The sequence below is a fragment of the Sycon ciliatum genome, chromosome 6 (genome assembly GCF_964019385.1).
Source record: "Sycon ciliatum chromosome 6, ocSycCili1.1, whole genome shotgun sequence".
NCBI classification, from domain to species: Eukaryota; Metazoa; Porifera; class Calcarea; order Leucosolenida; family Sycettidae; genus Sycon; species Sycon ciliatum.
In genome coordinates, this window is record NC_088648.1 from 15,712,088 (window position 1) to 15,784,176 (window position 72,089).

Sequence of the window (72,089 nt, forward strand, 5' to 3'; positions counted from 1 at the left end):
TCGTGCATGTTGTTAGAACTGATGAAAATGCTTTTTCCTTTGATTAGCTAAATCATTGTTTTGCAAAAACGTTTCAATGAGATACTGAAGTACAAGTAACGTCTTCTGCATAGCTATGGGACCGGCGCTGACTCTGCCGATGACGGGCGTTCTGGAGTCGACGGGATGTCTGTCCTGACGTTTCCTGGGACCGGCGCTGACTCTGCCGATCACGGGCGTTCTTCTTCTTCTTCTTCTTATTATTATTATACTGACGGCAACTAACATCCATTCTGATTGCATTTACTCGTCTCCCTACTTCGTATTTCTTTCCAGAAAATCTCCCCATACAGCAGGGAGTCGTTTACATAATATGACTCCCTGCTATACATCTACATGACTGTACATACGTTATAATTATTATGCTATCGGCCTACATGCGATTTCCGGGCTGGTCGACAGGCGGCCCAGCCAGCCTGCTAGTGGGATCTCGGCCTCGCACACAAATCCACACAAAATTTAATGTTACTGCACTGAATGCATTCCCCCCATACACTTCGCATATATACTCATTCTCTTGATGGTACCGTACTCTTGATGATACGGGACAGGTACGGGATAGCGCCAGGCATGTCGATGGCACAAACAAACAAAAATATTGTGGCCAGCTGTCTTTGCTGGTACGGTACAGTACGGGATAGATACAAAATAGCGCCAGGCGTGACACAAACAAACAAACACACAAACAAACACCAAATTAAAGCTGTGTGGACCCTGGCTAGCGCCAGACGTTACTGAAGTAACGTCTTCTGCATAGCTACGGGAAAAATTGTGTAGATTTGGTGATGTTGTTTGGGCCTTTTGGGAGAATGAATTGAGAGTGCGGAGAAATCTGCGGTGCTCCAGCCGCGAGAGATTACGGGTCTTATTCCGTTCCGCCTTATACGCAGCTTGATTTTTAGGGGTTTGATACTTCCTGTACACACTGTACGAGTCACGCTTCCGTTTGATTTGTTCTCTTAATGCTGGTGTTAGCCAAGGTGTTTGGGCAGATTTCGAGGGTGTGCATCGGATTGTCGATTTGCGTCGCTCTAGATAGGACTGCAGTATCTCCTCCAAGGTGTCGTACAGCATATCTGCAGATAGGGATGGATCACCCCGATGTATTTGGAGCACAGCCTCCCAGTCAATATGGAATAGACGCTCATTGAGCGCAACTGCCGTTTCATTCGGCACGGATGAGATTTACAGCGTCTATTTTCCTGAACAAACTGGAATTATCATGACGTCATGGTACAAAATTCCTCAACCATGCGCTTGGAAGACAGCGGACTATCTCCACTACCACCCAAGACAGGTCTCGTAAAAATGCTTAATGTTTTCTGGCAATGAAAACATTTGAATCATTTTCACTTCACCACATTGCATCATGGACAATTTCGTACCTAACGGCGGAAAGCGCCTCCTCGATACGAGCTCCAACCGCCCGTACGCAAAACACTACAGCTTAGTCACGTCTACAGGCAAGCAATTTTCACTGAACACTCTTGTTTCTCTAAACAACAAGTATTTCCTCCTCCGGGCGACTCGTATTTAATCAGTAGTAAAGCTCTGTCTGCAGAACAGCACAAAATATTGAACAAATCTCGATCTGTGTTATCGAAGCACGGCATTAATTTTTGCGTCCTGAAACTGTCCGCGCACTGTCCACCCTGTGACCCAGCAGAACAACGGATTTCATCGAATTCATCAACAATCATGATCAGAATCAAAGTTTCGATGACGGATGCGGATCATCAACACGACTTGTTCGCTCATGCACATGTACACAAATTGCCGGAATTCGAAGCATACAGCGGGGTGTGGGTTTTCCTGAGATTGCGTAAAGATCGATCGTGCGTCTCTTTAGTTTGCTTGTTGAATCTTTCTTGGCGAACAACAATCTGTCTCTAAACGGTCGACACTCTAATCAGTGACAATGCATGGCTAGTTAAACGCGCAGCGTTAGGCCTCATCGCGGCTCCATCGACCTGGCGAACAGGATATTTTGAAGGGTCAGCTCGTAATGAAAATTCGATTTCTAGGACTCGGATGAGTACCGGTACTAGTTTGCTCAAAGCTCCATAATGTGTTCAGCAGGGAGTCCTAAACTACCGTTATTTTACGATTCCCTGGTGTTCAGCCCATCACGTTTGCTCGCTCGTAGCGTACCATTAAGCGCATTCGTGTATGTGATAATGTAATGCGAATTGTAGTGCACGCTAACTGTTGGTTTGTTTGTGCCTGACGATGTCGGCATGCCTAGCCCTATCCCGTACATGTTCCGTACTGTACCATCAAAGCCAGCTGGCCACATTATTCAAAATTTAACAGGGCTTTCAGTTGCAACGTCAAGACGTGAAGCAACTTGGACTTGGATGTGTTTATATACTTAGTGTATCGGGGAATGCATGCAGGGCGAGAGTCCGGGTTCGAAACAAGTGTTTCCGAAAATTGTGGAAATGAAAAAGACATCGCTTAGCTTTTTTGCCTAGGTCATCAAGGTTATATTATCGCATTACCGCGTTATTGTTCGAATTTTTTCGGGTGTGCTGCTAATGGGTAGGGAATGTAAGGATCGGAGAGGAGGGAGGGGAGGAAACCTTGTGTATGGAGTGTAATACAGAATATGTACATGGTTTGAGCAATGGGCTGTTTTGCACTGTTACCGTTTCTAAGTGGTGTCACTGCCTTCACTGGCTGGTTCATCTGAATAACAGGGTGGCAGTGCACCTTCAGACATGATATATTGGTCTATTTTACGCTGCAGATAGACCCGCCTGGTATCCGAGATGCCACCAGTTGGAAGAGTCACTGGCGTACCACCATTTTGCAACTGAAATTGCAGTATTGCCAGGTCGTAGTAGACAGAGCTCCACAACCTCAGTGGCCTTACAGCTTTTGTTCATCAGAACAACTCCAGGTTTGGATTTAGTTTCACGGAAATGCTGGAAGCCGGCAATACCCTTACTGGGTTTTAAGAATTCGACAAGAAATGTGTCCCATTTTTGCCAGGACCAGCAGTAGCGCAATGGAACTTTAGCTTCACAAGTCTTGTCAATAGCGGTCACTACATCAGCCATCGTGTCAACTTCTGACTTTCGGAAGGACTGCTTCAGCCTTCCGAAATTCGCTTCCACGCTACAGCGGATATATACAACACGCATGAAAGACAATGTGATGCCATCAGACAATCCGCGAAGAATTCTCCAACACCTATATACCACGACGGTCTTGTTCTTGTTTTGCGCAATTGTCAGCATGCATAAGCACTACTCTTTCTTTGAAATACTTGTCAAAGTAGTAGTGTAGCATGGTAAAAACTGCGTTGGGACCATGTGCCCTAGTGTCTTCTATGCCAATAGACTCGCCCTCGTGAAATAGGTAGTAAACTTCCATAGTCCTGGCTTCATTGCATTATGCCAAATAGTTGAACTTTGAAGCGTGATTTGAAGTAGATAGGGCCTGCTTGTCTCGTGTGATCCGGTTACTCCAGCTGTTGGGCAAAGTCAAATGTTACATGCATCTTCGTTGGAATGCTGCCATCTTCTGTTTCTGCCAGATGCTGTTTCATATCTGCTATGGTGTCTTTATAGTACTGCCGCTCATCGTCGGCTTCTTTTACAAAAAGAAGTATGTGATGAGTTAGATTCTCCGAGGCTTCAAGCGTTGCTTCTTATGATTTGACCCTCGGTCATTCACAACGCTGTCACCTCCAAATCAGCTAGTTGCAAACCCGCGCTGGGCACAACAGTACGAAATAGTGGTTGCGACTTCGGAGATGATTTTTTAAGGAATGGGTTTGCTCCCACACTGGAGTTCGCGCTTTTCCGCCGACTTGACTTGACACTTGACTGACTCACGACTGCCATCCAGAGAACAAGAGAAGTCCATGTTACCTTCGACTCGGCAAACCTGCAAGAAAGCACCACTCCCTGCTCAACACAGTGTTTCGGAGAATTCACCCCTCATCCGTTGAACTTGAGTAGGCTGAGGAAGATTGTGCCTGAAGAGCACCACTTATAATTATTTTTATAGTGCTCTCCAGGCATAAACATCACCAGGGATACAAACGTACAGAGACGCTCCGTTTCCAGCGCGACAAATACCTCGTGAACACCAGATAGCAGCGTGAGTCAGTTTCGCCCCTGGAGGCTGAGAACAGGAGAACAGGATTTATAAAAAAATCATCACCGAAGTCGCAACCACCAGTTTGTACTGTGGTGCCCAGCGCAGGCCTGCGACTAGCTGGTTTTGTGGTGACAGCGTTGTGAATGACCCAGGATCCTTTACGTCATTTTTCACCGTCCAGGAGCGACACTGACTCACGCTGCTATCTGGTGTTCACGAGGTGTTTGTCGCGCTGGAAACCGAGCATCTCTGTAAATTTGTAACCCTGGTGATGTTTGTGCCTTGAGAGCACTATAAAAGTGGTGCTCTTCAGGCACAATCTTCCTCAGCCTGCTCAAGCTCAACGGATGAGGGGTGAATTCCCCGAAACACTGTATATTGAGCAACGAGTGGTGCTTTCTTGCAGGTTTACCGAGTCGAAGGTTCGATGGACTTCTCGTGTTCTCTGGATGGCAGTCGTGAGTCAGTCAAGTGTCAAGTTACGTCGGCGGAAAAGCGCGAGCTCCAGTGTGGGAGCAAACCCAATCCTGAAAAAATCATCGCCGAAGTCGAAACCACTGTTAGGTATTATTATTATTATTATTATCACATTTTTGATAGGGCAATCCCCACAGGCCTAAGGCCTTCCTACAGAGTCAAATCTAAATACAGGAATACAAGCGTAATGCAGGTTTCGAACGTGGAATGATATGTAGAATGAAGTCACAACGGATCAACGTGAATTTTACATTTCAAGCTAACTCTGTAACGCAATATGATGCAAGATGACCTGATCACGACAACCCATGACTACAATTCTAAACAAAAATCAACAAAAACATCCACAACATGCACCTGGTAACCTTTGTGAAATAAATCTGCCATGAGTTTGTGGGCATGTAAATCAAAAAATGTCTATAGAAAGACAATTTTATGACAGAGTCTTGAAATGTTGCAGCGACATCAGCCACAGAATGCAAATACAAACAGTATCACCACCACTACTACCTACATTTTTCCCCGCGGACGTGCATGATTATACAAGTGCCATTTTCTGCAAGAAAAGCCTGGCAAATCAATACGCACTGATAAAGGCCATCATTTAGGGCATACCTTAAGGGGACATGAACAATTATTTATAGCAATCAAAACTGCTTTATATGAAGAAAGGAAAAGGACAAAAGTGTTACGAGTTATGACAAACTGTCCACCAACGTAACCAGATCTTATTCAGTCAGCGAGTGCGACAAATGGCACAAAACTGACAAAGAGTACTGAGACATTCGGCGACCTGACACCTAGCTCCAACACGTCTCCAAGGCGCAAACCAACAACCTTCCAACTTGGAAGGCTCAGGTTCGGGAAGGTCCAAGAGGGGAAGGAAAGCGCATAGAAGAAGAGCACTAGCTACGCATCATGGCAACAAAGAATGCCGAAAGTTACTGAATGATGACGAAACTAGTAAGACTATTGGACATACTGGCCTTACAACAACTCGACGATGCAAAGGTACAGACAACCCATCTTGGGAGGCCAGGTTTATGTAATAAACATAGAAGGGGAAGCTAGGCGAAGACGAATTGTGACAAACCGAAACGCCAACATCCTACCGAACTCCACTGTCATGTTACGAGAGAGCTTAGAAGCTCAGGGCCCTACGCTATGCTTTTTTGCCTTGATGACCTACATGTAGACAAAAAAATAGCATAGGGATGTTATAAATTATTTAAAAATTCCTTTTTTTAAGACATAACCTGGGATTCGAACCCGCACTATCGTAAAACTATCGTAGTTCACTTAAAACCTCACAATAATCACACACAGGATGAAAATCGAGAGGACCTGTTTCCCTCGTGGTCCTCTTTCCATGTCATGATGAATGCATGTAGGCGCAGTGCACGTTTTAATCAAAACTAATATTGTCAAGTTTTTATTGCTATAATTACACTTGTATCACGCATGCTTGGTAAGTGCTGGGCCTTGGCTAAGTTGGCTGAGGCTTAGTACGCTCGCTAGAGCCCTTTCGAGGAACGAAATGACATGATTCCTAATATAGAGAATAGTCATCAAAAGCCCTGTTTGTAGTTAACATTGCATGCATTCAGAGCGCTGACTCCTTTATGCAAATACTGAAAATCAATAAATCTTGGCCCGTGAGAAGCTTTGGCCGATCTCGAAATGAAACTTTTGGCCCTGACTCAAATTTGGCCGATTAGGGTTTTCAAAAAAGAAATCAATCAGAAATCGATCAGTAGTTGGCGCTCCCACATGCATCCATGCATTATTTGCCTCTATGTCAAATTTTGGCCAGCGATTTACTTTGGCCAGTTGGTACTGAGCGACAAAATCAGCGAAATTGAATCTGCAGCGAAAATGAATATACGGGTACTGCATTTACAGTGTGGGGTAGCCTCGCCTGTGCATTTGGGCATACTGACACTGATACGACACTCTTAGTATAGCGAAACTTGTAGTTCCCTGGTCCTTTTCTTTTCTATAAATTAATCCTTGGCTCTCTATCCAAGTTCATGCATACGTCATTTTCATTTACTCTTCTGAATGCTCTTCCTCATGTTGTCTGAACTAGGTCTAGACGTCTCCGGACCTAGTGAGAAGGAAGAAATGCCTGTTCACTTAGTGAAGTAAAAATTATAATTAATAAATAAACAAACAAACAGGAATATATGCAATGACTACATTACTATGCACTACCTGTCCTGTGTCGTACCGTACCATTGCCATATATTGTTTCTGGAGCTTCGTATGAGTTAAGATATGCTGGGGAAAATATGGGGAAGATGGTGCAATGCAATGTGAATGAAAGTGCATGTCTGCTTCGTTTAGAAGGAGATTTGGTGGAGTGGAAGAAAACGGCAGCAGCAAATTTCGCTCAAGATTATAATTTCGGTGAAGCATATACTGGTAAGTGGCTAGCTAACTGCTACGACTTTGTCGCTTTGTGCTTCAAATAATTAGCGGTGTAGTTTATATCGCAGTATTGTAATGGTCGTTTTTTGACTTTAATTAAAAGACGTCGCCTTATCATTTGGAATGTTTAGGGGTGTACAGCTAAGGATGCTCCAACCCTTCAAGGTGATCCTTTCTTCTTGAACCCTCCGTTTTTACGGAATAATTGTAGTCTATACCATGCCATGTTACTCTTCAAAATTTAACATTGTCACGGGTGTTTACGCAGTGATGAGGCTGTTTGAGGGGTATTTCGAAGCGTGGGTGTATTTGTCGATTTCGGCCTAAATTTGCCTGCGAGGGGCAATTTGTAAGATTTATCAATCTCTTTGCTCCTCCTTTCGACAGTAAGTTCTTTCACTCGTCACGGGGAAGCACGTGAGCAAGAAACTCGGGCAATCAGCATTGACTACTCGGAAAATAGCAATTTGGGATCATTATACTTAATACGTGTATAAACTAGAAATACATAATTGGGGGGGGGGAGGGGGTGCCGGGCATTTTATACCTCCAAAAATACAAAAAGAAGTGTGCGTTGCTCCCTATATGGGATTCTCACTTGACTGACTCACGACTGCCATCCAGAGCACAAGAGAAGTCCTTCGAACCGTCCACGCGATAAACCTGCAAGAAAGCACTACTCCCTACCCAATACACTGTGTTTCGGGGAATTAGCCCCTCATCAATTGAGCTTGAGTAGGCTGAAGAAGATTGTGCCAGAAGAGCACCACTAATATAGCGCTCTCCAGGAACAAACATCACCATTAATACAGACTTATATAGACGTTCCGTTTCAAGCGCGACAAACAACTCGGGAACACCAAAAAGCAGTGTGAGGCACTGTTGCTCATGGAGGTGCTGGACAAGCGCTGAGGAGCGTTGGTCATTCACAACGTTGTTGCCTCCAAACCACCTGATTCCCAAGCCGGTGCTGGGGACAACAATGTGAGGAAGAATTTGGTGTGACTTAGGCGATAATTGGGAAAAGTGTGTTTCTCCCTATATGGGAGCTCGCAGTTTTCCTGCAGACTTGAATTCTTACTTGACTGACTCACGACTGACATCCAGAGCACATTAGAAGTCCATCGGACCGTCCACTCGAAAAACCTGCAAGAACGCCTAACTCCCTGCACAATACACAGTATTTGGGGGAAATGCACCCCTCATCAGTTGAGCTTGAGTAGGCTGAGTAGGAAGTGATAATAGGACAGGAAGCTGGTCGATTTTCCACAATTCTTGGAATTGCAATTTCTCAGATAAGCTAATCATTCCATGCACTCCTTGTGGTATTCCTCCATTTTTTGTCAAAAGCTTTGCACAGTCCCCCAGATTGTTAAAGTACACATGAAGGCTAGGCGAGGCCATAGTTCCTGGGCTTCTCCGCGCTAAATCTGGACATCGGCATGATTCATGGACAACGTGACACTCACGATCCCGGCCGAGACCTACTGACCCTGGACCCAGTTCAGACCCGCTTTCCATCAAAGCTGTTGCAATCGTTCACTCCTACTATTCCACTTAAGACAACACGAAAAGAGCCTGAAGTATGGAGAATATATATATTATTCTGCGCCAATAACTTCACAGTTTCATGTTGATAGCACATGCACAGTGCTGCTCAAAGAAATCCGGTCGCGACCCTCACATTCGCGCCGGGCCGAGCCCTAACCCTAACTGCGAACACTGGGTTGCGGATGGTGCAGGGCGCAAACTTGAGCGATGCGACTGGATTTCATTGAGCAGGGCTGTAGATACAGGTTCAAATCTATAAACAACTACATGTGCCAGAAATCGTAGCACCCATCAGTGTGTAAAAAGAGAAGAAACACATGAGAACGTGTTGTGCAGCAACTATCCACGACTGTAACAAGATGATAAACAGTCAGACAGTGCGGCCATCGGGCAAAAAAACTAACAGGCTACTGAGAAATTCAGCGACCCGAGACCTAGCTCTAACACATCTCCAATGCGCAAACCAACAGCCTTCCAACTTGCATGGTTATGTAGGACCGAAGAGGGGAAGGTGTGCGCAGCGAAAATGTGCACAAGCTAAAGTCCCACGGCAACAAGGAGTGTTGGCTTGCGCACTGGAGATGTGTTTATCATCTTGTTTCAGTCGTGGATTGTTGCTGCATAGCTCGTTCTCATGCGTTTCTTCTCTTTTTGTACATGTAATATTATCTCAGTACCGGAGTTTTAATTTTCCACATCAATACGTATAATCATAGTACCATGTGAAGTTCAATTTGCCGAAGGCAAAGAGCGGGATACACAGACAGCAGAACGAGCCGTTGTGGTTTCGTAACTCCGCGTTTCACGACCCTAACCATCGTCTGATGATCGATTCAGTTCGTGAAACTCGGAGTTACGAAACCACAACTGCTCGTTCTGCTGTCTGTGTAATCCTAGGACCATAGTACTGTTCCCACTGACATGGGAAACCCACGAGCGTATGTTGGTGAGTGCGAATTGCCCAATAATGATACGTACACTTATATGCACTTACTCGCACACAGAAACAAGTACCCCTTGCAGTGCAGTGCGATAGTGCGGATTCGAATCCCTTGCTATATTGAAAAATAGGAGAAATATAGGAGAAATAGAGATAAAACTGCTATGCTTTTTTGGTCAAGAAAGAACAAGGGAAGCATATAGGAGAAAAGAAAAAAATACCATCGCTATACTTTTGTACAAAAAGAACGGAAAAGAAACTGTACGAAGAGAAACATTATGGGCTGAATGCGGAATACCGTTGTGTATGACAAGGTAGCAAACAAGGCAGGAAAGGGAAAGAGGCACATGCGTCACAGTGGAGGCCGGATCTTGATATTGACGAATAATGATTTTCATGGTCATGGGAACCCCCGCACAGTACCTGATGCTTCTGTGAGGGAAGAGGTTCCAGCAACAGTTTTTGCAACCTTGTTAGCTGATAGTCTGCAAGAGTTCCAGGCGGAGTATAATTTGGACAATATTTTCCTGTGCGCTGCGTGCGGATGCAGCGATATTGTGAGGTCACACAAGCATCGACGAATTATTATTTTGTGCAAATTAAGCGCTACGTGGCTTATGATTTTTACTACTTGAAGTACTTCAAAAGTATTTTCTTCTGTTTGTATTCAGCGCGTTCGGGTGTTATCATCGTCTTGTCTTCTTGTGACACCAAGTTATTATTTTTTTCATCGGAAAATATCTCCATTGCACACCGTTCATAACAGTCTCTCAGCTTCATCGAATAGATTTACTTTTGCCAATATTTCGCCCATTGGGCATCATCAGGGCATCCATGCAAAAGAAGAGGCAAGCGCCAACATAATATACTCAGCAGAGGGAAAATACTAAAGACATTCACACCTACAAAAAGTGTAGAATCAACACCCTGAAATTCACGTATTAAGTCCACATATTTGGTAACGCTATGCATAATGTAGATATTCAAGAAGTATTGGATTTACTTGTAATGTAAATTTCATACAGAGGGTGTGATACCACACGTAAGAGTGCTATAGAACAGTGAATGTATAGTGATAGCGTAAAGTGTAAGCGTAAGTGTAAGTGGACAAGTCCGGTGGTAGTTCAGTAGGTTTCAGGTGATAGGTCGCAGTGCTGAGTGGTAATCCAGTGACTTTGCCGTGATTCAGTCAATTAAGCGCCATCCGTCATCGCAGTTAACTGCTGCCTTGCGATTCCTGATCTCGATGGCCTCCAGCAATTTCCTCGATGGTTATTTTTTGTTCAGCTTATTCATGGCAAAGGCGGAGAGCCCGAACGTGCGGATTAAAAAAGCAATCTAATTGGAAAAACAATTACAAACAACAAAAAACAATCGACTTCAGGAAAGGACACATATGAACTGCTTTCGAATGGATTATTAAGAATATTAACATGTTGGCATTACCATCATTATCATTATACTCATTTCTGCGGGAGCGTCAACCAAGCAGTTATGCTTGATCTACACGTTCGCTACTGCTGGACATCGAGACAGAGCAGATGTAGAGATCTCCTAGAGAACGGGGCTCTGTCACTGTTACTGAAGTTTGAGCATTGATTTCACAGAGCAAATCAATGCTCAAACTTCAGTAACATGGTGCGTCGTAATATTGTGTGATGTCAAAACTTTGCGTATTGCTGATGTGATCCCCGAACTCCTACCCCATAATTATACATGTAACAAGCTTCTGCAGAGCTTCATGTAAGTTCAAAAAATCTATGCCCTGTATGTTCGCCTAGGCCCACCCTAGTCTTCGTAGTAACCATATTGGCTCTCAGTAGTGTTCATCCGAGGGCTGTTCGGATTGTTCAACAATCAACTCTCTAACGTCGGCTGCATTGATTGCATTGATCTTGCTGTAATTATGTGTTTAATTGCAGTAACCCCACTAGCAGTTGATACCACATTCAGATTGGTAGCTTCCCTTGGACAATTCGCTCAGATCCTAGCACTGTACACGTATGCGACACCTTGTGATCAGACGACATCTTCAATTATGATGCGGCCATGGTGTGCTCTGCTACTGGTTACATGTACCGTGCTGTCCGCCGTCTCAGATACTGGTGGCGCTCCCGACCACCTTGCTATTCAAAGGGTTTCTAAAACAATTGAGTGCTGGAGGCGACCTAGAGGAAACAATAACGAGTGGCCACGATCCGTTCCAGCATTGTACGAAAGTACTGATAATGTATGGCCAGACGGTGAAATCATTTACCAATTCTTCAACTATAGCCTAATTCGTAAGTGAACTTGGCGCACAACGGCAGTATTTTCGAGGTGTGTTTCATCCATCAGTTAGCTCCTTATAGTCCAGAAATTGCGTATTACAATTCAAGTACCGTGCATTATTTTTTGTGCTATCATTAAGGTGGGAGTATACCCTGTCGGGGGCCAAAAATCGAAAGACGGTCGATCCGACTGGTTATGGTCTAAAATGAAAGCTATAATGCGGAGGGGTATCTCCAGAAAATTTTAGCGAGATCGGATCATCCAGTCAAGAGTTTTTTACTGTTTCATTGAGTGCGTAAAACATATTTTTGAATTTTTGAACCAAGTTGACAGGTTTTTAATATAGCCTAATTCGTAAGTGAACTTGGCGCACAACGGCAGTATTTTCGAGGTGTGTTTCATCCATCAGTTAGGGGCCGTCCAAGGTTACCAATAATATTTTCAAAACGAAATGTTTTCGTTTGTGGGTGGGTGGGTTTGACAGAGTTTCGTTTTGAAAATAATTATTGAATGCTGATGGAGAATGCCCAGTTACTTCTGGGTGTCGAAAATTGACATCAATATTTTATTGGAATTCGTTTTACCTGCAGGAAAGGTGGGTGGGTGGGTGGGGGCTGAAAAATACTAAAACGTTTCGTTTTGTAAAAACAATCGGTAACCCCGGACGGCCCCTTAGCTCCTTATAGTCCAGAAATTGCGTATTACAATTCAAGTACCGTACATCATTTTTTGTGCTATCATTAAGGTGGGAGTATACCCTGTCGGGGGCCAAAAATCGAAAGACGGTCGATCCGACTGGTTATGGTCTAAAATGAAAGCTATAATGCGGAGGGGTATCTCCGGAAAATTTTAGCGAGATCGGATCATCCAGTCAAGAGTTATTTACTGTTTCATTGAGTGCGTAAAACATATTTTTGAATTTTTGAACCAAGTTGACAGGTTTTTGAACTGTTCCTAACGCTACGAGTGACTTCAGCGCAGATTTGGAGAAATTAATTATTTCTTGCAGTTTCGTTGCTGTTAGTAACGTTAGTTGGCAAGACAAATGTTGCTGTTTCAGAACGACAAGGCCTTGATCTTGATAGTTTGGGCAAGAGGAAATTGTCCTGTCGCCCCAAGAAGCGTTCTAAAAGGTATTTTGGGCAGTCTACCGCTGCCACGGCTGTTCCAGATAGCGATTCCGAGTCTGAGTCAAGTCACGATGAAGCGCCAGTGTCTGCTGCGAAGCGAAAGCTTGATGTAGAATTTCCCAGATGGATTGTTTGTGATTCCTCGTCGTCTTGTTCGAGTGACTCGTCGTCGTACTCGAACCCAGACAGTAATGTCGACAATGAGCATTCAAGTGACAGAGGCGATTCTGAGAGCTCTGCTAGTGTTTCTGAGGCCAGCAGTGGCGATGACTCTCCTCAAGATTCTGAACTAGGCAGTGACGATGGCAGTGAGCAAGAGTGTGCTGGATATCGCCTTGTTTACATGGAGAACCTGAAGACAATTGTCTCAGAAATTTGCGTATGCAAAATTTGTAGAACTGGCAGTTTGACTGTCAAGGAGACAGATCGTGCTGGCTTAGCTAGTTGTATATCTTTAGTTTGTAGCAATGTTGACTGCGCTGGCATGAGCAAGTATTCACTAGTGCCCAAATCCAACCAGTATTTTTTATGATTGTAATAGACGCAGTGTGCTTGCAGCGAAATCAATAGGAAAGGGTCATCGTGGCCTGCGTAAATTCTGCGGTATCATGAATTTGCCACCACCTATATCGAAGTCAGCTTTCCAGCGTCATCAGAAAGCCTTGTATGTTGCTTCTAAATCTGTTGCTGAGAGCAGTATGCAGCAAGCAGCCCGGGAAGTGCAGGCGTTGAACTTGAGCAAGCAGAAAGACAAGCACATTACTGAAGTAATGTTTGACGGCACCTGGATGAAACGCGGCTTCACATCTCTGCACGGTGTCTTCACATGCTTTGACTGGGAAGTTGGTCGTGTTTTGGATCTCCATATCAGCACAAAGCACTGTCATGCATGCAGGCAGTGGATGGAGAAGAGAGAGCGTGACAAGATTACAGCTGCTGAATATCAAACTCAAACCTGTAAAATCAATACAGATCGATCTGCTCCAGGCATGGAGGCCGAGGTCGCTGTTACTCTGTGTGCAGAGAGAAAGCTGAAGGAAGCAATGAAAAGTCGCAGAAGACAACGTAGGAGGCGTAAGAAAGGCATTGAGGAGCAGAATCTAGAAGAGGAGGGCACTACATATGCAGCTGGTGAGTTTTGAACTCATCGTTGAACCGATTTTGACACCCAAAAGTCAGCTGTAAATAGGGTAGTTTAGGCCACCGTTTACACTGTATCTCAAGAACGCTTCAATACCAACCTATAAACCTCTACATTTTTGAAATCTGTTTTTCGTTAGCTACAATATGAGTGGAACAGTTTTTGTTTTTGATCCTTGTGGCAATGGTACTGCCTGGTTGAAAGTAAACTTCTATGCGCACGCTTCGACAACCCTGAATGGTGACTTCGCTAAGTAGCAAATAGAAGAATTTGCTGCACTTTAGTTTCACTCATTTTTTAGCTTGTGGTATCCCCTCTTGATTCAGGGTATCTCTTGAACCCAGGCACTGTTCTCTGACCAACTGTGCTGTAAACGGTCTTTGACCACCGTGCGATGTGCGCTCTTCTCCAGTACTGATGTACCAGTGGTCTGCTGTGTTGAAATCTCACTTGGCTTTTCTGCCATTTGGTGCATTGGGGTATAATTAATAACTTTTCAAAATTTCAGGGAAAAATATCAAACCATTCCTGAGTTCTGCTACTTTGTATTGGCACGAGTCCAGTATACGGCTGACAGGGTATACTCCCACCTTAACTTTATGGAAGGGAGTTTGGCTCCGGACCCAGGGACTCTTAAACGAGTTTCACGAACGTTTCCATTCAAATTGAAATTCTTTGATAAACTTGATTCTAAAAGGTCATTGACACCATACTATGTTAGGCTCAAATGCAGGGCCTCGCGATAACCGGTCGATTACTGTATGGCGTGTCTTTTTGGGCCCTCCCAGAGGACATTATTCCTGTATTATTATTATTCAAATAATCGACGTGGAGACAACAATTTTATAATAGCAATAAAAAGAACAAATTCTGCAGTCATCGCCACACTACAACGAAGTCATGAAAGTTTACCAGAATTAATTTTCTTGTCACATTCATCAGTGGAAAGTCGTGACTGAAGAGTAACCATGCTGAACAATGATTAAATATACATTCAATGATGTGTTACGAGAACAAAATACAGTGCCAAAATAGAAAGAGGGAAGGTGAGACAATAGCAGTGAAGTGAAAGCTAAGTGCAACAGTGGGTGAAAACTAATAATTATAACGCTAAAACTGTGTAGTGAGACAAACAATCATGCTGTGCACCTACGAAAACAATTTTAACGCAACTACATGTTTCTTCTGCTTACAAAGATCAGGCTTATGCAAACGAATACAAACAGCCTCAAGTACTTTCAACTGACTAGCATACCGTGCACGACAAAGAACAGAAAAACTAAAATCATCATACACCTGCAGACACTTAGGGTGAGACAACAAGTGAAGAAAAACGGCAGACTTCTTACGATCACAATCACCATCTGATTCCTCGTCTCCAACAACCGCAACCTCGTCCTCCGTTTCATCTCCCAACTCGTCCTCAGTGTCGTCCTCCGTGAAAAATGAGCACGTCCGGAGATTTGAGCCGCATTTGACGCTCATAGTGTATAGCAAAGATTATCACTCTCTTATATCGCCCTCCACTAAATGTCGTGATCCTTGACTGGTCCTATATTACCCATATCGCCGTAATATCGACCACTTGTATCGACCACTTAGGGCCTGATCAGACTGCTGCACATTTTGGTTGCCTGACGAAAGCAGAAAAGCGTCCAGAATTAGAATCGCGATCACACTACACACGTGGGGACAATGAAATTTCAAACTTCATTTCGAGCGTCAATCCGTAATCTCCACGAACGACGTCAAATTCCTTCACCTTGGGGATCACCAGCACCTTCAGTGAAATCCTTGCAACCATCCTTATGAGTTTTGTTGTTGTTCGTGGCCAATTAGCTCCTCGATATCGAGATGAAAAAATAAGTGAATATCAGCGTCAATCGCGTATCAGCGGCAAACTCCTGTTGGAGCGGAAAAGCGTGGTCGTTCTTGCTTTTTTTTGGAGCGCCAACTCCCGCTTTTGTCGCTCTGGCGGCAAGTTACTATGGAGATTCGGATTATAATCCTAGGATTATTTCGATTATGCCGCAGTCTTAGGGCCTGGTCAGACTGCGGCAAAATCGAAATAATCCTAGGATTATAAACCGAATCTCCATAGTAACTTGCCGCCAAAGCGGCAAAAGCGAGAGTTGACGCTCCAAAAAAAAATGCAAGAACGGACCACGCTTTTCCGCTCCAAACAGGATTTGACGCTGATACGCCATTGACGCTGATAATCACTGATTTTTTCATCTCGATATCGAGGAGCTAATTGGCCACGGACAAGAACAAAACTCATAAGGATGGTTGCAAGGATTGCACTGAAGGTGTTGGCGATCCCCAAGGTGAAGGAATTTGACGTCGTTCGTGGAGATTACCACTTGACGCTCGAAATGAAGTTTGAATTTTCACTCTCCCCACATCTGTAGTGTGATCGCGATTCAAATTCTGGACGCTGTTCCTTTTTCGTCAGGCAACCAAAATTTGCCGCAGTCTGACCAGCCCCTAACAAAGCCCTTAGACATTGTAATCTTTCGACTTTGGAGGTAAAAGAAAATTTGAAAGAAAGAAGACAAAGGAAGAGAACAAGCAGGATTCGAACCCACAACAGTATGAATCTCAAGCAATCTCTGGTACCACCCAGCCACTGTGCCACAGATGCTGAACCCAGCTGTTCTTACAGTCTTGTACCCAAAATAGGCAACATCCTATGTACACCATAGTACAAATGCTATACTAAAAAGGAAAAATATCTCCTAAAGGATCACATTTAGGGGTTACGGCAAAGGAATCGTTATTTTGACCTCGACTTCGGCCTATGGGGAATTTAGTCGATATCCTATACATGCATACTTACATGCATACATACATACAAAATATTAGCGGGAAATCCCCACGTTTTGGCACCAATCTGCTACACTCATGAGGTACAATAGATGCAACCATCCTCATGTTACCATGTTACCATGGTTACTGGATTTATTTATTTATTTATTTATTTATTCAACATCTCCTGGCCCGTCCGAAGACTGCCAATAAACATGAGAGGTCAGGTGATAGCCAACCACGGCAAGCTAAAAAGGGAAAAAAAAAGAAAGATGCTGTCAGAGAGGGAAAGGAGATAGGGAGAGAAAAAGAAAGGGAGGCACATTAATAATACATGGGATCACTTCGGATGAGACAGTGTGGAAAGCTGGACTGTGAATTTCCTGATATCCTGGCATGTCTTAATGCTAGTAGGCAGGTTAGACCAAAGGGAGTATGCTGAGAAGAAAGGGGATTTCAAAAACAGAGAGGAACTAGCTCGGGGCAGTGATAAGGCATTGCGTGTTGGTCTAGTGGTAACAAACCAGTTGTACTTGGCAATATGTTTCGGGACTTGGGCTAGGAAGATTTTTTGCACAAGGATACAAAGATGCTGCTGATGTCGGGCAAGAAGAGGGTGCGTGGAAGCAAGTTTATAAAGACAAAGGGAGGCAAATGTTTGGTCTTTTCGAAACAGAATTTTCAGAAGCAAGCGTTGATGTACCTCCAGTCTGTGGAGTAAAGTCTGAGACAACCCGCACCAAGCTATATCGCAATAGTCAAATATAGGCAAAATGTACGACTTAAAGAACAATTCTCTGCAGTTATCATTCAAGTGTTGGCAGTGGGGTTGTAGCATACCTAAGGATCGCACCTGCCTTTGTGTAACACTTTTAAGCACTTTTCAGCGCTTTATGTGGTCAGGTCAATGCTAATGTATTCTACCCCCCCCCTTTAATTCTACCCATTCAATATCGTACCTGTGGAGAACCCCTCGATAGGCTACGTGCCTCTGGGTCATCCCTCAAAATAATGAGAATAATAATAATAATTTCACTATCAGAGCCTTCGTATGAAACGATCACACAATTCAGTAGACACTTCTTTCTATCAAACGTTTTCTTCCTCTTCTCTTCAGGATAGAACAGGGAATGTTACAAATTTGGAAAAGCCATAACAAAGAGAAAGAAAGAAAGAGTCAACACTTCAACATAGGCGTTAAAATAATTAAAATGTTAAAATTCAAAAACAAAACTGCAAGTTGTAGTCAAACACGGTGAACACCTCAGGAACCACTAACTTGTCTCACTTTCACGAGGTGTGTATCGCCATGCTAGTAAATGGTGCTGGCTCAAAAGGCGGAGGTAGACCGCCAATCTCAGTCGCCTACAGCAGTCCAGACATCGCTAGCTTTACTTTCCATGTGATAATAAGTAAAATGTCAGCTGCATTGCAAATTTGGAAAGCTGTTGGTAAGCGCTCTCGAGCAGTGCTCAAGGTCACTAGCATGCCATGGAATGTTTAAGTCACAAGTCCTGCACTCCTAATCAGTTTGGGCTAAAATGTGCGCGTCAGACTTTTCCAGAAAATAATAGTTCGTGTACTCAAGGTGTGTAGCGCATGACTTACACTACCTGAATTGTACGTTGAGTATAACGCAATGTCTCTGTGTGTATGGTTTGCTGTATCCCGTTTAAATTCAGCCCCTTATATCGTACAACGGTTTCACAACACGTTCCGTGCAGCGGTGAGACACATCGAGGAGCGATCATGTATTCGCTTTATTCGTGCAAAGTGTTGGCCCGCAATTGTTTACATCAAACTCGATCATACCGTGTAAGTAGAGACGGCTGGTAACTCCTTGCATTACCTGAATGCGATTTATTTATTTATTTGAAACTCGGATATTGAGCCATAAATAAATGTAGAAAAGAAAAGGACATATGGATACGAGTTAAGAGTAACTCTCCATCACTGTAACTGGATACTATAATACAGTCAGAAAGTGCAATAACTAGGCCCAAAACTGACGGAGTACTGAGACATTCGACGTCCTGACACCTAGCTTCAACACATCTCTGTAGCGCTAACCGACAGCATTCCAACTTGGAAGGTTCAAGGTTATGAAAAGACCAAAGAGGGGAAGGCAAGTGCAACTAAAACGAGCAAAAGCTACAGTCCCAACTTTGTCACAATATATCGTACTGGTCTCGTCACTTTCTGACTGTATAATTATCGGATCCAGTTACAGTGATGGAGAGTTACTCTTAACTCGTATCCATATGTCCTTTTCTTTTCTACATTTATTTATTTATCTATTTTTATTTATTTACTGTCTGCACCTCATGGCACATAATGAAAATAGCCAATGCATGGAAGTGAGGGTGAAACCAACCACGGACTGAGGGCAAAAAGGCAAATAAAAAATAAAAAATAGGCGACGTGGGGACAATAATCTTAATAATGCAATGAATATAACTAAATGCGCACTCATATCACAACCATGGGGACGAATAATGCATGTCCACTGTCACACTGCACTTGCTGAATTTCCTATCATTTCTCACCTCACCTATAGTTTTTATTACCTGTGCAAATTGTTCCTAGGTTTGTGCTATTTTTATACTATGCTTGTATCCCCGCTGTTTCACTCCAAGTGTATTAATCCTATTGTAGTTTCATCATTCTCTTTAGTCACGAATTCCATTGATAATTGTAACAAGAAAAGGTTCAGGAATACATTATTCGTCCCCATGGTTGTGATATGAGTGCGTGTTTAGTTATATTCATTGCATTATTAAAAAATAATAAATAAATGAATAACCGCAATCAGTAATACAAGCTGGATCGACATTTGTGTACACTTTATTCATGTAATGTAAAACTGTGGAGACAATGTTCAATAAAACGATGAAAATGTGAAGAAATCGTGTAGAGCAAAAAAAGGGGATTGAAACAAGTTTTCGTACAACACTCATCAGGAATCTTCACAAACTATGCAGTACACTTTGTGCCAGTTTTTACGACGATGCGTGCGTTTACGGTGCGGAAGGATGTCCTACCAGCCCTTCACCTTAGTCATCTTATTTACAACTTTGAGTGCCGACAATGCGCCAGTCGGTATGTTCGTAGGACTGTTCAGCACCTGAACGCATGCATCAAACAACACACACCACGTCACATACTTCCACCTTGCGCACAACAACAAAGACCGAAGGGAGGGCGACCTAGAAAACAACCGTTATCTACACAACTTGCCGATCCGGGCTCACAGACTGTGCTTGCTCCGCCGTCGCTGGTGGCAGTGGTGGAGGAGGGTGGGCATGGTGGCTCATGGGGCCGGCTTGTGTCGCCGCCTTTGCTCCTGCCGTCGGTGGTTCCTTCGTCAGTGCCCCCGGCGGCTTTGACTGGGGTGGTGACGCTTGCGGTCTCCATCCCACTGCCTCCTCCTGATCCTCCGCCGTCGGCTCTTGCGGATGTGGAGCTTGCCAGTGACAGACCGCGAGCAACACCGGCAGGGGCATTAACACTACAATTGCCAACCCAAAAAGACCCACCTTGCGTATCGGCAGCTCGCACACAATCACCAATAATGCAATCTACAGCAACCACAACTAATCCACCATCCAAGCCCACAATTGAAAGACCAAGACCATCAACAGCCAACTACAACAGAAACTACGCACTCAGCGGAAAAGGGCGTAAGGAGGGACGTGAGAGCAGGGTGACGGCCGAGTCCCGTTCAATGGACCATGTCAGGCGTGATAACAGAGAGAGCACAGAGGAAGCAGATGATGGGACGGACGGTGAAGGAAGCAATGAGTCGGAGAGCGACGATTGTAGTGATCGTGAGAGTGTCGGTGAGAATGTTAGTGTTGTGCGTAGGTTTCGTGGTAGCAAGTCTTCAGTGTATAATCTGTTGGCTGTTGGCTTCTTTCACTGTATTGTGCCATGGTCGTCATGGTTATGGACTACAGTTAACGTGGCAGACTACCCAAAATTCTGCGAAAAGTCGAATTTGTAAATTCATATTGAGTGCTATGTCAGTTTAAAGAGCTTGAATAGCTGCAATTTCTCTGAAAATTTTGTCCCGATCTGACCAGCCGTTCAAGAGTTATGGCCGAAAATGTGCCCTTGCAAGGAAAGAATTTTTTGTTGCACGCTGTCATTTGTTGGCAGCACTGTATTTGAATGTAAGCAGACCGTGCGCAACTTGTCGTATCATGGAAACACGCGAAAGTGTGCAGAATTTTGCTCCAAGTCCAAAAAGGTCCAAAAAATCACGTTAAAAAACACGTATTGGGCTGCACGGCGGCGGGCGAAGCAGCAGGACTTTTGCCAGCACCCTCGTGACGTTGCAGATACGTGGCTTGATTATTGTAGTTGACGTTGATTTAGTGACTTTGGCAAGTTTGAGTCGTGTCAAAAATTCAGGTAGGATTCAGTACTAGGCAGTAGTGAAACGTGAGTGGTAGTCTTCGCCGGTTTCTAAGGGTATCCTGGATTTGGTGTGCCGCGCTGTGGAAATTATTATTATTATTATTATTCACTAGTTTGAGGGAAAGAGACAAACGGGAAAAGTCTGAAGAAAAAATTGACTGTCACCACCAGGACTCAAACCAGGGACCCTCGCTTGTAGCAAGCGATGCTCTAACCACTGAGCTATGGTGTAGTCGTCATCCCAGCAGAGACTGTTCAACATTTTCTTCAGACTTCGTAACTCACACTTCCTGTGAATCCACACAGGCGGGTGGGACGCAGCCCTCACTGGACCCACACACTTCACGTACACTCTAGCACGCGGGGAGCCCCAAGTCCTAAAATCTTCACTAGTTTGAGGGAAAGAGACAAATTATTATTATTTTTATTGAACGCAATAAATAAAGTAAGCTGCGCACTCAGTACAACCACCATTAGCAAAACTTGTTTTCATGTAAATAACGAAGCTTGTTCCTAAACGTTTTCGTCGCCATCTCATCAGAGGATTACTGGCAAATCAACATTAGCTCCGAACTCAATATATATACGCACAATGCAAGTAATAATTTAGACCCTAACTAGCGCGAGAAAATGAGAGCTGAAAGAAACATTACATCAATCAACGATATCAGGTGACAACAGATGCGATAAATCCTCAGATGAGATGGCGACGAAAACGTTTAGGAACAAGCTTCGTTGTTTACATGAAAACAAGTTTTGCTAATGGTGTTTGTACTGAGTGCGCAGCTTACTCTATTTATTGCGTTGATTACATTTTTATCTCCACGTAAGCTTTTTAATTATTATTATTATTATTATTTTAAAGAGTCGGCGTGGAGAAAGCAATTTTATTGGTGCAATTAGGAGTATAATCGATGCAGACATGGCCAAACAACAACGAGTTCATGGAATTTTTAAGGATTTTTATGTTATTCAAAATCGATTTTCGTGTTCCGCTCATCAGTGAATAGTATCGGAACTGAGGGTACTGTGTACAAAAATAGAACATTTTATAACAGCATAATTAATTAAAAGTGTGAACAACAAAGGAAGTGCTACAGCATTACATAATAGGTGTCAAACATAGTGCTAACGTATATAACTGAGTGCAGCCACAAAGCAAGAGGTGATACAGTGCAACATGACACAACATTTACATCTGATAACCAGCTACGAGAACAACTTTAGCGCGACTACATGCTTCTTTTGTTTACAAAGAACAGGATTATGCACACGAGTACATACAGCTTCCAGAACCTTCAACTGCTTAACATAACTTGCACGGCACAAAACAGAAAAGTGAGAATCATCGTACACACTACGACAATCTGGACGTGATAACAAGTGACAAAATACAGCTGACTTTTTGCTCACGTCGCTCTCTTCCGTCTCATCCCGCTCCTTTCCTTCGATCTCCTCCGCCTTATCCTCGTCCTCCGTCTCATCTTCATCATCATCGTCCTCATCACCACCATCATCATCATCAGTCACTTCCTCATCATCCGTTTGATGCTCAGTCTCACTGCACTCCTTATCAGCCTCCAACATGGCTCCATCATCTCCACCAGCATCACAAGTCGTTTGACCGCTGCTCCGCGTCACCGTTGCTGGGTTCTCTGCTACTGCACACCCATTTCCACTGTCCATTTTGCGTGGGCCAAGTCCATTCCGTGCATAAATTTCAAGTGAATAGTTTGCTGTGCTTCTTCTGGGTCTATGGGTGAGGATATTGAAAATCGATTTTGAATAACATAAAAATCCTTAAAAATTCCATGAACTCGTTGTTGTTTGGCCATGTCTGCATCGATTATACTCCTAATTGCATTATTATTTTAATATGGCAATAAGTAGGACGAGCTGAAGCGACATGTGGACTACTTTATTAACAATGTAAGCGATGGAGACGATGCAAGAAACAATCTAAAGGGTAAGGAAAATACATGTAAGAAGAAAAAGATTCCCGGTGATTCCTGAAGAGTGTTGTACGAAAACTTGTTCGAATCATCTTTTTTTCCATTGCCCTTTTTCTTCTTACTAATGGACCTCGGCGGACCTCGGTCTTTTACTCGGCCTATATTTCCCATATAGACCTCGTCTTGGTCAATATCCTATACTTATCACATGGCACGTGATTGTTGCCCGTACTCCAGCGAATCAGCACCTTTCACGCCGCGGGCCAAAAAATAGTTTATTTGCCCGCTAAAAAATAGTTTATTTCAGTGATCGCGTGATCACGATCGTACGACGACTCTGTCGACTGTACGACTCTACGACGAGTCGCAGTGTAGCATTGAGACGAAGATGGAATTCTTTTTAGAGATGGACATCCCGGCAATAGACATGGCCTCGGACGTCTGCCGTGTGGTGCTTGCAGGGATCATTTGTTCAGTCATGTTGGCAGCCTGACCGTCGGTAAGCTTGTGGATAAGATTCAGTTCTGCTCGAAGTGGTACTGTGATCACAAACAATTATTTGAAATAACACAAATTCAACTCAGCGTGGTGCGTTTTCAAATCCTCGCAAAGTCACTGCCTGTGTGTGGTCTTCATGTGCCACGCAAAACTCTTACGAGGCTCATCTCACCTTTGCTTGAACAACAAACACAACAATTCAGAAATGTTTTGCAATGAAAAATACAGCTATCTGGAGCTGAAAAAAAGAAGAAAAATTGTCCTCAGAATTACACACCAGGGAGTCGTCAAATAAACAAAAATAAAAAAATACTTGCACTTGTTGCAGTACTGTATTTGACAACTTCCTGATATACATGTAAACATGAAGAAACTCTTTGTGGTAGCACTCTTAATTTTTCAATTGAAATTATGATTCTGCTGTATTTTATTGTCGTTGCCATGTCTATTGCTATGACGATGCGGTGCCGGCACTTTTTTCTGTCTCCGTCTTTCAGTACTGTATACTCTCTGATGGCCTGTAGAAGACTTTTTGTAAGGGTGTAGGAGAAATATCTTCATTTTTCCTGTTTTGATAATGAATATACATTGTGGTCATAATGTGTTGGCATTTGGGCTAATTTCAACAGCAGCCCAATGGTCTGCTCTGTGGGCCATGTGATAAATTTGTTATCGCATGGTTGCTGCGGGCCTTATGGCATATTATTGCCCCGAGAGGTTAGCCCGAGGGCCGTAGGCCCGAGGGCTAACCTCTCGGGGACATAATATGCCATAAGGCCCTTGCAACCATGCGATAACATATACATATTCATCACTTTAACTTGGGGTATATACTTTGCTATATTACCCACTTAGAGGTTGTAACTTTTCAACTTTCAAGGGACTTAGAAATTTTCTCTCCAATTGAAAAAGAAAAAAATTGAAGAAGTAAAGACGTTTCAGCAGGAATCGAACCTGCAACCATAAGATTCCCAAGCACCAATCTTGACCACCCAGCCACCAGGGTGTTGATGCAGATGTTGGTTGAAAGAAAGGTCTTAGGTCTGGAACACGCAATACTACCTACACATAATAGTATACTATAGTATACTGGGATACTAAAATAGCTATTTCGGACCAGTATTTCAGGCCAAAAACGAAGCTAGGTATAAATAGAATAAACACTACGACATCGGTGTTTATTCTATACGTATACTTCAAATAGAAAGTATATGAACCCTGAAACCAACAAAGGTGGTAGGTACAACAATACACCTTCAAGCAGCCGAGCCCGTTGGCAACAGGCCCAACAATATTTGACATAAGTGTACCCACCAACGGAACTAGCTGGCACACCAACCGAACTAGCTGGCACAAACACACAAACGCACAAACAAACAAACAAACACCAAATTAAAGCTGTGTGGACCCTGGCTAGCGCCAGACGTTACTGAAGTAACGTCTTCTGCATAGCTACGGGAATAAAATAAAATATATTTCATTTGGTGAACGGTACTATTCGGCCAATAAAATGTAAAGAACTGTTCCTCTCCTCTCCTCCATGCGCTCTCACAGCCGACTCACTGCTACCCTCGGTAGCCATTACACACACCAACAGCCATACAAGGAAGGGTGACAGGTAGATACTGAAATTCCTCCTGACAGCTGTTTCGCCTTCATAAGGCTCATTCGAGAAGGTGATATTGAAAAGGATGATAATTATCAGGTGGAGACAGTCAGATTTATACTACACAAAATGGGCGCAAGATTACGGGCAGAGTGAGAGAATGAGAAGTTACAATTCTCCAGCAACACAGTGCCAGGGGTTCCAAGAAAATGGCCGGTGAGAAATCCAATCACAAGCTGCTACCCTCTCCAGCAACACAGTCTCAGTGGTTCCAAGAAAATGGCAGGTGAACAATCCAATCACAGGCTGCTAACATTAGTTTTCTAACGGTGAAAAAAACTTTGTTTGGTGGCTCGCCAAAATTCTTAAACTATCACCTAGCCGTTAGAAAATTAATGTTAGGAGCAAATGTTGGGCGCAACCGGACTTATCGACATACTTAATCATTTTGTTTTCTCAGTAATGCTGTCGAAAGATCAGAGGTGCCAGTTGTGTCCGTTTTTAACGTGGACTTTCCATCGTGTTTTTCTTGCTTGTATGTCTGTGCTTGCAGTGAGGAATGCTGGGCACACGTGGGATTCGGGTCTGGTTTTTTGCTTATCAGTGTTGGCAGGTCATGTGTCAATGACGTGGGCTACCTGACGCATGAGCTGCTGCACACCGCCGGCCTTGTTCACACACACCAAAGAATCGACCGTGATCAATACGTCCGCATTCTGTGGGAAAACATACGTCCCGACAAATATGCACAATTCGAGAAAACTTCCCAGCCTTCTAATATTAGTAAGATTCCGGACGACATGCCTTACGACTACGGCAGCATCATGCATTATGCAACGTCAACGTTTGGTATAAATCGAACACATGCCACAACCATTTTCCCACTTCAGCCGGGTGTAGAGATTGGACAACGTCGGGGCATGAGCCAGATAGATGCCAGAATACTTAATGCACTATACAGCGAACAGTGCACTTTTGTCAACAAGACACGTCCAGCTCAGGAGTACATCCAGTTTGAACAACGTATCTCTATTGCTCTACCCAACCGGCGCTGGCTGCGATGTAAAGACAGTTGGGGTAGCCACTGCGAGCGGCGCACATGTAGAGAATTGCACCAGCCAAGAAGGTCCACTTATGGACAATGCAGGGCATCAGAATTCTACTTAGCACGTACCAGTGGTGCTCGGCCCGACGTTGAGGAGGTACTGCATAGCGGGGATCAGGTGCACCTATTGGTAAGACGGCCAATCCGAGACCCCTCCCAGCGTCCCTGGCCGCTGACGTGTTTTGGGTACACTGCTTGGGATATAGAATGTAGACCAATGTCAGATGGCCCTGGAACGCCTCTCACTGTCCATGCTCTGAAAACTGCCAACGCTATAAACGCTACAGCGAGCCGCCAACAGATCAGTGAGACAACAAAAATCGCCTTGTGCTACACCTTGAACAATCATTACTGGTGTTTCCAATGTGCTAAACTTGAAATTGCGGTAACGCATAGTTGCGAACCTCGCTTGTGTGACGGCGGGCCTGACAACTGCACGATTAGTGACCCAGAAGACCCTGTTCTCATTCCTATGACAATCCGCCAGTGGCGCAACGACGATCATCCTAACGCCGTGCAGTACAAGCGTACCATCTCACTGCGTCGTGGACACGGGCGTTCGTCGGGCGTTCATCGCTATTTCCACTGCGAAAACTCCAGTTGCAGTACCGAGATATCGCCTCAATGTCTGAGGGGAGACACCTACTATACTCCTTTTGGTGCTAGCAACCCACACACTTCACAGATTTGCGACGAGTGCGTTTTCCTATTCATGCCAGAGAATGATGTCATGCCAGATGATGGTCTTCTCCGATACGAAGACACAGTCAGCCTAGTCACAGCTCGAGGTCAGCGCAGGACTCTTTTGTGTCCCAGTGTCAACGCATCATGCTATCTCGGATCATGTCCAAATAATGCCAAGCAATGTGCTGCATCCAAATTCATTGTACGCCAGTCGGCTGGCTTTCACCCCACCACTGATGACGGCAGGCCGGTGCCATCTGATGACCGGGTAGCTCTATGCAGAGAGGCCAGCAATCAGCCACTACAGTTTGATCTATGTCTGTCCTGCGGACGCCACAGCTCCGCCAGTGTCGATAGACTTCCTTGTAAACTTGTCAAGGCACGAAGGCAAGACAGAAATGCGTTTCACGCCTCGAATTTCTTTGTCTCGCAGTGGCGGCTTCCATCACCCTGAATAATGAAACCCGTTGTAAATTCATGTTTGTATGTACCGATTTTGTGCATGATAGTTACTGCTACAGTAACACCTGAAGCTTCACCTGTCCGGATAGCTCGCACGCGCCACCAGCAGTCCAGCGGCATGAATGAGCAGCGTCTCTGCCATACTGTGCTCCAGACGATCACTCTCGATCTTCTTCCTTTTTGTATTCTCCAAATACGGAACTGTCTCCCCTGCACATGATTGAACCTCAGCTGTACCTCAAAGCACTGCAAGGGTTCAAAGGAAAACTAAACCGACACGAGCTATTCAGGTATACTTGCTGGCATGCCGCTAGCCTTTGACCATCAACCTTATTATAATAATTATTGTACTTCAAGCATTCATAACAACATCTCAAGACTTGGTAGAAACACCACGGCGATAAATAAAGGCATATTTCAATGCAACGGCCCCACAATACGCTTTTAGGTCATCCTAATGACGTTATTATTATGTCTCCTTTATTCACTTTTTTCGAAGTCGACATGCCAGTCCCACCGGGAAGATAATTCCAAGGGTGGGGCAGCAAAAAGAAAGTGAAAAAAAGATATAAAAAGGCGAAGTGGAGACAATAATCTTAATAATGCAATGAATAGAACTAAATGCGCACTCATATCACAACCATGGGGACAAATAATGTATTCCAAAATGTTTTCTTGATATACAAAGCTTCTAACACAGCCAGATGCAACGCACTCAATATTGTCACGTGGTAGATGTGCGTTGCATCTGGCTGTGTTAGAAGCTTTGTATATCCGTAAGTTAGATCCTGAACTTTGCGTACAGAAAGAAAATGTGTTGTCGCTACAATTGTTTGGTGTTACTCCTCGTCGAGGTGTTAACAATGTAACTTAATTTGCTCACTATGTTCTTGTCGCTATTATTATTTCCTTCGAGTTTTGTGTCGTGCTGAACTTGATACTTTTTCCACCTTGTCACGAGTGTTGTTATCTCATATCTTTACGCTATATAAGTTTTAGTCTTTCCAACTTGAGCCATTCCCTGTATAATCCTTGATGAGAAGGGACCGAAAACGTTCGGATACTTTGACAAGTGCCTTATTTTGACTGGATGTGTGTTTGCGTGGATACTTACGACCCAACACGTACCTTCGTTATTAAAGTATTATCCGCCTCCGACTTCTTGTAAAATAATAATAATAATAATATATGGTACATGGATGATGTCAAGCTATTTGCCGCTAGCAGTACTGGACTGGACTCCTTGATCAACATTGTGGAGTGCGTTGGTGGGGCGGTTGGCATGCAACTATCTCCCACTAAGTGCTCGAAGATTGTCTGCCCGGCCGCTAAGCCAACCCAGGATGCAGAGCCTTCGTCAACCTTGCTAACAGAGTCGATCATTAATGCTCTGCAAGATGGCGCGGCGTACCTCTACCTTGGCCTGCGGGAATTCCTGGAAATCGAGGCTGGTGAAGTTGAACAATCTGCCATCGCTGAGTTCCGTCGCCGTCTTCGCTTGATCACGGATGCTTCACTATGTGCACCAAACCTCATCAGAGCAATCAACACCTACGTTCTGCCAGTGGTGTCCTATTATGGCCTTGGCACAGCCGTTCCTTGGACCGCGGATGAGCTCCGCTTGCTGGACAGGACAGTGAGGAAGGCTCTGACTGCTAGCAGGGCCCACCACCCACGTGCCTCAATCCGTCGCCTATATCTACCGCGGAGTGAGGGAGGTCGTGGCCTAGTATGCATCGTAGATCTCCACGACCGTACTTGCATCCGGCTCGCTCAGTACCTGAAGGATTGGGAAGATGTCCCTGCTCTGGCCGCTGTTCTCCAGCACCATGAATCACGTCCCTCTAGAAAATCAATACCAAAGCTGGCAAATACTGTCCTGCAGCGCCTTCGCCTGACGAGCCTGGACACCACTAACAAAGAGACTGTTAAACAGGCCCTCAATGACAACCGCCGCCGTGAACTTCGAGCGATGCCTCTTCATGGTCGCTATTGGGCGCGTGTTGATGGCATCCTGGACATGCAGCTCTCGTTTTCCTGTTTCAGATCCCAGACAATGCGTCCTGAAACGGAAGGCTTTCTCATTGCTTGCCAGGATCAGGTGATTGCCACGAGAAACAATATGCGCCATATCCACAAGAGGCATGATGTCGTGGACCTCTGTCGTGTATGTGGTGCACCCGGAGAAAATATGGACCACATCCTCGCCTGCTGTCCAGCCCTGGCACGGACTGCATACATTGCCCCGGCATAACTTTGTGGTCCAGGCCCTGCATCGTGCGCTGTGTAAGCAGCATGGATTACCCAGCAGTAAGCAGCTGGTACAGGTCACAGGTTCTGCCAGTTGCAATCTTATGTGGGAGATTTCCATTCCCACAGATCGAGTAATAAAAGCAAACAGACCAGACCTGGTGCTGTTTCTGGATGATCGGGCACTGCTCTTGGACGTCAGTGTCCCATTGGACCACAGGGTCAATGAGAAGGTGCAGGAGAAGATTAGCAAATACCTGCCCTTGGCAGCAGAGCTGAGGAGGATCTGGAACAAAAAGATAACTATTGTTCCAGTTATCATTGGTGCTCTGGGTGGTGTGTCAGGAACGAGCCGCAGCCACATCTTAAGCCTTGGGCTCCACGCGTCCGTGATCCAGCGGCTGCAGCAATGTGCTATTCTGGGCACCCTGAGAATTGTGCGGTCGGTAACTGGTCATGGATGGGAGAGTGGCATGGTCGGAACGGTCGGTTGACCTTATGTTAGCCTGCCTGTAATGTCCTGATGTGTCTCAGTCTGTGTGTTTTATGATTGTGGTGCATCATGTGCTGTGTGACGAGCCGAGAGGCGTGAATTTCTGCCATATGCCCCAGTCATGTATTTTCTTTCTCTGCATATGCCGTTTTATGTCGTCTGAGTTTGTCTTGCTTGGAGTGTCCCATGTGCAGCATGCTTGGTGTTTACTACTTCAGTAGTTCTGTTATACTTGACTGTGATTTTATGTGAGTATCGAAGTTGGTATAGTTGAATTTTTCTCTCATGAAGTTTATCAAAATTTTGTTCAGGATTTTCTTTTATCTTCATTGATTGGTGCTTCACCCTTGGGTCATATGGATCCCGGTGCTGAACTTCATGCCTCCTTTCAAGCTTTCTTTTTCTGCTTTGGGAGTGAAAAAGTCGTCATAATAATGCACAATACATTACTTCAGTAACGTCGCACTGCAGCCACCACCCGTGGCCAAGTCTCTGCTGCTCTTGTTCTGCCCCCCGCTAACACCCGATATGGCTTTAGTGCAATTTCTTATTTGGGCGCTGCCAGGTGGAATACACTTCCACCGGCTTGCCGCATGTCTAGTTCACCAGCTGAATTTCGCTCATCCATCAAATTATACCTAGGGTTCCCTGTAAAAAGGCGCTGACACCTGTTGGGAATTCCCTAGTAAAAGAAGAATAAATAATAATAATAATATAATATAATAATAACGTCTGGCGCTAGCCAGGGTCCACACAGCTTTAATTCCCGTAGCTATGCAGAAGACGTTACTTCAAAGACAGCTGGCGACAAACAGCTGGCCACAATATTCAAATAAGGCTTTCAAATGCAAGATAATGACGTGAAGCAGCTCGGAAGAATGAGTATGAATGCGAAGTGTATCGGGGAATGCATGTAGGGCGATAGTGCGTGTTGGAATCCCAGGTTATGTCTTGAAAAAGAAAATAGGAGAATTGAAAAATGTTTAACATCTCTATGCTTTCTTTTGCCAAGGTCACAGTAGACGGTGTCGTATTACCCTCGACCGTACCTGTTCCGTACCGTACCGACTCCATTTATTTGTTTGTGCCATTGGCATGCCTGGCGCTATCCCGTACCTGTCCCGTACAATCAAGAGAATGAGTATGTATGCGAATTGTATCGGGGGAATGCACGCAGGCCGATAGTGCAGTAACGTCTGGCGGTAGCCAGGGTCCACAAAAACGTATATGTTTGGGAAGTGTATTGGGGGAATGCCTGCAGGGCGATGGTGCAGTAACATCTGGCGCTAGGCAGTGTCCGAAGTGTAATGCAGTAACGTCTGGCGCAAGCCAGAGTCCACAAAAACTTATAGGTATGCGAAGTGTATAGGGGGAATCATGCGGCATGCAGGGCGATGGTGCAGTAACGTCTGGTGCTAGCCAGGGTGCACAAACACAGTGTACAAGTGAGAGTTGTTATATCGAGAGCAGACCACTTTACTACTAATGATTTACATACACAACCTCGGGGAGCAAAAGTCTCCATTAACTGCCACATACCAACTAAGGTGCCGTCCGGGGTTACCGATTGTTTTTACAAAACGAAAAGATTTAGTATTTTTCAGCCCCCACCCACCCACCTATTCTGAAGGTGAAACGAATTCCAGTAAAATATTAATGTCAATTTTCGACACCCAGAGGTAACTGGGCATTCTCCATCTGCATCAATGATTATTTTCAATACGAAACTCGATCAAACCCACCCACCCCCAAACGAAAACTTTTCGTTTTGAAAATATTATTGGTAACCTTGGACAGCCCCTAAAAACAAAACCATGCACTTCAAACGAGCTGACTTGCACGCGTGGCCCTTTTCACGAACCCAGACAAAAGTGCATCGGGGAAGCCAAAGAAGGGATCCCGGATGCCTTGGGGCGGGATCCCGTCTCCCTGGGCCAGCCAGCTTGACATGTAAACGCACAACAAGTTTTGTGTGGATTTGTGTGCAAGGCCGAGATCCCACTAGCAGGCTGGCTGGCCCGCCTGTCGACCAGCCCGGGAAGCGCATGTAGGCCGATAGCATAATATAACGTATAATGTATAGCAGGGAGTCGTATTATGTATACGACTCGTATTGTGTATGGTGCAGTAATGTCTGGCGCTAGCCAGCGTCCAGCCCGGGAAGCGCATGTAGGCCAATAGCATAATATAACGTATAGATGAATAGCAGGGAGTCGTATTATGTGTACGACTCGTATTATGTATACGACTTCCTGATGTACATGTACATGTACAGGGAGATTTCACAGTTTGTACAACAGAGTAGGTCTACGAGTGGAAGTGAGGTCTTTGTATTAGTCAGCAGCATAACATGCCGCGTAAGCAACTAATGAATGGTCAATCACACACCACGATGTCCATTAGAGATAGCTAGCATATTACAGAACTTTTTAGTAATACCAAGAATAGTCTTATCGGAGCAAGAACACAAGTAAATGTATGGGAAGTAAACTAATACAATACATCGCTAGTAGGTAATGTTACTGTACGTGCGTGTTGCCTCTTGCCTAGCACTTCTTTCTTCTCCTCTTCTTTTCCTTCTTAGGAGTTGTGAATAGCGACTGGGATTGCCCCTACTGAGGCCATCCCCTTGTGGGGTACCAATCGTGCTGCGAAACGGTTGCGATGTGGCCGACCCAATCTTGACCGTTATTGTTGTATTGTGTAGCAGGTGATGTATAAGGCAAACTCCGTCACGACCCGTAATGTTCTTCATGGTTTCCATGAGCTTATCTCTGTTTATCGTGTCAAACGCTTTTGACATGTCTAGGCCGAGGATGTGTCAATCCCAACGGTACCGTATCGCCTTGGCAGAGAGATATCTAAGCGTCCACACTACATCTGCTGTGCTGCGATCAGCTCTGAATCCAGATTGCGTGTCTCCAAGGTACCCGGAGACTTCCCCGGAAATACGGCTGAGTACGACCAGAGAGAGGAGTTTTCGTATGGCGTTTAACAGAATGATGGGACGCATGTTAGCGACTGGGCCCTTTGTCTTGTTTGGTTTGTTTAATGGAATTAGCGTTCCTGTACCAATGACGGATGACATATCAGTGCCGTTGTCGATGCAAGTGTTAATGAGGGAGGCGATGATCGGTCCCAGCTCGTCCGTGGCATATTTGAGCAATTCTCCAGGAACATTGTCTGGTCCACATGCCCTGCGATTCCTCAAGCCAGATGCTGCCTTCGAGATTTCTCTAGGTGTGATCGGGTTGTTCAGGTAGCGTGGAGTTACTGGAGCCACTGGGGTGGTCGCTGGATCAGCGAACTGGCTTGCAAAATGCTCCCGAACGCGGTCTGCTTTGCCACTGTTCCTGAGCAATGAATGCCCATCCTGGGAGTCGGAACTGTAAGCGATGGCTTCTTGCCAGCTCTCATAGCTGACGCGGCAATGAACATCTTGGTGGAGTCAGGTGCATTCTCTACGTGCTCAGTCAGCACGTTTATTCTTTTGTTTGCTTCATCACGTTGAATTCTGAGAATCCTATGCGGCAGCTGGTTTCTTTTGTGTTTTAGCGTGGCACAATTGCCCGAGTTGGAGTCAATCAGGATCTTGATAGTAACATACTTCACCGAATCTTCGCAGCTCTGGAAATGTGAGGCTCTCCTCGCGAGCAGGTAAATCCATGACGAACGGAGGTCTCAGTTAACCCAAATGTATCAGCACTTTCAACGGGTACACATCAATTTGGTAAAGAGGAAACGGAATAAAGTAGTAGTAATAGTAGTAGTGGTAGTAGATTTTTTTCCCGTAGCTATGCAGAAGACGTTACTTCAGTAACGTCTGGCGCTAGCCAGGGTCCACACAGCTTTAATTCCTGTAGCTATGCAGAAGACGTTACTTCAGTGAAGTCTGGCGAGGGCCCACACAGCTTTAATTTGGTGTTTGTTTGTTTGCTTGTGTCACGCCCGGAGCTATCCCGTATCTGTCCCGTATCTGTCCCGTATCTGTGACTACAAAGGCTCTACAGGATTGTACATATAACAGCTGTCCACAATATTTGCGGGCTCCTGTATCTGTCCCGTACCGTACCAATATTGGTCGTATTATGTATACGACTCCCTGATGTAGAGGGAGATTTGGAAAGAAATAGAGAGACGAGGAGGAAATTAAATTAAATTAGACGCCGAATAGGTGATAGGATGCGTCAGCAAAAACATACTTTGGAAGAGAGATCCCGTCGTCTCCAAAATAAGCGTGAACGAGCGATTCAACGCCGGTCACAGGAAACGTCGGAAGAGAGATCCCGTAGACTCCAGAACGCCCGTGAACCCGTCGAGTCCAGAACGCCCGTGATCGGCAGAGTCAGCGCCGGTCCCAGGAAACGTCAGGACAGACATCCCATCGACGCGCAGAAATCTAAATCTGCAGCCTCTTTTTCCGTCGGACAGGATACGTATTTTAGGAGACTGTAAAGTTATGCAATGTGCTCCACAGGCAACCTTGCATTTGGCGTCCTCATTGGCTCAACAGGTCAATGTATTACTACAAAAAGGCCAGAAAATCCGTTTACTGTATTAAAATCAACTAATTTTCGCTGGCGATTTAATTTCGCTGATTTCGCCGCTTGGTACCAACCGGCGAAAGTAAATCGCAGGCCAAAGTATGTCATAGAATGCAAATGATGCATTATTGAGCAATGGATGCATGTGAGAGCAAAAAATACCGGTCGATTTCTTTTTGAAACTCGAATCGGCAAAAGTTTAATGACGGCGAAAGGTTTCGTTTCGAGATCGGCCAAAGTTTCTCATCGGCCAAAATTTGTTGATTTACAGTATAAGGAGATAACAAGAAAAGAACCAGCAAACCAAAAGTAGATGATATTAGACAGCTGGGTAAGGTCACAATCAACCCTAGTGCACACATTCGATACCTTGGCATTGTACTCGACGAACATCTCTCCTTCGGAGAGCACGTTAGGCAACTAGGGCGGAAAGTTGGAAGTAAGTTAGCCATGTTCAGAAAGGTCCGAGATCACATGACGGTAACTGCAAAGCGTGCATTTTACATTTGTTCCATTCAGACAGTACTCGAGTATGGGAGCAACTCATTTGCTCACTGCTTGTCAGTAACTCTGCATGACCGTCTAGTCCGTCTTAGTAATAGAGCTCTACGCATTGTGTTCAGTATGCCTCGTTTTTCTGACGTATCCCTTATTAATGCACGCCATCACATTCTCCCTTTGTCTGTGCGCTATCAGTTCAAACTCTATATCTTAGTGTTTCGTGTCCTGAATCAGTTAACTACTACTCTCCTTGCTGATTGCTTTTGCCTTCGTTCTACTTCTACTCGTACCAATTCCTGCACTCGCTCCCAGGTATCTTCGTCTGTGACTGTACCCAAAGCTAAAACTCGTTTCGGTCTCTTTTCAGTTTCTTTCATCGATTCCGACCGTTGGAATGCACTCCCCGCTGCAGTCCGCTTATGCTCTTCCCTGCATCTATTCCGTAATTCAGTACTTTCATTTCTAGGGTACCCTGTAAGAAGGCCTTAGGCCGCGGTCACACCAAGCGCGATTCAGCCATTCAGCGGAAAAAAGCGCTTTTTGACGTCATCGTCGGTACGGAAACGGCTGAATTTTCGGCTTCAGCCTTTTTCAGCAGTCAGCCGTTTTCAAAGCGCTGAATGGGAGCGCTGAATGGATTCAGCCACTTTCAGCCATTCTGGCGCAGTGGCGGGAAAAATAAACTCGTTCAAAGCGCATCTTGGCATGATCTTGCAGCGCTTGCATCGTGTTCTGCCACCTTCCGGCTTTCGTTGTTGGTGAAACTTCTCTCCTTGCCTTTTTGTCGGTCATCATGGAATCCTGGCAGTAGCACTGGAGCGGCGACTACTGGAGCTTTGGTTTGAAACAAAAACTAAGTATGAGACCACTATGAAAAAAATACCAGAAAGAGAGCGTGAATCTTGGACAAACTGAAGAAGTGTGCTGGAGAAGGCGGACGGGAAAACAAGAGAAAATCATATTCAAAAATGAGCGGGAAGGAAAAAAACTCTAGCACACAAAAAAATCCAGCCGATTTCGCGAAGTGGTGTGACCAACCGCCCCATTCAGCACAAGCCACTTTCAGCGCAAGCGGGAAACGGCTTGTTTGGTGTGACCGCGGCCTTAGGCCTGTGGAGATTGCCCTATCAAAAATTTGATAATAATAATAATATTTTCGCTCCTGCTCTTGTAGTAGTTGAGTACTCTCATGTGGGGTAGTGCCTTTGCTGTTTGCATTACGCAGAGCTCACTGACTTGTCAGTTTGAGCACTCTGACAAGGTACGTTCGGGCCTGATTGGAAATTTTTATTTCCATTGCTATCAGGTTCGGCCTCATTTCCTCTGTGCTGCGCTGATGAGTTCACAAAGAACGAAACAGCATGCTGTCCGCAGATTGAGTAATAATAATAAATATAAATGATAATCCGCAATAAATTCTGCAAATACTTTTGCCTAACTCATAATATTCAAACTGATTGAAACGTTTTTGCAATAAAATGATGTGGCCAAACAACGGAAAAAAAACATTTCCATTGGTTCTTATAACATGTGCGATGAGCTACGCAAAAAAGCATAAAAGCATAGCGTAGGGCCCTGAACTTCCAAGCTCTCTCGTTTGGTATTAATTTGTTTGTGCGTTTGTGCGTTTGTGTCACGCCTGGCGGTATCCCGTATCTGTCCCGTACCGTACCATCAAACACAGCTGGCCACATACGAGGTATATTATGCTCGGCAGGCCGCGAAAGAGAGCCCGTTACCTGGACCCCTACTCGCGCGGGTTGAGCGAGACTGAGCACCCTGGGATGCGAGCAGCTTTTTAGTACTCCCGGGTCCAAAATCTCACCACCAGGCCGGGATGATCAAAACGTCTGCCGGGTCTGCAGCCTACAAACGTGGATCTGCCGACACTGTGCTGTCGACGACATGTCCGGCAAGGCACCTCCTTGCGTGAAAGCAAGGAACGCTTTTTTTTTAGAAAGGAAGCTTCTTCTCCAAAATTTAAAATTTTTGAAAATTATTCCTTCTGAAAATATCATCGCGTTCTTGACCTCGAAGCTGACTGCTGAATGCGATTAGGAAAGAAGATTCCTGAAGATACACCAGACTGATTCTGGCAAGCCGTCTGTCGTCTAGATATGCAGTTGTTCGTCATGCATGGTCAGCAATCTTCCTCGTTCGTCCTTTCGTTTTCCTGACCACGATGATGACAAGCAGCTCTCATGCTCAGGTTAGTGCTGTACTTGTATGTCTGGGCACACAACACATCTGAGATTCACCCACTGACGTTATCGAACTGAAGAATGCAGCAAGGGTTCCTCGGATTCTCTTGATTTCGGAACAAATTTCCTTCACTTTCACCCTCCATGCCCTCCATGCATGCACAATCGAGTTTGCATTTCAAATGTTGTTTTTACTTTGGCAGTGCGTTCGATAACGTTAGGACAGTCTAAGTTAGGTGTTCTTCTCTTCAGGCTTATTGGACGTGTACAAATTCTAAAAAAATAGCTTCCATATGCTAAACGCAGATCCCTGTGAATACGGTTCTGCTGGGCAATGATGTTTACACCAATCTACACTCTATGCTGTCACAGCATCCACAACTGATCCTCTCTCTCTGAATTAACTATTTGATAAAAAAATAAAAAAAAATAAAAAAAATTTCACGGTTCGCGTGAGACTCGGCCAAAGGCCCAGTTTTCCGCATCCGCAGGAACGCCACCACCCTCTTGGATCAAGGCGCAGATGCAGCTCCTAAACGGTGGGAGGTGAGTAGATCAGACCCACCACAAAGTGGTCAAAGACCGAAATCCCATTCACTGCATCCATGTTTCCCTCGTGCCAGGCCACGAGTTCCCAATTAACTGTGGGTCGCAGCACGGCTGGAAAAAATCCTTCCGCTTCCAAGCAGGACTTGAACCTGGTACCCTCTGTTTCTCAATCATGGTCTTAGACCATCCCACTATGCCTGCCTGCATTTGATAAAGCCAATCTTTAAATCGCTGTTGCATAGGATCTCGGGTGGGAAGAAGCGATGAATCGATACATGGCATTGTGAAGAAAAGAAGAACAAATTCACATTGCACGTGAGACTCGGTTAGAAAGACTGAGTTTCTGCATTCATAAGAATGTCACACCCCGGGGATCATGATAAAGAAAACATATGTCGTGAAAATGACTGAAAGAACCAAAGAAGTATTTGATCTTCCAGCCAGCTTAGCCTGGTACTACCATACTAGCAGTGCTACCAAGTACCAGCCCTCCATATTTTCTGTATTTGTACGGAAAATCACTCCTTGTGCGCACTACAGAAATTGAGCAAATGGTATAGAAAATCGGAGAGGATCAATCAGCTGTGTAGAAGCATTGCAAGTGTAAGCTGAGTGATGAATAGTCTTGTACCAAAGCGAGTGCATGCCGTACCACAACAACATGTACATGTAGCACAAAAATAATAATGTCGTGAGTGCAAGTCACACATGTTTTACACTACCAAATGCAGCCACCGACATGCATGTGCGTGTCAAAAAACATTACAGTGCAAGTATGCATGCAATGTACACGGCAGTACGCAAAACACTGCAAGATACGGAAAATCAGAAGTCTGAGTACGCAAAACAGACTCAATTGGTGGGCAGCTCTGTACTGGCCTGTACGGAGGGAGTGAATCTCAATGTGTGCAATGCACGCACTTTGGCCGACAGTGAAAACTATGCAAGTCGTGTTGGTTTGCAGGATGAATGTGAGTCCTTTTAGACAAGCGCCTTAGTGGAGTAGCCCACCGAAAGAAGAGTACTTGACACCGCGAAGTGGAGTCTGCGCATACAACAGTGAGGGGGTAAAATTAGCTATGACTGATTCTGCATGTGTTCTGCATGTGTGTCACATTACACTAGCAGATAGGCACACCTGTTGTTCCAAAAAGATGCTTATGTCAGTGTCTGAATATGTCGTGTACCAGGTAATATTGTTGCCAGGATCTCACGGTGAGAGTCAGACTTGAATATGGTATCAATAGATTATCAATATCATACATCACCATGTACCACCCAAAGTATAATAGCCGAAGGACCCGTTTGTGTGGTGGTGTATGATTTCGTGAGCAAGATGAAGTGGCTACAGATGTGTCTTATATAACACCCTAAGAAAAGATCATCAATTCTGGGGAAAGTGATTCTGGTAGCATGTTGTATCCAGTGTGGCATGACAAAGACTCCCTCGATTTAGCCTGTGGAGAATCCGTAAATACATAAATACAATACATACAGGCATCGCAACCTTCGGATTATATGCTCTTTTGCTTGCCTCCTGGAGTGTGGTTGTACCTTGGTTCACTGTATTAGAATAATAGTAGACTTTGTTTTTCGAATTCGTTTCTATAACATTAGGTTTCTTTCTGTTGCTGCTATGTCTTTTCATGTGTTTTACAGGATTGCCATCTGTTGATGAATACCACTCTGAGGCACTCTCACGAGCGAAGGTGTTTGAAAATCCATGTCGGAATGATGGTCATGTTGGCCTAAAGGTGCATTACATTGCCGATACTCGCCACCTCCACCCTGGAACATGTTCAATTTCTGTTTCTCGTATGGAAGGACCGAACAGGTTGTTTTCCTGTCTCAGTGGACCACTCAAGACTGAACAGCACTGATGGAAGAAGATTTGCCGTGAATCTCGTTCACATAATCAGCCTGTTTAATTGCTGTACTGAGGTGACTGCTTCATAACAATGACCATGCAGCATTAATTTTGGATAGTATTGCAGTGCCCCTAAAATTGGAGAATATCGAATTTCTCTGATAGCATTGTGATTCATTTGTGAATAAACATCACTACTCTTTTTGAGTAGCATAGCAATGACAGAGTTGGTTTAATGTATGACAAAATGGAGCCGCTTTTTAACTTAAACCTGTACTATAATCAGTACCGCCGGAAGCAGTTTTTGATTGGTCCGGTAGTTTCATGGCGGGTACACACGTGCTCCACGGTAGGAAACGTTTGTTGGTGGCCAACAAGTTGGTCTGGTGATAACCTGACCAACCAGACCGGCGGGCCTGATAATTGTGGGGCTCATGAGCAGCTCAAGTACTTAGTATGGTTTTGGACATGTCCCCAGTTAACCAATGAGAATAACCGGAAAACAAGGGGGGCTTTAGATACCGGGCTGACTTAACAAGAGGCAGGATAAGCGCGTTACGGGTTGAGCTTGTCGAAAACCAATTGTACTTCATTATGTGTGAAGGGGTTTTATGAAGAAATATTTTATGAACCAGTGTACAGAGATGGTGCTTATGACGAAAGGAGAGAGGAGAAGTGTGTGAAAGTCGATAAAGGGCATCCGAAGGAACACATCGATCCTTGTTGTAAAGAATATTAAGTATAAATCTATGGTTGAAACCTACTTCCCCAAGCGTTCTCTGTTAAGTATAAATCTATGGTTGAACCCGACTTCCCCAAGCGTTCTCTGAGGGGACCGAGGTCTACTCTATCAGTTCATGTATTCTGTGAAGTGACATGACCATTCGTGGGGACCTTGCTCATAACTGCAAAAGTCCTCGTCTGATTTTTCCGCATCAATTGAACGTTATACATGTGCATGTAGTGAAAGCCACATGCAAAAGGCTGTTCCATGGCACTCATCTGCCACCAAGCTCTGGGTTCATTGGCTGAAAATATTCTTCGGCACAGTAAAGTCGTGCGCCCAGGAACGTGGAAGCCTACAGAACATCCAACCTGGAATACTAAGAACACCACAGCCCAAAATTAAGAATTGCGGTGTAGGTTTGTGCTGTTGTCAAACACCGGGATTGTTATGTTGCACATGTATCTGAGCTTTACCACTACATACACGTCTGTCTTTACACAATTACCAATCTGCAGACAGCATGCTGTTTCGTCCTTTAGTTACTAATGGACTCATCAATGCAGCACAGAGAAAATGAGGCAGGTGAATGTCCTAGGCTAGAGAGCATCAAATACAGGTATAGAATCATGCCTTGCAGATCTCGTTACGGCCCCTTCGATGCATGTCTGAACATTAGATGGCTGTGTAGCTTCAGTTATCTCAGAATATGTACTATTTATCCAGCAGCAACAACGTTGGTCACACAACTATTCACTATAATGAGTATGCGTTGGAACACTTTACCCCGAGTCATACTATAGCAGTGTATGCCATGCATGGGTTTACCTCACACACTGAATTTCATAATTTGACATCCAAATCACAGAAGAGTGGTGTTCCAAACTTTACGTAATTGCACTCCATGTCCTGCGAGCTACAGTAGAATACTTCAATAGAAAATTTCTTATAGCACGTTCTTAGAAACAAATCGTATAGGTTCGAGGCTGTCAACCCAGAAATTTGTGATTTCACAGCCATAGATGTTACCAGTCAGGTCACTGTATACAGTAGGTATGCAGAAGAAAATACTAGTAACTCTTTGTGGAAGAGCTGTGCCAAAATGTGTACAGTACAGTAAATTAATAAAAAATGAGAAAAGCAGTGACAAGGCTGTGCATGATGTAGATCTACTTGTACCAGTAAGTACAGTGCACCAGTGAAATTGTTGGTGTAGTACCGGTATACTACTATAATTATGGCATGGCCCATGCCACTACAATCTATTTGCAGTGGGCCGCAGTAGGCCAGTGCAACAGAAAGCATTTCAGAAGCTGTGTGCAATGTTAACATCTATGACATACAAGTAAACTGCCATATAGCACAATCGATTACTCTCAGCCCACATAAGTACAATGTAGGCCAATCAGTAGTATAGATACATAGAGCACACTCTACATCATACATAGTCGGCACCAAATCTATGTTGTCGATGTACTTTGCAATGATGACATGATGGCAAGCGTGCTTGATTCATCATAATATTGCCTTGTACTTGGTTGGAAGTTAGTTGTAAGTTCAGTGGTCGAGGTAAGCAGAGCTGCTCCAGCTTTCAGAATCCTGCATGAAAAAGGCAGAAAGCAAATGTAGGTATAATAGTAGCAAGCTGATGTAAAGAGCCTGTCTTTCAATGCAATAATTCTATCCACTGCATGGACAGACCTGGTGCTTCATTCACCTCTGTTTCTTGCTTTCTCAGAAAACCTACTTCCTCCTTCAGCCATCTAGCTCATGATATACATTAATTTTTCTTTATGCCTTTTCAGCCGTGGTCGACTTTCGCCCCTCCTGTTTGATTGGCAATTGCAGTCAACCTGGGGAATACTGACCCTCGATTGTGAATGAGAAAAGTGTCGCTATTCGCATTGTTGTTACTCGTGAGGTTGGAAGTATGCAATCAAATGTTCACTAGATCTGAAGATTGTGTCGTTATTTGCGAGTTGTTTTGTAAACCCGAGGTAGATTATTCACAAGGTTGATTGTACATGCTATGGGATGTACAATAACTAACCAAACAATAATGGTGTAACAATGATTTGAGTCCATATCCAATTGGATGAACCTAGAGTGCATGATCCATTCCAGAAAGGCGACTTCAGTGAGTCTTGAATTGTCAGCAGCATCATACTTCCATCGAGCTTTTTTTCTTTTTCGAAACGACCCTCTCTTTTCAATTCGAACGAAGGTCAACATACGATTATGGCAGGCATGCACGCACTGATCTTCACTGTATACATGTGCATGTATACTGTACTGTAGTCTGTGCAGTCAACTAGTCGTGTTCCACTTGGCTTACGGTAAGTATCACTACAAGTGCATAGTAGCCCCCCACCCCGGGGAGTGCGCGTGAACGGCAACTGTGAACTGGTAAAAGAATTATTCGACACCTTCGTTCGTTTCGATGGAGAAGGTTCATCTGGCAAATTGAGGCCTTCGTTTCACTCCTAGCCCCAGGAGCGAAATTTTCACTCCTTGGCTGCCTGTTTGAGCCGTCCTTGTGGAAGGGTTGATTTATGCATGCCCGCATATACATGTAGACCTTATTCAATAAACGTCACAATCACGTGAACCAGGGTCCCGGGAACCAGGGAGCGGCAAGAGACCTGCACTCAGTGCACAGTGGACTCGGCGTGGGAACATAGGAGTAGAAAAATACCGGTATTTTACTACTCCCTTGTACGAACTGGGCCTTTCTTGCCACTCGTTTCACGTACGCGTGCCCCAGCTTACAACAAATCCCTGGAGGCGAGTCCAAAAATCACGTTATCGAATAAGGTCTATAGAAACACAGATCACGTAGAACTACCCCATCCGGGGTCACAACTCACAACGTTTTGGGTACTTAGGTCTCATGTCGTCTCCCCAGGTGCTATGAATCCCTGATGCACATGTATCTACATATACAATGTAACCGTAACTCTACCAATATTGCGAACGATGACCCTCCCCCCCCCCCGGCAAACAGAAAGTCGCTATGTCCTGGCCGAGTTTATCTTTTAATTAAATGGTTTTCTCGGTTGGGATTTCATACCTGACAACCATCCCGATTTGGCCGGGACCGTCCCGATATCGAGGGCGGTAATAGGCACCCAAAAGTGCACTAGTTCCATGCCTCACCGCGAGCTTCTTTTGTATACATTTTCATGCCTAGGTATGTCATTGGATCTCAGGTTTGCAAAGGTTGGCAGGTATGGGATTTGTAGAGTGACCAGTTTTGACTATTGCCACCTGCTGTGCAGAAGTGTCATTCCTACATCCTGGCTGCAAACGTACCCCCCCCCCCCACACACACACCACCACCAACAATGTTCGATCCTATTTACAGGACCTCACTCTATATGAAAGTGTAGCAGAGGCACTGCCAAAGTATAAAAAACAGCAATTGAAATGCAAGCTGCATTGTGCATGCATGGAGGGCATGGGGAAGAGACTGAGAGGGTGAAAGTGAAGGAAATTTGTTCCGAAATCAAGAGAATCCGAGGAACCCTTGCTGCATTCTTCAGTTCGATAACGTCAGTGGGTTAATCTCAGATGTGTTGTGTGCCCAGACATACAAGTACAGCACTAACCTGAGCATGAGAGCTGCTTGTCATCATCGTGGTCAGGAAAACGAAAGGACGAACGAGGAAGATTGCTGACCATGCATGACGAACAACTGCATATCTAGACGACAGACGGCTTGCCAGAATCAGTCTGGTGTATCTTCAGGAATGTTCTTTCCTAATCGCATTCAGCAGTCAGCTTCGAGGTCAAGAACGCGATGATATTTTCAGAAGGAATAATTTTCAAAAATTTTAAATTTTGGAGAAGAAGCTTCCTTTCTAAAAAAAAAGCGTTCCTTGCTTTCACGCAAGGAGGTGCCTTGCCGGACATGTCGTCGACAGCACAGTGTCGGCAGATCCACGTTTGTAGGCTGCAGACCCGGCAGACGTTTTGATCATCCCGGCCTGGTGGTGAGATTTTGGACCCGGGAGTACTAAAAAGCTGCTCGCATCCCAGGGTGCTCAGTCTCGCTCTACCCGCGCGAGTAGGGGTCCAGGTAACGGGCTCTCTTTCGCGGCCTGCCGAGCATAATATACCTCCACATACAGCTGGCCGCAATATTCAAATAGGGCTTTCAAACGCAAGATCATATTATTATGATTATTATTATTCCACAATCACGACATACTGCCAATAAGCATTTGATGCGGGCGATTTTAACCAGCCATGGTGGGGACAACTGAGAAAAAGAAGAAGAAGAAAAAGAGAAAACAAAACAAAAACAAAAGGAGTACTAAAGGAACCTGGAGAGAGCAGTATGAAGATTAGGCTAGCAATGTAAAACAACGAATTCAATTCAACTTAGGCGCGTGCAGAATGGAACAAAATGCAGCGAAGATGTCAAGAGACTTTACCTCCTGCGGAAGCCGAGACCAATGAGAATAGGACTTGAACAGAGGGGATTTTAAAAGGATCAATGATCTGGCAAGTGGGAAAGGGAGAGAACATCTAGTACGCGAGCTATTATTGAACCAGCTTAATTGCGAAAGTGCATGAGGAGGAGCAAGTTGAAGCTTAATACGGTCAATGAATTTGCATGCCGAGTGGGTAAAGCGTTCTGAGAGAGGGGAAGAGGAAGCCAAAATGTATAGCGTCTGAGAGGAGGTCAGAGGGGCATGCGAAATATTAATCGAAGTAATTTACGGTGGGTGACTTCTAACCGATGCATAAAAAAAATTTAAAAAGTAAATTATCGTGTCCATTCCCGAAGGGAACTCACGACGGCCGCTAACACCCGATAAACCCTATAAACCCTATCCTATAGGGTTTAACCGATGCATAAGAACGGACGATAGACCGGAGGACCAAACGAGAGAGCAGTACTCAAACAAAGGAAGAACATAAGAGTGAGAAGTTTGTATTCGACAACCATGGTGTAGATGGGAGATACAGAGCTGTGAAATAGTGGAAAGGAAAGAAATCGGCCGGTAATTGGATGCAGACAGTTTACTGCCTTTATTCTTGTAAATAGGCACAACCACAGCTGCCTTCCAGACATCAGGGAAGATTCCGGTGGCGAAGGACTGGTTGAAAACTAGGCTGAGAGGGATAGCTATACTAGGAGACAGGGCTTTTAGGAGTTCATGGGAAATGCCATCTGCACCTGCCGCCTTCTTGGGCTTTAGGCGACGGATGTGTTGGGCAATGGCGATGGGAGTAGTGCTAAAAGAGGGTAGTCCTGGGAGCCCGTGGTATGGAATACCAGGAAGAGACCATGCAGGATCATCCGGTGATCCAAAGCTGATGAATTGGCGATTCAGAGCATTGGCAATCTGGGTAGGGTCGTTGTGTACTGTGTTACTTTCATGGAGTTCAGTGATGATAGGGTTTCCAACAGGGGACGGCGAACGAAGCTGCTTAACGAACTCGAACAAAATAGGGGTGGATGCAATAATGGATAAGGGGTTAGTGCTAATGGAGGACACATACTGGCGGTGAGCCTCCCTAGATAGGATTCGTGCTCTATTACGTTCGCGCTTGTAATGCTCGTGATTGCTAGGGGTAGGATGCTTGCGATACAAGCTGTACGAGTCTCGCTTCCTCTTAAGCTGAGCTTCAACAGGACGTGTCAGCCACGGGGGACTTGGTGTACGTCGTCTAGGGGCTGAAGAGCGCGACCGGGTGGGTAGGAAAGCGGAGCATAGACCATGAAGGATGTCATAAAATGCTGGAGCAGTACGGTTTGGATCTCCAAGCTTCAACTGGAGAGTAGCATGCCAGTTCACATTAGCAATGGATTCATTTAGAGCAACTAGGTGAGTGGGAAGAATGGAGGAGATGTCAAACTGACTGAAGTCAGGTATCTGGAAGGAATGGGTGGGCAGTGTAGTGTTGGGTGCAGGTGGTGATGCGGTACATGTCGGGATGCACAAACGGCCGACAACAATTGAGTGATCCGACTGACCGAGAGGGGCTGAGGGGCGCGGATCGCAGATGCTGGCTGCGGTGTCAGTGATCATCAGGTCCAGAGCAGCGTCATTGCCTTTGTCGGAGCGGTGGGTCGAGAATGTGAAGTGTTGCTGCAAGGAAAACATGTCTAGAAGACATGAAAGGTGGTGGCCTGCAGTGTCTGTTGTTGTTCCATACCAGGTGGAACATTTAGCATTGAAACCTCCCAAGATGAGGACTGGCGAGACAGGGTCCGTATTTAATAGTCAAGCAGCTTTGAAATGAGGCGTAAAAGCTATCTACCACCGACGGGTCGGTGGACGGTGGGCGGTAGACAGCCGCAATTTGGAAGGGCTGCTGGAGCGTGGGGCAAGCAGAGTTTGCAGTGGATGGCGATAACGTGAAGCAACTTGGAAGAATGGGTATGAATGCGAAGTGTACGCGGGAATGCATGTAGGGCGATAGTGCGGGTTCGAATCCCAGGATATGCCTGAAAAAATAGGAGAATTGAAAAACTTATAACACCCCTATGCTTTTTTTGTCGTCATCAAGGCGGTAGACGGTGTCGTTTTACCCTCGAACGTACCTGTCCCGTACCTTTCCCGTACCGTAGCATCAAAAACGGCTGGCCACAATGCATACTCAAATACAGCTTTCAAATGCAAGATCATAACGTGAAGTAACTTGGAAGAATTAGTATATGCGCGAAGTGTATCGGGGGATGCATGCAGGGCGATAGTGCGGGTTCGAATCCCAGGTTATGTCTTTTAAAAAAAGGAGAAATTTATACGAATTTATAACATCCCTATGCTTTTTTTGTCTAGGTCATCAAGGCAAAAAAGGCATAGCGTAGGGCCCTGAGCTTCCAAGCTCTCTCGTTATTTTACTAGCGGAGTCCCAACAGGCGTTGCCTTTTTACTGGGAACCCTAGGTGAATTTTTACCATATTTACATACGGAGTAAGAGACGGGGCCTGACGGCAGTCAGTGGGAAGAGCATTCCATCTGTCTGCCGCCAGGAAAGAAATAGAACGCATGCCATATTGCGTAGAAACAGGCGGAAGAACTAATGCACGCTGTGCCTGGCCGCGCGTGCGAGTCTGGTGTCCAGGCACAGCAGCCCTAAGGCTAAGCTAGAACAAGGATTGGAGAAGGTGACTAGCAAGATGTGGGGTCAAGCAGCGGTACACGAAAGCATAGAGTTTAAGATGTATGCGCTGTTCAAAAGAATAGAGATGATATTTGCGGAGAACAATTTCAGTAGACATCATACGGTCAAACCCAAAAACCTTGTTCATTGCTATGTGACTGACCGTCACGATCTTATTGAACAGGGTGGCGGTGAGACAGTGCAGATAAGCGTTACTGGCATAGTCGAGAGTCGATTGCACAATGGATAAATAGAACGTGTCGTCCTCTTCGCTTCAGGTGTTAGGTCTTTTCGGCCATGTCTGAAGGCGGCAATCTTGCCGAACACCGCACTGCAGACCTTCTCGACTTGCGGCTGGAAGGTGAGATGCTCGTCGATGAGTAGTCGGAGGTACTTCACAGTGGCTGCAGGGGTGAGGTGCTTGCCTTTACAAACTAGGGGGATTGGTAGATGCGGCACAGGTTGGCGTGGGCGCCGAAGGACCAGGAACTGCGTGTTGTTAGGGTTCGTGAGAAGTCTGTTGTCATCTATTGTAGGTAGAGATCCAGAGCAGAGGGAGAGAGAATAAACAGACAAACTGTGATGCGAAAGAAATCCAGAATGAATAAGAATATCAATTTTATGATTCACTTGACGTTTCCCTGTTTATATGCAGCAAAGAGGTACGAGTACTAGTGCCCTTGATCGTAATAATGTCACAGATTTGCTCATCACTGCACACGTTCTGAGAGCAAGTCTAGTATGGGTATAGTGTGATAATTTGACGTATTTTGCTAAAAGGGATAATGAAACTCCCCTGTCAGCAAGGTGTGTGTTTGTTTGTGCCGTTGGCATGCCTGGCGCTATCCAGTACCTGTCCCGTACCATCAATGTGTGGGTTTGTGGCAGTCTGGCAGACGGACCTCCGTCTGGCGCTATCCCGTACTAGCTGTCCCCATTTACATACACAAGCTCCGCCGATCGGGAAGCAAAAGTCTCTCTGTCCCATAAGCTGCCACATACCAACTAAGTACAAACCATGCACTTAACACGAGCTAAATGTTACTTGCACGCTCTGCCCTTTTTACGAACCCAGACAAAGGGATTGGTACTCTTGTTATTACGCATGTATGAAGTCACTAGATTACACCCGCGCCAGAGATGAACGCGACAGCGCCAGACACGAATACGGTGTTGTACGGTAGAAGGATGTCAGCATGTCGTACAACAGTACGATGAAATTATGGGAGCAATCAACGACTACTTAATATATCAGTAGCGAGTGCTATGCTGAGCATTATGTTAGCATTACGAAAGCATAGACAGGATGCGTATTACAGGAGACCCAAGTTGCTGAAGACCAGTAGTCATTGCTGATAACGCGCAGAAAAACTAATCTGCAGCCTCTTTTGCCATCGGACAGGATGCGTATTATATGAGACTGTAAAGTTATGTAATGTGCACCACAGGCAGGCATGCATTCGGCCGTCAGCAACAGTTAGGCACAGGCACGCTATCAAGGTAAGGACATTTTTTTGTATTATTGTATTGTATCGTATTGTATGGAATATAATTTTTACCTCATTGGCTCAGCAAGTCAATGTATTACTACGAACAGGCCAGAAAATCCGATTATAAGCAGATAAGAAGGAAAAGAAGGAGCAAACCAAAAGTGGATAAAGTGAGAGAAAAATAACATTCCGCAATAAATTCTGCAAATACTTTTGCCTAACTCATATTCAAACTGATTGAAACGTTTTTGCAATACATTGATGTAGCCAATCAACGGAAAGAACATTTCCATCAGTTCTAATACCATGCACGATAATTCCGTACCCTCGTCAGACAGCATTTCAGTATCTCCCAGTAAACAAGGTCACAGTCACCACTTCCGCTGCATAGCTCGCTGAGCATCCCATTGCTTTGTAAGTTGCTAATCCCTTCCCACTTTGTGTACGTGCTCTTCATTTTCTTTTTTCTCTTCTTCCGTGGTTGGTCTCACCCTCTCCTCAATTCAATTGGCTGTCTTGACATGCAACGAGGTCCAGAAATAAATAAATGAGCGAGGCAAAAAAGCATAGCGTAGGGCCCTGAGCTTCCAAGCTCTCTCGTTTCGCGAGCATAATCCACCGGAGCCTTACAGTGGCCCTGCAACTGTTTGCGACAGTGCACGACAGGCATGTCCTCGCCACAAGTGTTACATCGCAGAAAGTGATAATTGTGAATTGAGCTTTTAATACAATTCAACCTTTAGTAGGTGCTTCTATTATTTTGTTGAACAATAGTGGGTCACCAACTCCTCTCCTGTCCATTTTTTCTTCAGACTTTTCCCGTTTGTGTCTTTCCCTCAAACTAGTCAAGATGATATATTTGCGTCCAAATGTGAAATATGTTCAATTTTCACTTGAGCACACAAGGGTTGGAAGCTTATAAATACTAAACAATTATTATTTAGGGTGTTCCTCATTGATGTATTGAAAGCTCTCACTTGTTCAAGACGTTCATGTCGACTTTGAGACCGACTTTCGCATCGTTGCCGGCTATCTTATAACACTTAGAAAAGTGATCCCTACCATCCGGGACGCATTCTATCGCGTTGTTTGCATTCGGTTGGTGGCAGGGCATTGCCAAACAGCTTATCTTTCTGAACTCGGATGGTGAGCCAATAATATTATAGTTATGATGAAGAAAGGATAAGGACAAAATGTTACGAGTTATGACAAACTCTACACCAACGTAACCAGATCTTACACAGTCAGCGAGTGCGACAAAAATTTGAACACCTGATGAGCCGTCATGACCTACACGGCGAAACGTACGTCGTGTGGAACTACTTGTTATTGTACATAACTAGTCCATCATACATTAAAGTGGAGTTCAGTAAGATGTTGGCGTTTCGGTTTATCACAATTCGTCTTCGCTTAGCTTCTCCATCTATGTTTATTAATAAACTTGAGCCTCCCAAGTTGGGTGGTCTGTTGCTTTGCGTCGTCGAGTTGTAGTAAGGCCGGTCTGTCCAGTAGTCTTACTAGTTTTGTCATCATCCAGTAACTTTCGGCATTCTTTATTGCCGTGATGCGTAGCTCGTGCTCTTCTTCGTTGCGTTTAACTTCCCCTCTTGGACTTTTCCGAACCTGAGCCTTCCAAGTTTGAAGGTTGTTGGTTTGCGCCTCGGAGAAGTGTTGGAGCTAGGTGTCCGGTCGCCGAATGTCTCAGTACTCCTTGTCAGTTTTGTGCCATTTTGTCGCACTCGCTGACTGTATAAGATCTGGTTACGTTGGTGGACAGTTTGTCATAACTCGTAACATTTTGTCCTTCTCCTTTCTTCATGATTACCTTTCATTTGAAATAATTCAAGGGATGTGGAAGGTCTTTCTTTATCGTTTTCGGGCTGGGAATGTCAACAAAGTAAAAAATAGAAAAAAAAGAAGAAAAAGCCCTCAATGCTTGACCAGGCCGATAACCCGTTCTCATACATACACCAAAACTACACCAATTTGAAATTTCTCAAGCTTGAGAACGTTTCCCGGCAAAAATATTTTGTTTCCTTTGGTGCACATGTGCAGCTGTGATGCCGAGACCCTTGATCGGCTGAGCTTCACAGGTCCCACCCACTTTTTAGTTGTTTCATCTCGTATCTATGTCAGTATCGTGATGGTGAAGTGGAGAGGGTGATTTTCTTCCTCTAGGCTTCGTTCGGCCGACTTTGCTTCGTCCTCGTTGAAAAGTGATCCTGAAAAAAAGGTCGATTCGCAAAATTATGTTGGTTTTTAAATGTACGAGATGACATGCGATTGCTGGCTATGTTCTTCTTCTCATTTTGGTTCATCATGCAGTGAGTGTTCAATAGTAAAAAAAAAAAACAGGAACAGTAACTTTTCCGAGTGCCTCGAAAACTGCAATTATAAAGCCTCTGTTTAAAGGTAAAGGTAGCGCATCCTCACCCAATAATTACCGCCCCATTTCCCTTCTGTCCCCTACAACTCGCCTTTTTGAAAAACGCCTGTCTGAAAGCTTTGACACATACCTCAACTCCAAAGGACTGATTTCTGAAGCTCAATTTGCGTATGTTCGTGACAAATCCACCACCGCCCAGCTCATTCTCCTATCCCATGAAATAGCACGATGTTTAGAAACACAGACAAGTTTTGACTGTTTGTTCCTAGACTTCCGCAAGGATTTCGATAAAGTAGTTCACTTTTAAAAGTTTACTCGATTCTCTTTCAGGATTCGTCACTCCCACTACGCTCGCATGGTTTGAGAGTTATCTGTCTGACAGAGAAATGCGAGTCAAGTTAGATAGCTATGCATCTACCACCCACTCCATGAAATGCGGTGTACCAGAAGGTTCCAATCTAGCGCCACCTCTTTCACTTCTATAATAATTATTATATCCATACATCTTCACTTACCAAACGGTCTGTGGGGCTACACCAACCACTAAAAGAAAAAGAGATACTAAAATTAATTATTCCAATAAGGAACTTAATAGAAACCACCGTGGCCGACATCGCTGTGTGCTGAAGCTACTTAACCCTCTGAACTCAACTTTGAACATGCCCAACGGCAAGAGTACATGGTTCTCATGTACTCTTGCCAACGGTTATAAAAGTGGAGTCATGGCGCCATCGTAGTTGACGGAACTGAATGAACACTGTGTTACTGATGACATTAACATAATCATCATCATCACCAGGAACAAGTGCATAGATATAACTGGTTAATTAATCACCCAGTGCAGATTAGTTTAGCTTCTGCGTATGAAACTAATTACGCGGGGGGGGGGGTCACAAAGTCTTTGTGACGTATTAGAGTTCGCTACACATGACCAGTTAAGCAAGTAGGTAGCTTCCACACAAACCAGCACCGGACTGGTTTTCACGATCGTCTCATGTTACCACGTGGCGTGTTGCAAACCACCGGTTCTCAAGTGGGAAAGGCCTTCGCGCGTATGGCATTGAATTCGTTGCAATGTTGTATCTCGACTCCGACATACCGCTGATGTTTCCTGCATGGCTACGTTATATGCGCTGTGTGCGGTTTTTTACCGTATAGAGCTGTTATGTCCTGTTTTATATGCGTATGTTTTTTTGGATGTACGCTGTTTTTGCATGCTATAAATAGCTGGTGTTATTAGTTTTAGTTGTTATATTCGATCAAGTGAAATATACTGTTGAAGAGTAAATAATTGTCCTCGTGGCGTGTGGTCGTTCGATCCTGACATTTTAGCGAATCTCAGAGAGTTCACAACATGGCGCACAGCAGTGACGTTTTCGTGTCAATAGCAGCATGATCCCTTCAGATGGGCATCATTAGCACAGCGGAACACCTTATCGTCGGGTGCCATCAGCTCCTTGAATTCACAGAACGGACACTGCACAAGTCCAGCCATCTCAGCAAGTCGAATTGACTCCTCCTGCACACGCTCGTCATATTTGCTCAGCACATCTTCAGCCGGTGCATTTCGCAGTTGGCTCTTCATGATTGTTGAGTCACAGCCATCACTGGCATCAGCCATGCAGGCGAGCTGTAATGGTGACTGTATTGCTTCAAGACGGTTTAAAGGAGGCAGCCGCAACTTATGGGAAATCAGAGAGCAACAACCGATTATCACCATTACACATATGCATATCCAGTCATCTGCCATCTTTCAAGTACTGTAGTCAATAGCAGCACCTGATGCAGCCACCGCCTTCTTTTTCTTCGTGGACGGATTACAAGGAAAACCAGAATGTTCTAACAGATAGTTACACACTCGATTAGCAAAATCATCTCAGTGCGTATTGATCAGATCTTCCAGATAATGCTCCTCAATATCAGGAAACATACTCATCACTCGTTGCTTGACTTCATGGATGTAAAATGCAGGCTTCTGTGCAACAGGTGGCGCACGTTCATTATCACCAGCTTCCAAATCCAGATGAGCAGTAGGGGCTGGGTCGCAACAGCAGTTGCACCAGTTTCGTTCCTTCGACGAGTTGCTGTTCGAACCCAACTACGATATTGTCGCGTTGACATTTCTCAAGGTGCTGCCGTGCTGGAGAGTAATGGTGAACGTACTGCTTCAAGACGGTTTTAATGTCGGCAGCAGCTACTTGTGGGAAATCAGAGAGCAACAATCGATTAGCACCATTACACATGTGTATATCCAGTCGTCTGTCATCGTTCAAGGAGTCAAAAGCAGCACTCGATGCAGCCACCACCTTCTTTTTCTTTGTGGACGGATTACAAGGAAAACCAGAATATTCTAACAGATAGTTACACACTCGATTAGCATGATCATCTGAGTGCGTATTGATCAGATCTTCCACGTAATGCTCCTCAATATCAGGAAACATACTCATCACTCGTTGCTTGACTTCATGCATGTAAAATACAGGCTTCTGTGCAACAGTTTGCGCACGTTCATTATCACCAGCTTCCAAATCCAGGTGAGCAGTAGGGGCTGGCTTCCCAACAGCAGTTGCACCAGTTGCGTTCCTTCGACGAGTTGCTGTTTAAAGCCAACTACGATATTGTCGCGTTGACATTTCTCAAGGTGCTGCCGTGCTGGAGAGTAATGGTGAACGTACTGCTTCAAGACGGTTTTAATGTCGGCAGCAGCTACTTGTGGGAAATCAGAGAGCAACAATCGATTAGCACCATTACACATGTGTATATCCAGTCGTCTGTCATCGTTCAAGGAGTCAAAAGCAGCACTCGATGCAGCCACCACCTTCTTTTTCTTTGTGGACGGATTACAAGGAAAACCAGAATGTTCTAACAGATAGTAACACACTCGATTAGCATGATCATCTGAGTGCGTATTGATCAGATCTTCCACGTAATGCTCCTCAATATCAGGAAACATACTCATCACTCGTTGCTTGACTTCATGCATGTAAAATGCAGGCTTCTGTGCAACTGGCTGCACACGTTCATTATCACCAGCTTCGAAATCCAGGTGAGCAGTAGAGGCTGGGGTCGCAACAGCAGTTGCACCAGCCAACAAAGGCAGTTGAAATTGGTGAGGTTGTAGTCGACTTGAAAAGTAAATTGTTATGGTACGAAAGTCCTAGACGAAAGTATAATGGCTACTATTCTTAGTGTGCTGAATACTATTTCTTTCTGATCATTTTTATAGTTGCGTTTTATCACAGTGAGTTTTTTTACTCTTACCCTGTTCTCAGCCGCAGACAAACAGCACAGCCTAACGCAAATCGGTGGTAGCGAGCACATCCACTCCAACCAGAGGCATGGATGCGGGAAATCCGTACACTGTTGGCAATGGTCGTATATCTATCGGTTCTGTACAACACCCCAAGCAGCCTTTATTGCAGGAGGATTTGCACGAGCGGCGGGTTGAGGTTGGTGCTGCACTGGCTGCTGTTAGTAGTATTGACATATCCGCGGCAAGCCGCTTATGTACAACGGCATGAGAGAGGATAACAGAAATAAAAAATAATATATTGTTTTGGAAATCCACGCAATTATCGAATATTCAACAATGACAGGTAGTGGGATTACATGTACATGTATATCAAATTCCCATGATGTGAAAGTACAATTATTGTTGAAAGCACTAGGTGATCTGCACTCCGCACTTGCTGCTGTTGCCAAGTCCCAACAGTTATCTCCGTTATTCACTGGTGATGCGACGGATGGCGCGATGAACAGACACTACAACCAAGTTGGTGCAGCGATCACTAGAGTGAGTACTGCTGCTGCTGGTGCTGGTGCTGGTGCTGGTCCTGGTGTTGCCAGCAACACCAGGACCAGCACCCAATGTGCGCCCCAGTCTGTCATATCCTAGCTTCACAGAGCCTGCCATGACAGCATGACATGGGACACTTCTCAAATGGCGCGTGCAACTAATACCACACCAGGGCGGTTTTGTTTCCCCAGTGTATCCTCCTGCCCAAAGCCTAGAAGATTTTCTTCTGGCTAGGCCGGCGCAGGGTGAAACTGGACGAATGCCACCACCACCCGCTTGCTTATGGTAATGATAACGCCTTGTTGGCAACTAGCTAACACGGGTAATGCATACCGACTGATCAACAGAGACTATCTTAAGAATGGAGTTGTCACTGTGTGCAGATTGTAAAGTTTCATTTTCATTTTATTTAATTTTTTTGTTGTGTTTTGCTTTGCAGTTGTTGCGTCACGTCAGGCCAGTGAAATCATGTTCTGTGATTGCCCGTATTGTGTAAGGATAGTGATGTCATAGTCAATGCCAATCCATTCCAAGGCACTAGTGCCACACTGCTGAGTCCTGGTAGCTTTCCACAGCCACTGCTGCCAGTGTGCGCAACCTTACCCAGGCCAGTTCGAGCACATATGCCACGAGAATTCAGGGACAAGTCCCCATTGACACTGGAACATCGCCGGAGAATTCAGCAACTCCGGCAAACCTTGCACCAGCCAACTGCCTTTTTTTTCCTTTGTTGGCTGGTGCAACTGCTGTTGCGACCCAGCCCCTACTGCTCACATGGATTTCGAAGCTGGTGATAATGAACGTGTGAAACCTGTTGCACAGAAGCCTGCATTATACATGCATGAAGTCAAGCAACGAGTGATGAGTGTTTCCTGATATTGAGGGGCATTAGCTGGAAGATCTGATCAATACGCACTCAGGTGATCATGCTGATCGAGTGTGTATATCGAGTGTTGGAACATTCTGGTTTTCCTTGTAATCCGTCCACGAAGAAAATCGGTTGTTGCTCTCTGATTTCCCACAAGTTGCGGCTGCCGACATCAATGGTGACCGTCTTGAAGCAGACGGTCACCATTACAGCTCGCCTGCATGACTGATGGTTGTGACTCGACATTAATGAAGAGCCAACTGCGAGAGGCAAATTAACACAATGGTTTAAAATGCAATAAATCATACACTGGAGAAGAAATCAGAAAAATGCATGTGTAAAATTAAGAATTTCAAACCCAAACCAAAAATACCTCAAAACATTTTTTTTATAATAAAATAAACTCAATCAATAAACTCAATCAACTCAATTCAATAATAATAATAATAATAATACCACAGCACGCGTACAAAGGCCAAAGAACAATGCATGAGAATACACTGAAATTAAGCCAAGTCCGCTTCTGTCTCCAGTCAACAAAAAACTCATCCATAAACAAAGTCTGATCTCCATTTCGACTTGTCTGCAGCAAATGCTCGTGCTCCTTCTAGGTCGCTGGCATTCTTCAAAGGAATGTCGTGCCCTGCCAGGTCCTTCATGATGGTGGTAGGGAGAGTAGCCCCGGGACGGCCCCTTCGTCCACGAGACCCCGCTTGAAAATAGCAGGACATCGCAAGGCAAGGGGGTGACTGCTCACTCATCCTCAGCACATGGTCAGTGAGGCTACGGCGTCGCTTGGCAACAAGCTCCGACAGTGGCTGCGAGTCACATCTGGAATAAAGATCATCATTCGTAATTCTGTCTGGATATCGCACTCCCACCAGGTTTCTGAGCTGTCGGCGGTGAAAACAGTCCAGTCGCTGAAAGACTGCCTGGGTTACTCCCCAAGTCTCACAGTTGTAAAGGAGGACAGGCAGCACAAGCGAGCTGTACAGCTTGAGCCTGGACCTTTCTGACACATGCTTGCGCCGCAGCCAGAGGCTGAACCTACTACCGTATGCCTGGGATGCCAGCGAAATCCGCCTGTCGATATCCTCAGCGCCCCCCATAAGAGAGCCAAGCTGCCTGATGCTCCGCCAGGATGAATCGCCTGACGTAAAGTGCACCCATTCCGTTTTTTTGCTCATTTACTTTTAGGTTCCAAGACTGCAGTGTCGAGGATATGATGGGCAGTGATTCCTCGAGCCAAGGTTTACTGGTAGAGTAGAACGTTATGTCATCAGCGTACCCGGTTTCTGGAGGGATGCCTCCATCAGTTATAGGTCGCTGTGGGAGTCTTGGTCGACATTCTTGCAGGGCGGCTTCAAGGTAACAGACGAACAGCACGGGACTTAGACTGTCCCCCTGGGGCGTGCCGATGGTGGTGTGGAATGCCTTGGAAGTGGAGCTGCACATACGAACAGATATGGTGGTGCCAAACAGAAGAATATGCTGTATCACTCAATTCAAAAGGAGGAAAAAAACAAAAAATACACGGTACTAATTAATAAGAACACCAATAACTTCATCAAGAAAAATCAAAAAAAACAAAAAAAATTGATAAACAAATAAACGCAGTATAGAAGATCAGAAAATTACGTAACAAGGCGAGACTCAGCCACCACGACGGAACTATCCACAAAACGTTGTACGGGGAAACCCGGACGAGAACGAGCACCACGGATACAAAGAATACTGGATCTCAGTAAGGAGAAAGAGAGACGGGCACGCAGCAGACTCCTGACAACAGAGTATTCGCTACCAGAAGACTCACATTGCAAGCGACAAAGACGTTAAAAAAACAGAGCACAACGGACTACAACCACCATCAGTACCGAACACTAGAGTAGAGGGGTGAAAGAACCACGCTCTACATTGACAACTCTCTCCTCATACTCACGGCGCTTAGAATCTTCATGTTGCTTGTACTGCGAAAGGCACTGACTGAAAAACGGACCGAATTCTGCCAATTTTTCTGCCGGCATAATGCGCCGGTGCCTACTAGGCGACTCCAGGATGAAAAGGAGGCAAGTAAATAGCATTTTAAAATTCTTGTGTTCGCTCTCATTTTTCTGCCTTAACAGGCAGGAAACCGCCGATATTCGCACACAACAATATTCTTTTTATAGAGAAGTATTGGCATGATAAAGGCGCAGTACAACCTCATCCGCAGAGGCGCTCGGATCAGTCCTCGGCGCTTCCAAAGAGATCACATGGATCGGAAGGCAGCCTCGGCGAATTGCCTGCGACGTGTCACATCCTCAATGTCGCCCAGGAGCGAGCCCAGCTGTCGGGATGTCGTCCAGCGCTCGTCAATTCTGTCTACAGATCGACCCAGCTCTGTCCACTCAGTTTTGGTGTTGTTGACTCTCAGGGCCCACTGCCCAAGAGTGTGGTCTATGACCGGTTCGAGCTCTGTGAGCCATTGACGACTGAGGCTTATGAAATCTGGGTCATCTGCGCAGACAAGCTCAAATGGAAGGTTGATGCTTTGATCCACTAAGTATATAACAAACAACACCGGGGAGAGAGAATCACCCTGCGGGGTGCCAATTGTAGTTTCAAGGGACTCTGATACGCCCTACCGCTGCGTACCTGCAGAGTTGTGTTGGTCAACAGCACTTTAACCAGCCGAACATCATCCTCCGTCCGGAAGGACTCGAGGACTGTCAACAGTTTATCATGACGTATACAGTCGAATGCTTTGGATATGTCGATTCCAAGAATGGTCATTTCCTGCCGATAATGCTGACATGTTGCCGCAAACCATCTGTGGCTCCAAACAAGGTCCGCTGTAGATCGGCCTGCTCTGAAACCACTCTGTGTCGGAGACAAGTACTCACCGACTTTCGACGATATTCTTCGCAATGTAATGATGGAGAGCATTTTGCGTAATGACGTAAGGAGGAAAATAGGGCGCAGATTTCCAGGCGGTCCAACCGTCTTTCCTGGTTTCTGCAACGGTGCCAGTGTGCCGCACCCCAGGTCAAGGTGCTGGTGAGTTGTAAACATGCTGTTGAACAGACAGGCAATGTGAGGTGCTAGGTTTTCTCTTCCATATTTTAAGAGTTCGCCTGAGACTCCATCTGGGCCAGGGGACCTTCCATTATTCACATTGCTTCCATTATTCAGTTTTTTCAGCGCATTGGAGACCTCAGCAGATGAGGCTTCTCGGGCGACCGGCGAACGGCTCGACGCCTGCATCCACATTCCCACGAAACTGGTCATGGAAGTGGCCCCGGACAGTAAATGCCGCCTCCTGGTCATCGGCTATGAAGCGACCCTTCTGGTCATGTACAATGGGCTTTCGGCTTGGCTTTCTGGTCATTTAGGGTACCCTGCAAGAAGGCCTTAGGCCTGTGGGGATTGCCCTATCAAAAATTTAATAATAATAATAATCAGCTGGACTGCTTTAAACATTCAGGCACCTGGGGCCAGACGGTCGCTAGCGAACGCTCCCCGGACGCTTTCCATAGAAGGCAGCTCAGGTCACTTCTGGGCATCACATGGCCACAGAAGATTAGTAATTTGGCGTTATATGCCCGATGTGGAGTGGAGCCAGTGTCAGACTTGGTCCGAAATTCACGCTGGAGTCTATTCGGGCATGTGCTTCGCCTGGGTAAGGCCACGCCAGCACGATTGAGCATGGAGCAATACTTTCAGGCACCCGAGGGGAGGTACCGTGGGAGGCCGAGGGTGACACTACCAATAAAGCTCCACACCGATCTTTCCCAGTCGAACAATGGGCACATGCGGAGTGTTGAGGACTTGCGCCGTCTGGAGCGGATTGCTGTGGACCGTCCAGCATGGAACGCGCTGATGAAGAGTGTTTGTGCACACCCTCGTCACGAGTAGAAACAGCCATGGCACCCATATAAACTCATAACAACCATTCTATAGTAATATTACTATTTGAATCTTTTACACAAAGGCACACAATGAAAACCTTGGCAAATTAATTCCGTTGTGACTCAGAGTTTCATGGCTGAACCAATCATCAGACAACGATAATGGATTAGGAGGCAGCGCTGGTATATCTAAGTTGAGAGAGGTGTGAAAATACGATAGCGAGAGGAGTAATCGCGTGAATGTATACAGGGACGGGCTATTTCAGAGGCAGAAGCAGTAGGCGCAGGTCTAGCACTAACAAGTACGCGCTTAATCTCGCTCACACACCACACACACACACACATACTAACACGCACACACATAGTAACACCCACACACATCCACACATACACGCACACACTAACACACTCACACACATACACCCACCCACAACACCCTAACTTGCACACGGGCGCACGCACACACACACACACACACCCACCCACAACACCCTAACTCGCACACGCACAAACACACGCACACACGCATATACACACACCTATAGACACATGTCCACACGCATACACAGGCATCTGCGTTCGTATGAAAAATCTAAGCGCACACAAACTCTTGCAATCACACCTCTCTCCACTTAGATATACCAGCGCTGCCTCCTATTCCATTCTCGTTGTCTGATGATTGGTTCAGCCATGAAACTCTGAGTCACAACGGAATTAATTTGCCAAGGTTTTCATTGTGTGCCTTTGTGTACGCCGCTCTGGCTGAAGGCATTGGGCACTCTTGCAGAACCAAAGCATATTGCCTCTGTATTTGAATCTTCTAATAATTATCTGGCAACTCAACCTCATACGTATAATTATCTGGCCACCCATTGACCATGATGCTACATGAGGAGACAATAAAGATGGCATTTTTCCCAATGAGACCAATTTTATGATGCTTCATGTTACTGAAGTACTAACTTCGATCATTGGCTTTGTAGAGCCCCATTCTCTAAGAGCTGTCTACATCTGCTTTGTTTCAATGTCCAGCATAAGGGAACGTGTGGATCAAGCACAACTGCTTGGTTGATGCTGCCGCAGGAATGCGTATAATAATAATAATAATAAATACACTCCAACATTGCAGCGATCGTCTCAACATTGGTTTTTATTAAATTTATTTATTAAACTGCCTGATCCATCTTTTCATGAAATGACTAGGACGTCACTTATCAGTAAGTACAAATCAAGAACCGGAACCTTCATATTGCAAAGATCAATTGGCAAAATTAAAGATGGGCAATCCCGATCAGTCAGGCTTATGGAAGCCGCCATTGAGAGATAAAGAAATTGGAACCGTGAAAGGCATTCCTGTCTTCTTTCTTTGCCCTCGCGAGTTGACAAGGCAGTCTTTTTCCACTCAAGGTGCTGACACGTCCGCAGGACAGACATAAATCAAACTGTAGTGGCTGAAAGCTGGCCTCTCTACATAGAGCTACCCGGTCATCAGATGGCACTGGCTTGCCGTCATCAGTGGTGGGATGAAAACCGGCTGACTGGCGTACAATGAATTTGGATGCAGTACATTGCTTGGCATTATTTGGACATGATCCGAGAGAGCATGATGAGTTGACACTGGGACATAAAAGAGTCCTTCGCTGGCCTCGAGCTGTGACTAGGCTGACTGTGTCTCCGTATCGGAGAAGACCATCATCTGGCATCACATCATTCTCTGGCATAAAGCGCACAGTGCCCTCGTCGCACATCTGTGACGAGTGTATGTTGCCAGCAACAGGAACAGTACTGTGTGTCTCTCCGCTAAGACACCTAGATGTTTGCTTAGTGCCACAGCTTGAATTTGTGCAGAGCAAATAGCGACCCGTGCCTCGGCCATGGCCGTGTCCACGACGCAGTGAGATAGTACGCTTGTACTGCACGGCGTTGGGATGTTCGTGGTTGCGCCACTGACGGATTGTCATGGGAATGAGCACAGGAGCTTCTGGGTCGTTGATGATACAGTTGTTTGGACCATTATCACACATACGTGGTTCACAGTTGTGCGTCAACGAAATGTCATATTTCGGACAATAGAAGCACCAGTAATGATCGTTTAAGTTGAAGCAGAGGGCAGTTTCACTTTCCTCACTGATCAACTCTCTGCTATTGGCGGCCTTCAAAGCATGTACAGTCAACGCAGTACCCGGTCCATGTTCCACGGGTTTGCATGCAAACTCACCGAACTTGGAACGACGGCATTGAAGCGGAAAGGGCTGCTGGCCTGCTGGCAATACGGATTGTCTCACCATTAGGTATACCTGATCTCCATTACGCAAGACATCCTCGGCATTACTGCTTGAACCACTCACCTGCCTCAGGTAGAATTCCGACGCTCTGCAATTTCCATACCTGGATGCAATGGGATACAGCAATTGTTTACACGGTCGCCGCTGACAGAGGCCATTCCAACTGTTCTCACATCGCAACCAGCGTCTGTTGGGCAGGGCAATGGAGATACGCTGTTCAAACTGGATATAATTCTGAACTGAGCGTGTCTTGTTAACAAACGTACACTCACCCTGGTATAATCCACTCAGTATGTTGATATCAATTTGGCTCATCGCCTTACGCTGGCCAATCTTGACACCTTGTTGGCGTGGTAACATTGTTACGGCATGAGTCAGGTTACTGCCATATGTCGAACTAGCGTAATGCATGATACTTCCATAGTCATAACGCATTTTATCTGGAATGTTACCAGGCTCCGGCGTCGAATACTTCGAGAAATATTTCCTCCCAACTGGCAAGATGTTCTGCCAGAAGATGCGCACGTACTGATCGCGGTCGGATCTCTGATGCATGTGATACAGGCCAGCGAGGTGCAGCAGCTGATGAACCATAATACCCATGTCATTCAAACATGGCCGCCCAACATCCATCTGCATTTTTCCACGATGCATGCCAAGCGGCGTAATGCAGTCTATGCTACAAGAACAAAGCAAAAAGGAAACCAATAATGCAGAAGTTCACGTTCATATTATTTTAGCAGGGCAATTTTCCATGGCACCGCACATACGGCACGTTAATTAATATTAGAACACAAGTCGAGTGATGGGAGCGGCGCAACATGTACCGTACCTCTTGAAAATGTCTTCGAATATAGGCCGCACCTTTTTACACAAAAATTCAAGGGTGAGAAAGGGTGTGTGACTTACAATCGAGCATGACTTACTACTGAAGTGATCATGTCGAAATAATAATTGCTGAAACCGGAAAATGGGGGTGAGACGTATGATCGAGTGCGACTTATAATTGGGGAAATAGGGTACAAAGAAACGCGTTGTGAGAGTCAAGACTGGAACTCTACATGTACATGTACAGTGAAACATGTCTAAGACGACGGCTCATAGGACCTTCAAAATGTGGCCTCTGTTACCAGGCGGTCCCCTTATCCAAGGTCATTTGACTGAAAACAGCACCCCTTGATCTTGCTTTCAGTGCACTCAGTGGTCTTCAAGGACAGGTGGTCGCCTTATTCAAGTGGTCGCTTTTGACAGGTCTTACTGTACCTTATACTGTACTGTTCATTGGTTTTGATTGGAAGATGGAAACTAGGAACGTCTGAAGAAGGCATTGACTATCACCGCCAGGACTCAAACTTTCGCTCATACCTCACGCTTAGTTTTCAAAAGTTGTTGGTGTTGTTGACCTTTATTTTACTTCACCAACTCCTCAGGCATGATTGCAGTTGATAACTAGGGAAAAGGTTTTTTCTCTTGATGAAGCAAAATCAGGAATACCATACCATACCATCTATACAACATACTTGAAACATGTTGTCATAGTTTGACGAGCTGTTGAGCGACCCTACAGATATCCATAAAATCCATGATAAAAATATTAAAACAGACATGCGGCCATTCACGCAACATTATGCGCCTCGGTCTGTTCGCTATAGTCACCAGAAAATCTGGTTGTTTTGAGGAAACTAGAGAAAACAAATTATAAGTCCCATGGAACAAGTGGGACTAAGAAAAAGAAATTGAGGTTCTGCAAAATTAAGTTTTATCTTTATTCTTTCAAACAAAGGTAAGTGTTAGGTCGCAAGTATTGACGCAAACACACAACCAGTCAAATATGGCATTTGTGACAAAGTGCCATATTTGACTTTGAAGTGCCATAACTACTTGACTGGATGTGGGTTTGTGTGGATACTTGCAACCTAATACTTACCATTGTTTGAAAAGTACTATCCGCCTCCGACTTCTATTAGAATTGTTATCTTTATTTCCTTCTTTTATTTGCATTGGGAACCCTACAAGTGTGCTCGAACGTCTCCCGTGTTTTATCATGACACTCACCTGTCTGGATGCAGCTGTATTACTGCGTAGTTACTGCCTTGAGCAGGTGCATTGACATGACGGTAATATCGAACACAAGAACGCTCCTGGATATGTCTGACGGCAGCCCGAAACGTGTTGTAAAAGCGCTTCACAGTCTCCGCATCTAAAGTAAGAAAAATACAGATTCAAATACACAATCACAAGTCCTTCATAAGGACTCTGTCTTTCCACTTCTTGTGAGGGCACCCACACAAAGGAACTTTCAATCAGCACACAAAGGCTTGCTTTGGCACTTGATATCATTTATTTGCGTGATATAGTAATAATAAATTTAATGGACACTGCTGGATTATAAATCAGACCCAAGTGTGTATAGTCATCAGGCGTCCAAATCGTTTGGGTACCAATCAGGAACAAAAACGACATTCGTATAACTATTAATGTCAACAACAAAGGCAGACGAGAACAGAGACAACCGGCTTGGATTATTGTTGTAACGCGGCATTTCATGGACATAGCAAGGCTGAGGCCATCCTCAGATAACTCCAACTAATGTATAATAATTTATAAGAAAGAAAAATGACCAAGGAACTACAAGTTACAGTATAATGTCCACTAACACCACCAGTTACTAAACAATCAGCTCATTCGATAACATTGCACGACACTAATCGACGATACTGATGTTCTACAACTAACTGGCTAACAGCTCTAGCACATCTTGGATGCGCACTCCAACAACCTTCCAACTTAGTAACTGGCGGTGTTAGTGGCCATTGTAGCGTAACTTGTAATGCAACCACTGCGCATGTTGGGGCGTGTACGATCCTTATTGATAACCCTGAATCCATAATGCACATATGCCAATTGCAGTGCTCTATAACTGATGTCAGTGACGTCAGAGTCCTTCCATGCACAATTCCTTGCATTGAAATCACCTTACATTACACAGTTGTGGTTGTCGAATACATGAGAGCTCGTTAAGTAAATTCGTAATTGCAACAATTGGTGGTCGTGGAGGTCTGTACCAAACAGATACGAACAGAGGTCTACCAGGAAGTTTTACCTCAACCATTAGCATTTCACAGCTGTTATTCCCAGGCTGTTATCGAACACTGCAGGTAAATTGTTCCTTGACAAACAGCGCCACTCCACCTCCACCAAGTTGGGACCATGACAGGGATGTGTTGGCTCGATCAAAGCGATACAACGTGTAACCTGGAATCGCAATAGCCGCATGTGGTATACCATGGATTGAGCCATGTTTCTGGTAAGCAGGTAAAGTCGACCGATTCTGACTTGACTAACTGTATGGTTCCCGCTTACTCGGTTATAAGGCTGCAGCAATTGATAGTGCACAGTGTTATTGCTCTAAATTCAGCTATTGGAGATCCCGTAGGTCCTATGCAGAAGAATTACCTGACAAAAGGCGCTTGATGTCCTGCTGGGATACAGGTTTCCCCAGGACAAGAATTATGCCGAGGGAGAAAGAACATCTAATGCCTTTGGCACGGAGCTATTTTAAGTTGTGAGTACATACAATACCTTTGGCAAGGAACTACTTGAAGGTAGGCAAGGCACGACGTCTAGTGTCCTGCCTTGTCAAATCATGACTTATATAGATACTGTGCGCACCATGTTTGAGCCCAAAACGGTGCTTCAGAAGCCTAGCTTTTGTTCCAGGATTAATTCGAATGTAAACAAGCCTGGGTATGTTCTCGGATGGTTTACCGATTCGTCTCACGGTAATGGCAGTTGGGTTTACTTTGGGCACCGGCCCGCTCACAAAGTGGGTGAGGGTCTCCCCATCGGACTCCGGAAGTCCTGAGATGATCACATTATCTTGGAGTTCATGTTGCAGGCACTCTTCCAGGACGATTTTCCGTACGGTGTGGTCGAGTTGGGGCCCTGCAACAGGTCATGCGTGCGTTCAGGATGCATGGGATCTCCCAAGTCTCCGGGGCCACAGTGCATGTCAGTTTGCAGTGCCGGTGCTCAAGCACGTGAACTTAGTACTCCGTCACCAGACATTTAAAACGTTTTAGTACGTATGGCGGGGTCCAAGTAGGGTCGAACTAACCGCGATGCTGTCTATTAGAAAACTTAAATAATTATAAATCAATGCTTCGCCTGACATTGCTATGGGCATCTCTGTACGTTTTTGTCGGCGTTTGCATCATGATGGTGTTTGGCTATCTGGAAAGCAAATCATTATAACACTCAAATCAGAATACTCTGCCTGCGCGAAACAAAGTGACCTTCAAACGAAGGCGCAAAAATTAGACGCTCACTCGGTACAGTGCTCAATAATTCGCGGTGAAGTCTTAACTTACTTATATAGCTGTAGTTTCCAAACCTGAAGAGAACTTTGCCTTCTGGCCATGTTGCGTTGGTCGCAGCCGGCACGTTGCTAAGAGATCGAGCTCCACGATGGTGGGGGGCGTCAGCAGATCCTGAGATGCCTTGATCTTCGAAGCTGGAATCCTCATCGGACACGTACACATCATCTCTCCCAGAATTCTCCGCGCTGTTCTTCTCGATTAGCTCTCCTGGCCCGTCACTGCCAGTAGTGACGTGTGGCGAGCTACCTCGGGTGCTGAGAAAGGTTTTGTGCTGCACTGTGGATGGCTCATTCTTTGCTTGGATCGGTGGGGGATGCGCAACGCAAACAGCGGATAGGACAGCAGAAAGAAAAATGGCCCCGTAGCAACACTTCGCCGATACCATGATAGCAACTGGCCAGCGCGCAAATCTTACGCACCAGGAATAGCAGTAGAGGTCCACATACACTTGATCAATTGACTGATCGGTTAGTGAGTCGAACCGAGCTGCAACCTGAAATGCAGCACAGAGCAGAAGTCGTTTATTGGACTTTGAGTTGAGAGCCTGCCAGCATGAGCACATTCCCTCACCTTATCACTCACTGAAGTTATGTACTCTATGTATCTAGTAGTAGTAGTAGAATTTATTATTTTACTAGGGAACTCCCAACAGGCGTTGCCTTTTTACTGGGAACCCTAGGAATGACTTGGTGCTTGTGACAAATGCAGAAAGGGGCTTAGCTTGACGACATCCAGGTGGAAGCATGTTCCAATCTGTCTGCTGCTAAAAATGAAATAGCATTCAGGCCGTAACGAGACGTAGCTCTACGTTAGCATTGGTCTTTGTTTGGTGGTTTTTTTCAAAGTTGTGATGCCCTTTAACTCATTTATTTATTGGCATGCTTCCTAATTTGACACGCACAGTTAATTGGGAACTCGTGGCCTGGCACGAGGAAAACATGGATGCAGTGAATGGGATTTTCGGTCTTTGACCACATGCTAGATGCTGGTGAGCTGATATACTCACCTCCCACCGCTTTAGGAGCTGCATCTGAGCATTGATCCTTGAAGGGTGGTGGCGTTCCTACGGATATCGCGGATGCGGAAAACTCGGTCTCGATATAAATAAACGGAGTCTCACGGGAACCTTGACTTTTTTCCTAATTTGGAACATTGAATGCTAAACACACCACATACACTTGAAGTCATAATTTGATCTACATGCCGTCCACAGACACGCCAAAACCGGCTAAGTCTCATACGAGCTCCGCTAAAGTCGTACGCACTGCCGGGCTCCCGCGTGGGGCCCCACGCAAGCATTCGCAACCGCGATGCGCGTACGGCATGCCGTATAAGCCACCTTTCCAGCTTGGGTGCAAGCTCACCCAAAGCCACCCTCGCGAGCTCGCAAGGCAGGAACAAGTAAAGACATTCACCAGTTGTTTGTTGTGCCTGCCCGGCGCAGAAATTGTTCCCCACCCTCCCGCACCGTTTAAAAGGCAGGAGGCACGGGTGCTGCCGATGGGTGCCGCATAATTTGATGCCTAGTTGCAACGCTGACGCCGAGACCTCTGGTCGGTTGAGTTGCTCCCAGCACATCAGCACGTCGTCCCTACATCCCCTATGTTTTGTCCTTTTCCTCGTTTCTTTTTGTTCTCCACCTTTTTTCCAGTAGGATAGTAAAAAAAATAGTGCACGCACATCGGCACCATTGAACTATTCATGTGTACTAAGATGTACAGGTTCCTGCACGAGTACGAGGGCAGTACCGCGGAATCCAGCCCGCGCCGCGATAGCGGCAAGGGCTGGATGAACAGCGGTACTGGCCGAGTATGAGTGACTGGAACGTGTTTCCCGTGTGCACCCAAGCCAAATAAAGAGATACATGACAGACACCTGGACACACCTGCATTGTGTTTTGTGATTTTTTTCTGGTACAGCTTTTTCGTAGTAGTCCATAGTGCTTTTTTTCTCGTGGGGCCATTGACATGCATTGTCGACTAGGCAGCAGGCATTCTGGCTGTTCTGTTCCTACGGATTCTTCCCACGTCTTGATCGGAAACCTCGGCAAATAATTGCGCGGGTCCTGCAGTTTGCTGAGCATTGCGCGCTTTGGTTAGGCTCATCCGGCTCGTCAAAGATCTCCTTCGCGAGCGACTCCGCAATAAAAGTTTCAGTCTCAACCTCAACCTTTCGGTTGAGCTCATTCACATCGCCAATATCGTTCAACAAAGGGGCTTCTTTTCTCCCAGTTCCAGATCAAATGTTGGAGCGCCATGATGACAGTTGTGGTTGCAAACAGTCGCTCATCTGCTTTCCTTATTAATTTTTATTAGTAACCAATGAAAAACCATGAAGTAGAGAGTCAGTCCAGTGACGACGGGCAGTGGAATCTGTTCCTGCCCGTCGTCAAGTGACGACGGGCAGTGGAATCCGTTCCTGCCCGTCGTCACTTGACGACGGGCAATGGAATCCGTTCCTGCCCGTCATCACTTGACGACGGGCGGGTGGAATCCGTTCCTGCCCGTCGTCACTTGACGACGGGCAGTGGATCCAGTTCCATCAGCTTTGAGCAGGCAGGACCGCGCTTTCCAGCCCGCGCTGTTTCATCTGTCATTGGTCAACTCCAAGGCGACAATCACGTGACATACGGGAATTAGTGTTCCGCTGCCATAGCAACCTAGTAGTACATGTAGTGCGCGGTCCCATTTCGAAAAAGAGTCAAAGTTTAGAAGTTTCGTGGCAAGTAGGAGCTCACAAATTTTTTAGAGCTGTTTCTGACTAAGTTGTGGCTGCTGAAGACGATAAAAGTATCGGCAAGTCTGTACTGTTGTCCGTTTGTTAGATATGGCGATCTTCGGCTGCATACGGAAATTGTACATGTACTCGAACCCAGTCATTCTAGGGTATACTTAAGTAGTGGGTTTCTGCATACAGAGTCCGTCAAGAAACCTTTGACGTTTGAAGCCTGAAAAGCTTGCTCTACAATGTAGAGTGTTTTGGAGCCGAATCAGGCAGGCAGACCCGAAGGGGAACAGGAACGATCTGAGCAAGTGTGTGGTGTGCCAGGATTATAAACCTGACGCGCAGAACAGGCGCTTGGCAGAGAAATTTACTCATTGCGCCACATACGAGGCAGAGTTTAGTCTGCTGAATGCTGCTCGCACACGCAGCCACGCTAGAATATTGAACGAACTAACTTGAATCAGGATGGTATAGCGAATGAGATCAAGTATCACCGTAGCTGTTTTTCACTGTACGTAAACAAGAAGTCTCTGAAACGTCTCTTGCTAATGATGCAGTGGATTCTGATCTGGCCCAGAATGGCGATGTGAAGGCGCAGGCATTCATGAAATTGTGTGAGTGAATTGAAATTAGTGTCCTGACTCAGAGTAACTCCGCAACAGATATGACTGAAGTATGTAAACGTTACAGTCGATTCCTGGACGAACTAGGATTGACTGGTCATGTTCAGAATTCCTTCGCGGTGAAGCAACGCCTCATGGAACTCTTCAGCGACCGGTTGCAGTTCCATCGGCCTGCATCCCGCAGAGAACCAGAACTGCGGAAGAAGGCCTTAGATGACCAGTGTCTGCTCCAGAGCCGGGTGAGCCGGGTAATCGACCCGGTTGGGCGGCGCTTGGACCCAGTTGAAAATATAGTACCAGGTCACCTGTGACCCGGTTGGTACTTTACACGTTCGAACTTTGAAAGGACTCGACTCGAGAGCACCGCGCCGGTAGAGCTGGCTGCTTCTATCCGAGTGACCAAACCACTCGTGCAGCTCCTGCTTACGGGAACCTATGAGAGCCATCTGGATCTGCATCGAGGGCTGGTGGATGGTGTGCATGCTGCGGGGGACCCGGTGGATGGCACGTGTGCCGCGTTATTGCCTGGTTCGGTGCCGGCTGTGGCGGGTGACCCAGCAGTTGGCACTCGTGCAGCGTTGTCCCCTGGTCCAGTCTCGTCCATAGTTCATGATGGCTTATCCACACTGCCAATTGCATATGCGGCTGGCAGTTGCAGCTGACTGGCAGAGACCCGGTGCTGGATGCCATTGGCGCCACTCGACAACTTGCGCGATTAGCGCGGTCAGCTTAAGTACGGACAATATGGCTGCCAGCAGGAGATTAAGGCGAGTCTAAACCCGGAGCAGCAGCTTCTGGTTGAGGTCCGAGATGAGAAGGGACTCTCATCTTGGCTTACGGTAGTGCCCAGGTTCCAGGACGGAACAGTTCTGCATGATTGTGTTCACTGCGTCATGAACTGAGTTTTTTTATTTTCGCTGCCTGGGCTCTCATTTATCTTGGCTTGCTTGTATTGCTGAGAGAACATATGCTGGTTTGTATTCGTGGGTCCCCATGGTGCATGGGCCACGCATACTCATCCGGCGGATATGTGTGAATAATAATAATAATAATAATTTGTAAGAAAGGTTTGCTCCCCACACCGGAGCTCGCGCTATTCCGCCGACTTTACTTGACACTTGACTGACTCACGACTGCCATCCAGAGCACACGAGAAGTCCATCGAACCTTCGAATCGGCAAACCTGCAAGAAAGCACCACTCCCTGCTCAATACACAGTGTTTCGGGGAATTCGGCCCTCATCAGTTGAGCTTGAGTAGGCTGAGGAAGATTGTGCCTGAAGAGCATCACTTATATAGTGCTCTCCAGGCACAAACATCACCAGGGATACAAACTTACAGAGACGCTCCGCTTCCAGCGCGACAAACACCTCGTGATGTTTCCCCCCCCCCCCTTCTCGTGATGTTCGTGATGGTGATGTTTGTGCCTGGAGAGCACTATATAAGTGGTGCTCTTCAGGCACAATCTTCCTCAGCCTACTCAAGCTCAACTGATGAGGGGTGAATTCCCCGAAACACTGTGTATTGAGCAGGGAGTGGTGCTTTCTTGCAGGTTTGCCGATTCGAAGGTTCGATGGACTTCTCGTGTGCTCTGAGATGGCAGTCGTGAGTCAGTCAAGTGTCAAGTAAAGTCGGCGGAATAGCGCGAGCTCCGGTGTGGGGAGCAAACCTTTCTTACCAATCATCGCCGAAGTCGCAACCACTACTTTGTAATAATAATAATAATAATAGTAATGTATTATCTACGCATGCATCTACGCAAGAGCCACCACCAGCCAATT

At 45.4% G+C, this 72,089-nt stretch overlaps 1 protein-coding gene and 2 long non-coding RNA genes across 3 annotated transcripts; 2 read left to right on the forward strand and 1 right to left on the reverse strand.

Annotated features, from left to right (window-relative positions):
* Positions 1-6,994: 6,994 nt before the first annotated feature.
* On the forward strand, positions 6,995-28,017 carry LOC135818862 (uncharacterized). The gene is made up of 4 exons (XM_065332070.1): positions 6,995-7,050; positions 11,470-11,829; positions 18,580-18,712; positions 25,926-28,017. Exons 2-4 carry the CDS (start codon positions 11,586-11,588, stop codon positions 27,613-27,615), a joined length of 2,067 nt encoding a protein of 688 aa, XP_065188142.1. The 5' UTR covers positions 6,995-7,050; positions 11,470-11,585; the 3' UTR covers positions 27,616-28,017.
* A 9,132-nt stretch (positions 28,018-37,149) lies between these two features.
* On the forward strand, positions 37,150-40,292 carry LOC135819469 (uncharacterized). Its single transcript, XR_010553921.1, has 2 exons — positions 37,150-37,620; positions 39,821-40,292. It is a non-coding gene; the product is annotated as an uncharacterized LOC135819469 (long non-coding RNA).
* A 1,333-nt stretch (positions 40,293-41,625) lies between these two features.
* Positions 41,626-44,592, reverse strand: LOC135818863 (uncharacterized). Its single transcript, XR_010553792.1, has 2 exons — positions 44,361-44,592; positions 41,626-42,351 (listed from the first exon to the last, which is right to left on the reverse strand). It is a non-coding gene; the product is annotated as an uncharacterized LOC135818863 (long non-coding RNA).
* Between the last annotated feature and the right edge of the window lie 27,497 nt (positions 44,593-72,089).

Bases quoted from the DNA above. Each gene is read 5' to 3' on its own strand.
- LOC135818862 (XM_065332070.1), top strand. From the start codon at position 11,586: ATGATGCGGCCATGGTGTGCTCTGCTACTGGTTACATGTACCGTGCTG. The intron at 11,830-18,579 runs GTAAGTGAACTT...GTTTAAATTCAG, and splicing joins CTTCAACTATAGCCTAATTC to CCCCTTATATCGTACAACGG. The intron at 18,713-25,925 runs GTAAGTAGAGAC...CTGTGCTTGCAG, and splicing joins ATCAAACTCGATCATACCGT to TGAGGAATGCTGGGCACACG.